Here is a 71,928-nt window from a genome sequence, read left to right as displayed (position 1 = left end):
TAGAAAACTGAAACGTTGTGCTTAGTTGAGCATAGATGGTAGGGGGGGGAAGCATGTAGCCTGGTTGTGTAGTTCAAAAATACATCGCTATTACTGAATGTCCTGCAGCCCAGAGCAGTGACTTGATGTCACCATGAGATTGCAAGCAATCAGCTGAGACTTAAGCCTGGCTTATATTTCTGTGCTGAATCGACACTATAGGTACACTGCAGGCATGTATCCAAAGGCTGAGCTAATGAGCTAGCTTGACGTGCAGCTCCCCAGAAATGTAAACACATGTTGCCTGCAGCAAATCTGCTCTGTCTGCTGGCCGTGATTTGTAGAAAGGTAATGCTTCAGCAAAAGAAAATGTTATAGGAGTATCTGGCATGCAAACAACAGTAGAAATAGTGCAAACACTGGAGCTAGTATTCTGCTAGTGCAGCAATAAAACACTTATTCTCTTTCTCAAAAAATGTGTTGTTCTGATTTGTTATTTGATAGAAAAAAGAAAAAAGAGTCTCAACCTTTCCCCCGACGCACCTGTGGCTCGTTCAGGTGTCCAGAGATTTTGAACTAGTTGTTTAACAACGCGCATTTATAAAAACCTGCATTTTCAGGTTAAGTCACGATCCAAGGAACAGCCTTAAAATATTAAATATTTGGTAACACATCCATCCGTGCTGGTAGATTTTGAGGAGGCAAGCACGCCTGCCTCTGTGTTGAACAGACTGTGGGATGTCACTGTAGCGTCACTAGGGTTTCTTCTGCTCTGTTCCTGTCAAAAAAACCCACAGGCCCACCCATCCAAGATGGCCTCTCTGCTTCCCACTTAGAGAAATAGATGGAGTGTTTAAGTGTTTTTGTCGAGTCAAATGGCACCAGGCAGATGACTGCATGCTATTACCATAATTTACCCTGATGCAGGCTGTCAGGGTGTATCATCAGCAGGTCTGTTTCCTGCCCTACGGAGCTTCCAGGAGCTTACAGACAGGTCTAGCTATTCACAGTCATGCTGTGAATCTCGATGCAGGTTCAGATTATCGTCTGCATTTAGTTTTTTGTCTGCCACAGCTTGTCGCCAGTAAAGTAAGCTTCACTTTCTCTTTTGCATGACAGCTGAGGGGTGCTGAGTGGCACTCGTCCTTCAGTCTGTCTGTCTGTCCGTCCCCACCTGTCTCTCTCTGCCAAAGCTTTTAGGGGCTGCCCGCACAAATCTGTCAGGCAGATGGGGGGCCGGCTTTTTACGTGTCACTTGAGGGACGCCCATGCAACACAATCTGCGGCCCACAATGCCGTGTGTTTGAACCTCGCGAAGCCCAAATGGAGAATCGATGCAGCGCCATGCACAACCCAGATTCTCTGAAGAACCCCTCCATATCTGCCTGTCTGTGTCTACCTTCTGCTGGGCTCCTTTAGAAGAACTCTGCATCTTTTATTTATCCCTTGAAATAAGGCTGGACCCTGACGAGAGCATAGGCTGCACACACAGACACTCTTTTCACACAAACGTGTACACACACACACGCAAATGGGCCTCCTTCTGTTACTGAAAAGTCGGCAATTATGGAGAGAGAGGGGAGGGACAATTGGGATTTGCATATGTCGTTGAGAGAAGAAACTACATCTCCCACAAGGCCCGGCGGTGGAAATGAACCAGCTGTCCATGGTTTGTAGATCAGATCCCATCCTCTTGATTACGAAATCACAGAATAATAAGGACCAAAAAGTTGTGGGCCACGCTGTTTGTTCCTCCTTTGTTGTTCCCTAGAACAGAAGTTATTTTGCTTCCGCTGCCTCCGAGCTGTTTGCCATGTGCCAATGTTTGGTGCACTGTGCTCCACTTGTTCTCCTTCTCACACAGAAAATCAGAAGGCTCCAGTCCTGCCCCTCCAAAGCTGTCATGTGAACTCCCGCCTTTTGTTTAATTTACATTTTGAGGCACAGCCCATCAATCCCCCCCTCTTCCTGCTGCCCCCTGCCAACACCACCACCCCACCACACCAACTGGCTTCATCAGAAATGCAGAGTTCAAACTAATTAGTGACATTTGGCCATTTGTGAAACTTTTTTTTCTCTCCAAGCTCAGCTTCTGTCAAAGATGGCCTTATAGCTCATAGAAAACTGTAATACTTTTCATCAGTATGAAAACTGTGAATACTGTATACCAGAGACAAAAGACTCTTTCTGCCTCTTCGCTGATGCAAGTTTGTGTAGAGCTCAGATGCACATTACAATATATGAAGCACTTGTATTTATTGCTACTAACTGTATAATTTATAGAAAAAATAAACTATGATCACTTGTTGTTGTCATGGGAAACATCTGTCTCACTGATTAAATGCAACTCTCCTATGAGGGAAAACATCTGCAGGGCCAAAACGACACAGATAATTTGACAAAATGATACTGGAAAGCCAAATAATGTAGACAGGCATTGATATTTAGTAAATGTAGAATCAAGGGACTGAAGATGCTACACACAGAGGAGTATATTTTATATATGTACAGTGTGCACTGTGATTTGGCCAGTGCAGCGACATATTTAGTGTTTCTGAACTTTCAGCTGTTTTTCAGACATACCAACAGCTGTTGTTTATGCTGATATATTTATATATATATATTTTATTTTGAATAATAATGTTTTGTACATTATAGGTCTACGTAGATAGCAATGAATCACTTTATTACACACTTCACTGGGCAGGCATACTGAATTTTACTCTGTAACATCTTGTATTTATAGGTGCTTTTGGTCACGTGGTAGTTTTAAATCAGAATCAGAATCGTGTTTATTGGCCAAGTATATGTGCAGACACATACAGGGAATTAGGTTCCGGTAGATGGTGGCTCTCAAGCACAGCAATGTAAATCACACACACACACACACACACACACACACACACACACACACACACACACACACACACACACACACACACACACACACACACACACACACACACACACACACGTGTCTATATATACACATTACACATACATACACAAAGCTGTGTAAACCAACTATAAATAACGAATCTAAACTTATATACATAAAATACAGAAATGGATGAGGTGGAATGAATACTACAAAATGTACATAAGGTGCAGCTGCAGTGTGGCAGTGGGAGCAGTGTGACAGGTCAACTGTTAAGAAGGGAGATGGCGAGGGGAAAGAAACTGTTCCTGTGTCGGGTGGTCCTGGTCTGCAGGCTTCTGTACCGTCTGCCAGAGGGCAGCAGATCAAAAAGTCTGTGTCCAGGGTGTGAGGGGTCTGTGATGATTTTCCCTGCCCGTTTCCTGGTTCTTGAGAGGTACAGATCCTGGATGGAGGGCAGGGGGGTGCCGATGACCCTTTCTGCTGCCCGTGCAGTCCGCTGCAGTCTGTTCCTGTCCTGTTTAGTGGCTGCTCCATACCAGACTGTGATGGAGGACCACAGGACAGACTCAATGACCGCAGTGTAGAACTGGATCAGCAGCTCCTGTGGGAGACTGTACTTCCCCAGTTGTCTCAGGAAGTACATCCTCTGCTGGGTCTTTTTGAGGATGGAGTTGATGTTGGTCTCCCACTTCAGGTCCTGGGAGATGGTGGTACCCAGGAACTTGAAGGTCTTCACAGTTGACACAGGGCTGTCTGATATGGTGAGGGGGAGCAGAGTTGAGGGATGTCTCCTGAAGTCCACTGTCATCTCTACAGTCTTAAGAGTGTTCAGCTCCAGATTGTGCTGACTGCACCAGATTCCAAATGCCACAGTTAGACGAAAGTCTGTCAGTCAATGTTACAGATCAAAAACCATAACAGGCTTGGTGGGTAAAGCACTTATCATATATAACACAGCAGCTGTGTCCATGCACTGTGCCATGATAGAAACGAGAAACTGGTAAGGTGGGACATGAAGCATGGACAGTAACCATTTGAATAAAATGGCAAAATAAAGGCTTTCTCAGAATGAACATTTGGGTAATTCAGAAAGCATTTTTTACTGCGCTGTAACATCTGTACTAGGGCTGCCACGATTTGTCGACTAGTCACGATTACGTCGACTATCAAAATCGTCGACGACTGATTTAATAGTCGACGTGTCGTTTGAAGCTTTGTAAGATCGCAAAAGACGCAGGAATAATAGCAGGATTTAAGAGTGTAATAACGGACTGAAACAGAAGATGGCAGCACAGCATGTACAAGGATGCCAGCTGCCGTTAAACCCCGAAGAAGAAGAAGCAGCTGTGTCCCAGAATTCATAGCGCGGCCCAGCTTAGTTTCCAACAATGGCGGTAGTTAGTTAGTTTTAATATTACTCTTATTATTCTTTCTGGGTCACAAAATAAACGTTTAACATATTTTCAGGCGAGAATGTAGCTGTGTAAACCTCAAATATCGGCTCAGTTTATCAAGACACCACATATTTTCAAAAGCGCTCCGACGTTTTCGGAGACGTCTGTTACCCACTAGCTCGATAGCTAGCCGGGGGCTAGGTCACTAGCGCCGTGAGAACACCGGACTCCCGGCAAATTGTTTTCAAACCCACCGCCGTCTTTCGCGACTCAGGTTAAATATATATGAGTCACTTAGATAAATTAAAAATGTTATTGTTTGGCTTTTTTTTAGTATTTTATTTGTTCCTGAGTAAATCGGTTTGTCTGAGATTAAAGTTATAGTTTTTACACAGCTGAATAAACGTCAAGCAGACAGCTGATTATCAGAAGTGTGAGATGCTGGAGAATATACTCCGGTGTCCTGTTATATTTTAGATAGCAAGGAGTTTATTAAACTTTACCGAAACAATCTGCAAATTTCATTAAAATTGAATAAACTATCATCTTGTCTTTATTTTTAGTTAGCACCTTAAAAGCTTAAAGCTGTAAGCTAATGATAGTTATATAAGAGCAGATGCTGCTGGTGCAATAAGCTGTAGTTTTACGTCCAGTGGATGATGATCTGATTAGTCGACTAATCGCATAAATAATCGGTGACTAGTCGACTATCAAAATAATCGTTTGTGGCAGCCCTAATCTGTACTAAATCCTTTTGTCAGGATTTGGATCATCCCTGCTGTCATATGACTCAGACGCATACAATTAAAATCATGGGAAAGTCAGGACTTGCTCATATATTGTGTCCTTGCAGCTTTGCCACACAGTGACACCACGTCCCCGTTTACTGAGTGACATCTGTCACTCATTTAAAAAAAATCTTCACTCTTTCAGAAAGAATGACGTTTTTAAATATATGCATTGCTTTGATTTGAGAACGCCTTGTCACACGAAAGGGTTCAGAAAATATTACAACTCTGCAAAGCCGAAAGTTTTTTGCCAAACTTTCTTGCACCTCTGTGGATCGTGTAGCGTCTGGGTGTGAGGGGAGCCCTTAGTAATGAGCAGACAACAGAACATGGTGAGGTATGGAGCAGTGCAGGTGAGGAGAGGGGAGGTAAAAAGCTGACAACGTTAATATGGAACGAAAAGGAGAGTGCAACCTGGCAGTCACTCAAATCCTGCACCTGCACCTTTATAAAACAAGCTCTCCGGTGTGTCTCTCTGGCTCCCTCTCTCTGTTTTTGTTTCCCTCATTTCTCTCTTTCTCCCTCCCTCTCTCTCTCCCTTTCCTTTCCATGTGCTGTGGCTTGGGGCGTTGTCATTTTCGGCATGTTTTCTCTACACTGTGCACTCTGTGTGTGTGTTAATTGCAGCCATCCTTGGGGAAAGGGGGAACGATGAGTAGGACCTGTTTGAGAACTGCCGTGCCAGGTTCTGTGGTACGACTCAGCGTGGAGCTGTAGACACCTGGTCTGCCTGAAGGGCACGAGGAAGGCACGCTTGCTCTCTCTCTCTTCTCCCTCCTTCTGCCCTCCCTTCACTTTCTATTCGACCTCTCTCTCTTTCTTTCCTCTCTCTCACTTTCGCACATACTCTCTCTGTCTTCGCTCTCCTCGAACTCAGAGAAAACAGCTGCTCTACAGCCTGCACACAGGCATCCCCCCTTACCAGCCCAATCTATCCCATCAATCATGGCACACTGCTTACCCCTGCTTGTATGAATGCAAGTGTGCTAGAAAGGGAGAAACTTGGAACTTTGTGGGTCAATAACTCTGAAAGAACTTATCCAGGAGGCCTAAGGCCGCTGTTCCAGCTTTAAATGTTTCAGAAATCACGACAATACTTCCCTGACCATCCTCAGCATCTCTTGGTTGAAGCGAACTACTCAAATAAGGCACAGTGATTATTAATAATTATACATATATTAATATGAACAAGATCATGAAGGTTTATAACAAGATGTGGTTTACTTTGACAATTTAGGCCATTGTTTCTTTTAGTAATGAACAAAATGTAGTTACTAAAGTAACTGCAGAGATCTGAAAACATGCCTGCTCCCATTCCTGAACCAAAGTTACTGACAACAGTGGTGAGCTGATCAAGCAGCATTTCAACTGCATTTCTTAAAATGTTGGGATTTCAGGTCCCAACAAGTTCTGTCATGGGACTTTGTGCAGACCTCAAGTTAAAGTACACCTCATGATTCAATAGGTTGTTGAAGCATCTTTAATAGCAGTAACTTGAAGTAATAAGTTTTTTGCCAGATTTTATTAGTCTCTCACATCATTGTGTAGATATTTAGGAACGCTCTTCATTACCACATTGCTTTAGTTCATTGAGGTTTGCAGGCATTTGTTCATATTTATGGTCTCATTACAGCATTTCAACCAGTTAAGGTCTGAAAATCTTGATTCTTTTCTTTTTCAGACTTTCAGCCGTAGAGATGTTGCAGTGCTTGGGATCATTGTCCTGTTGCATGGCACAGTTTCAGTCAAGTTTTAGCTGTCACACAGCTGGCCTCACATCTGACTCTAGAATACTTTGGTATATAGATCCTGGTCCTCTGGCTGCAAAACAAGCCCAAATCATCATCCCTCTACCACCTTGCTCGACAGTTGGTATGAGGTGTTGTGTTTGGGTTTCTTTTAGACGTGGCACTGTGCAGTATGTCTGTCACATTCTTCATAGAGAAAAGAAGCATTTTCCTGGCATCCCTTGCAAACAAGCCACACTTGTTCAGCCTTCTTCTAAGTGCACTGTCAGGAATTTTAACATTTAATATGATAACTGAATCTGAGAGGGGTTAGACATTGGAGTGAAATAGCTGGGACATCAACTCCTGGAAATATTGCGGCATTGTGTGTGGCACCTGAACGTTCCAGAGCAACAAACTGCCAAAGGAATCTATTTTTATAGAGGTGCTCACACTTCCTAATGAGCAGTTGATCAATGCTTTTGATTAGCAGCACCTGGCTGCAACGTACCCTTTCAATTCCTATGGAAACAGTAAGATTGTACTTCTGTGAAAACTATTTTTCACATATGGCTGCAGTGTTACAGTTTGAGCTAAAACACATCATTTAGGTCAACTCGCCTCAGGTGAGTTAACCTGAAAAATGAGTTTTTAAATGGGGAAAATGCATTGTTGCTTCCATAGAACTCAGTAATTTAAGGATTAGTTCTTTGCTTTGTTACAGAGAGTTACAAGTTCATATACATACACACTTCTCATATGAAGCAGCTTGTACTTGTTTACAGTGCAATACCCACTGGCAGATTTTTTGCCGTCATTACATCTGTGAATTGATCTCCTTTAACATTAGACTGATTATTGGAGTGGCCAAACCTAGACTGTGATCTGTGTCTATCACCAGAGTACAGCATGTATTTATAGTCTGTGGTGCTTTGTCACTGGTCCTTGGCCTTTCCGCTCAACTTTGACATTCACCATTAGCGTTGTGGCCTTATGTGCACATGGTGGGTGAGTGATGAAAAAGTTGCCCATTTTCATATTCAAGTCTGACATATTGAGCAATGGAAAGATGCTCGTGGAGTGCTTGTGGGCAAAGACAGTGACATACGGACTCTCTCTCACTCTCTCTGATACACATGCGCACACAACTCTTGGTCAGCAGCACAGATGAGTTCTGGGAAAACAAGCAGCTGCAGGAGGAGGAAAGGACCATAAGGCTGGACTGCTTGCCAAATTTCATCATCTATTATGGATTGCCTGAGATGCACACTCTACTGCAACCAGGGGCATGTCTCAGATTCACGTGCACTAACAAATTTCTGTGCACACTCATGCACACTCACATGTGCAACTTGTGATCCGCTTTGGTGGTGCATGTCAAACCTCTAAAGTCTATCTAAACAGAACCTAAAAGGTTAAACTGCACCTTCAGTACTACCTATGATACAGGACGCCACATCATTGATAAAAATCTACTTCTGTTACCAAAACAATTGGCATTCGTGTTTTCTTTATTGCGTACATGTACAGTATGTGGCTTGAATATTAATCCTTAACTTATCATGAGTAAGATGTGCCAACGTCAGAAAGTTTCAACTTCCAGACAGAACCTTAAGGTGAAATGAATTGTTGCATTTTTCAACACAGAAATGTGTCCACGCAAACAATGATTCTTTAAGTGCAACTAAACAGCTGAAAGAACCACTTCACATATAAAAACCAGAAAAAAAACCACCCACATTAGCATTCGTGCCAGATGTTAGGCAATCAAGACAATTTAACTGTAAGTGGGCGACTGCTGGATTAACTTGGTGTATTAGTATTGTGACAGCGAGCCATGAGGACATAAATAAAAATGTATATAGGTGTGACTTCTTGATTCACAAAGGATTAGAGTCTAGAAAATATATTGTCCTTGTTGATAGGCTGCTGAAATCTCATTAGAAGTTATCTCTAAGGGTGCAAAGTTTTGCTGATTTGCACCTCAATTCAGGTAAATATGTGAAGGCTTTATGTCATAATTAGTTAAATGTATCAAGCTGCTATCTTCTTTTTTAAGCTCCTGCAGCTCAGATTCATGTTTTTAGTTAATCCATCCCAATTCCCTAGATCTTAGATTCCCTGCCATGGTTACTGCTGCTTTTTTGCCAAACGGCAGAACAATTGCTACAGTCAGCCGTTACTTAGAAAATGATAGATGCTATATTCCCTTCATACTTTATGTTAATAATGCACGATACAAGCTTACTCCATGTAAAAAAATAAAAATAAAAAAAGCCCTGACAAAAGCCAAAAATTGTCTTAAGGTATTGGGTCACTATGTTCTGCCAGAAAACTTTCAATATCATGCTTTCTGCAAGTCTTTTGAGTTGTTTTAAAGGGATGGACCACCATTCTTCTAAAATATGTTTCCGCATTTGAACATCTGAAATATTCAAGTTCTGGGTTGTGATCTTGAAAACGTTGAAGGCCACAGTATCGTCTTTTTTTATAATTGTCAAACCAAGGCCTTCTCAGACCGTTTTATCATTTATTCACTCGGAATAACTCTCAGAGAACAAATGGGCCCAAACCATGCCTGCACAATGCATAAAAGAGAACTCAGTATCATGGGTTCAGATTTTTCCTTTTTAAATATGTCCTGTTCAAGAACATCCCATATCTTTGCCTTGAGAAACTCTTGGGTTGCTGTTGCAGTATACTTTGGGTTATTTTCCATCTGCACTGTGAAATGCTGTCTGATCAGTTTCACAGCATTAGCCCAGTACACTTCATAATTCATCCTTCTACTTTTATCAGCAGTCACATCATCAATAAACACCAGTGGTCCTCTAACAGACTGACGGCCATGCATGCCCATGCCATAACAATGCTGCCACCATGCTTGAAAGATGAGCTTGAGATCATAAGCTGTTTCATTCCTTCTCCATTCTTTTCAATTCTCATCATTATGACACAAGTTGATCTTGCTTTCATCATCCAAATAATTTATTATTCTAGAAATGGGCAAGCCTTTTTGTTTTTAGATACTTTGTGTCAAAGTGTAATGGGGTTTCATATTCTTGAGTGTAACTAGTGGCTTGCACCTTGTTGTAAACCAGGAGTATCCAACTCCAGGTCTCAAGGGCCGGTGTCCTGGAGGTTTTAGATATCACCCTGGGTTAACACACCTGAATCAAATGATTAGTTCATTACCAGGCCAACTTCAAGACATGTTGAGGAGGTAATTTAGCCATTTAAATCAACTGTGTTGGATCAAACACATCTAAAACCTGCAGGACACCCTCCCTTGAGGCCTGGAGTTGGACACCCTTGTTGTAAACCCTGTATTTCCATTCAAGGCGTCTCTTGATTATGGACTTTGACAATGATGTGCCGACATCCTTGAAAGTGTCCTTGACTTTGGTTAGATGTTGTGAAGTTGTTTTTCATCACCACAGGAAGAATTTTGAAATCTTTATGGTCTTTTAGTGTTAATGAGCTGGTCGGTGCATTGAGTCTTTTTAATACTTAATCACATTCTTTGCCTGCTCCTGAAGTGTTTTTGTTCTCTGATAGATTTATTTACATTTTTAATATCTTTGGACCTCATATTAAGAGTCCAAGTGAAAAGCTCCCAAAGATGAGTTCAGACCTTGAAATCAACACAAAATATTTTTTCTGCTTAGTCATGGAAGAAAAAGGGGACGGGGCTCATTTGTCCATGAATATCCTTTTAAGTCAGTTATTACTTTTAGCCTAGAAAATGGGAGACTACGTATAACAATGACTGTAATACCTAAAAAGTTGATTTCTTTCTTTCATTAAACCCTTTAAATTAAAGCTGAAACCCTGCAGATTGTTTGATTTAAAATCCACAGTGGCTGTGGATTAGGGCAAAATTTTAAAATGTGTCACTGTCCAAAACAATTATGGACATAAATACACTATATGCAGTTTATAGGAAAAAAAAAGGATCAAATTAAACTTATTTTTACTTTGCTTCATGCAATCTTTTGCTACTTGCAAGTAGGTCTTCCTAAGCATCAAACTTACCCAACCCACCAACCTGCAGGCTTCATCTGTACATCTCTGACATTTGTGTATACTAGGAATTCCCTCCACACCGGCTCACTCCTTGGCGGCCGCTTATTGGGGCTCGCTCGGGCCACTTTGGAGGTGGGGTGCCCCCGGCCTCTCGGCCTGGGGCTCGGTCACTCAGGCACAGCTGGCTGCCGGCGGAGCTCACGGGCGCGTCACTGCAACTCCCCCTGGCTTCTGCTCCGCAGCTGCTGAATGAGCCCTCATCTGGGACTCTCCTTAGCTCTTACTGGAACAGTGGCGCGGCTGCCCCTCTGTGGGTCTTCCTTGGTCTCTTGTGTTCTGGGGGCCTCTGGATGTCTGGAGTTTTGATCTCCTCCATACCTGCTTGATACCATAGAGGACAGGGCTGTGGCTCCCCACACTCTCTAGCAGATCATTACATGGAGAAACCTTTGGAATGCAAGCATGCTGATCCACACAGGTATGCACACAGGTGTACACATGGGTATTCACAGATGCGGACTACAGCTTTCTTGGCTGCTGCCTCAAAGCACACTGTGCGCTGTCTATCTTGTGTGCTGCACAATATCGTTTATTATTTAGTAAATATTGATATCTATGACTAGCTAGTTTATTGTGATGGTGCTTTTTTTTTTAATTTTATTATTATGTTGCTCTTTGTTGTTTGCTGTCTCCCCTGTTTTTTTTGGTTTTCTTTCTCTCCATACAGGTGACCCAGGAGTGTTTTTTTTTTTTTTTTTCTCTCTTCCCCCCCTTCTCACCGTCTCTTCTCCCCTTTGGTTTTCTTTCTTTCTCTCCCCCTCTTTCTTTCATTCTTTCCCCCTGTCCTATTAAAAAAAAAAAAGGATGACAAAGGATGAACTGAAGCTCCGCCATCACGTGATGTCACATGCTGCTGTTTCTGATGTCACTTAGAAAAAAAAAAAAAAAAAAAAAAAAAAAAAAAGGAATTCCCTCCACCCAGACTGTTCACATACTGGAATTACTTACACTCACTTTTTGCTGTTATTTTCCAGGTGAGTAGAGCTTAAAAGCAAGGTTTAGGTTCTAGGTTTTGTGTTTATAACTAAATGCCAAATAAATGCCTTCATTAAGACACTCTCTGAAAATGGTGCAGTTGTCCGCTCTCTGCGATGGGACACTGCTCACCCCAACTGTGATTGCAGCCGTGTGAAGCTGCTATAAAACAGGTTGGCCCTCTAATGTGGTCTAAGTTCATTACCCTCCTCCTCAAATCCTGATCTTTGTGTTTGCTGGTGCTGATTGGCAAGTCTTGACACCGAAGACACGATGTTACTTCTTTTTTTGTTTAGTGCAGCTTTTTAGCAAATTTATCACTTACCTTTTTGTCTTACTGACACTTATCCAGATTTTTTCCCCTAAAATAAACAAATCCATAACCCTAAAATGAAGTTTAGTAATTTAGTATTGGACTCCTCGGCGAGGGGAGCGTTGAAATGTGTTGCGCAGTACATGCCTTGTGGCCCTCGACAACACGCACGTTCGTCCTGTGGTTACATTTTACAGAGTGGTCTTGGCATTCTTGGTCCCATCTTCAGGCAAGGAAATGGGATAACTTGTTGTTGTGCATGTTTGTGTATCTTTTCAGAGGGAACACTTTGGCAGGCACCATTACAGCCCAGCAGTAAATTGCCTTGTAAATTACAGTGCCGGGGTAATAAAGCCAGATTTGTATATCACCGGGAGTGGAGACTGTGTCTGTCTTGTAAATTTAATTAAACAGCAGGTGCAAAATCAGGTCATATGGCTTTGATGTGCCCCATGTGAGAATGACAACCAGACAAAGATTCTAATACGAGCGGCATTTACATATTTTTGCATGTGGCGTGCGGCTTGTACGGAGGTAGGGGGAGCCTCGCCTATCACCTTGTAGTGTATTAAATTTCCCCCAAATTAAAGAGGATTTTAAATTAGCTGTCACCTTCAATTTTAATAGATCTACAACTAAATAAATGCTTAATCTCTTTAAAGAAAAACATCCCCTTGTTTGTTTAGTGTGCATATAAATGCTGCTATTACCTATAGCTAGTGAAGACTGAAACACTTTTGGACTAATTGGCTCTTATTGCCTGTCTCCTGTACATTGCACCTCATCACTAACCTATTAGAGTGCAATTAAAGAACTTCTAAAACTTCTCAACTTAAGTTAAAAAAAAAAAAAAAAAAAAAAATCAATGCATGCTGGATGATATTGAGAAAAACTGCAGTTTTTCTGGCCAACTGGAGTTGTGTTTTAATATAGATCTCCTTCAGGCTGATGTGCACTGAAGCCAAAAATCATCCTCTTATGGCTATGCTTGACCTCTGACACTGTCAACGCGCTGTCTGGGCTCCAGAAGGCCCTTTCCTGTACATGTCTTTGAGCTCTCTGCCAGAGAGCCTACAAATGTGTCAGCGGCATCAGTTGACCTGTCTGCAACACCTTCGCTTGTTTCTTCTACATTTTTTTTCTCTTCTTCTTTTTTTTTTTTCTTGTTGGGAGGAAGTGGTTGATAATTACCACCTAGGATGTAGCCATCTGTGCCGCCCTTTCACGGCCTGTTAAGCTCGCTTTTCAGAAAGTTTACTGTTGACAGAGGGCACGTGAGAGGAGTGAACACCGGGGCATGCTAAAAAGATTGCACACTCAAGCAGTATTAGAAGCAGCGCTAAGGAGCTGATTTACAGGCTGAGGAGGAGGAGGCGGCAAAGGAGTAGGTGCTAAAGAAGGATGGGGTTGGGTATGCTCATTAATGTGCTTGCATCCAGAATAGTAATACTGGAAATTTACATCTAGTCAACATCAAACCATTTAATCTGATCATTACTACTAAGCGAGTTTAAAAGTGACCACAGAAGTTCACCATCTCCAGCTTGTTTTCATCCCAGCGCACACGCTCTGCTCGTGTTCCGGCTCTGTAACTTTTCATCAAACCTGCCCATCACTCAGAGCTGCCTATTGTCGTCAGACGTGAGGGACACCTGTGTTTCTGCAATAAAGCACCAGTTATCGTCAAGCTGTCGGATATCTGTCACTATGGCAGGCTCGATGTGGAAGCCTTCACTGTCAAAACCTGTCACTTCACTGAGTCTTTAATGAGAAAAAGCCAAGTTGGAACCACAGGCACAGACGTGTGCGTCTGAGTGAGTGAGAGATGGAGCAGGCTGAGGGAACAGGTGCATGGCTGGAAGCTGTGGTGGTGGTCGGAGCAGTAGGGGCTCGGTAGAGTACGTCATTCCTGATAGCTGATGATTCCAGTCCCACTAATCAAACGCACATCAACTGCCAGTGACTAAAAGACACATGACTGACATTTCATAAAGAGCAGCGGGATGGAAATCGATCCGGCTCCGTTTTACAAACTTCCTCTTAAACTCGCAAAGGAAAATATTTTTTCCCCACTCTAGCCTCGGGTATTATAAAAAAAATCAATTTGTGAGCTTCAGATAATTTTCTTCCTAAACCAAATATAAACTGAACTGGAGCATCCTTCCATGATTGATTTCCCTGCAGTTCATTTTCCACCTGGCAATATCCTCATTAACTTGAGTGCGTTTGTATTTGCCTTTGCGTTCATGGCAAACCCGACTCCGTAAGATCCTCACCAGTGCGTCATCTTGACAGAAAACAGAATTTGTTAAGATTTCTTCCGGCAATCGGCAACTGTTATCCTCACCAGGCAGGCCTGCTGTCCCGGCAGGCTTTTCAGAGGCCAGGTGAGGAGGCTCAGGTGAATGCCCCAAGGCAAACTTCTCGCAGATAAAAATCGAGAGAAAGGAGGGATGTTGGGGAATGAGACAGGAGGCAAGTGGAGTTGGAAAAAACAGGAATAGTTTAGAGAAAGAAATGGGTTTAGGCGATGAGGCAATGAGGTGCAATCGCAGGAGGCTAAGTCAAACAAAACTCGGTGCAAAGGGAGAGGATGCCGATGACACATGAAATCAACAAAAATGCAGAATACACATTTTTTTTCATCATGGATTAGTCCAGGAAAATACATATTCTTATTTTAACTTCACATAAAAGTGATTTTTCTTCACCAAACTCTGCTGTGTTTGAATGAATTCCAGTACTTTTATTCACTTTCTTGTCCAATTTGAATGGGAATACTCATCTGAGTGTTTAACTAATCTAAAAAACAGCTATGCAGTTGGAATAAATGTGAAACTACAGTCAGCAGCTTAGCTTAGCATAAAGAATGGAAGCTAGGGAAAACAGCTGTCCTGGATCTGTCCAGAGGAGAGAAGCAAGTGAACCCTGTGAGAGGAACAAGTTCTTAAAAAGAAACTACAGACTATTTTTTGCACATAACTGTGATGTCCTGAAGTTTCTTCTATGCCAAAACCTTGTAGTTTTCTGCAGGCTAAGAAAAACATGTTGGTCGGTAAGATGTTCAGCAGTATCAGTCTTCTTATCCAACTTTCAGCATTGATATTTTGCGACATCCACTTAAAAAAATTATTTTAAGACTATCCATTCTTTTTTTGAGCCCATCTTGCTGAACCACAGGAATCTAATGAGAGCTAATAGGTGTCACAGCCTTGAGGGACAATGAGCAGTACAGCTCCACGCTGGGATAAAATAGATCAGAGGCGGAACCCTGTCACCGTATGTCAATCACCAGCTGATGTACAATGGCCCCTGGTCACAATTAGAGCCCTCTGTGCAAGTATGAGCAAATACACATGCCTAATATTAAACCTTAACCTCCACTGGGAGCTAGCAGGGAGCTCTTAGCTCATAATGTCAATGTGTGTTTACGGCATTCTTTCCTTAGTGGAAGTCTCCATCAGAGTGACACGTGAGAGTGAAAGAAAGGAAAGTCAGAATGGGTGTGAAAGCTCAGTGGGACAGAAAATACTGAACGGTTGTATTGTTGTATTCTGCACCTACCAGTGTTTCCTAAGTGACACATGTGCAAACAAATAGGTGAACAGAATGAATGTGTGGTTTATTTATCCCCAGCTAATTTGAAAAAATGTGTTGCAGGATCGAAAAATAGGTGGAAAAAGAAAAAAAAAAAACATCTTAACCATTCTGCACTGAACACATCACTTAATATTTGATATATTTAAAGCCACTGTGTGCCACTACTCACAAACACAATGGGATGTTTTTCATAGCACTCTAGTTCCCTCTTCTGGCAAATGGATTTATGGTTAATATCGAGTGAATGGTGAATATTGCTTTCAGCACTATCGATTACGTCCCACTGGCGCACCTTATGGACTGGATGGCTCATATGGATGTTTCTACTGATTTCTGGTCACTCAAAGAAAATCTAAAGAAAACATTTATAGCTGCAAACATTTAACTGAAACCTTTTGAGACTGAGAGAAGTGAATATCTACATAAACACATTGACCAAAATCAGACAGGCATTTTTAAGTACTCTCTAATTCAGTGTGTATGTTTTACTGCGGTCTTTAAATCTGTCTTTTCTGCTCTCACATGAGTGGTTCCCAATTTGTCAATAGCTCTACATGAGGTCATGACATAAATCATGCAAAAATAAAGCTGTTTGATAAGGTAAAATCTGCTGAAGTGTTAGTAGTTTAAAGACTTGAACTGTTGCTTCAGTGACTGGGAATCGAAGTCCAGAAGATTTTGAGTCCCTGCTCTGAATATTCAACTACTAACAGGTCAAGCAGACAGATCATGCAAAGCACCGTTAAGATAGTTCAATTTGTATTTCATGCATTAGACACACTAGGTTCACATGCATTGTATATTCAGTTTAAATTAAAAAGTAAATAAAAGGCTTCTGACTATTTTAAGACTTTCAATTCTCACTTCTCAATTTTGAAAGCTTAAAGCTTAAGAGCATTGTTGATATTGTAAGTACAGAGCAGCAGATGAGGGGGGTGTTGATGGGGAGCAGGATGACGACTTGGCAGCAGAGTGTTGGAAGGTAAAGCCAGAACAGACCAGCCTGATGGGCTGGCAGCCAACACACGTGTGATAGCAGAATCTTGTGTTCTGTAACAGAGCAGGTGCAAAGGCCTCGTCTCTTCTCTTCCCATCCAGCCCCTCTTTCAGTGCCGGGGCTTGGCTCTCGGTTTCCAGTTTCTCTGAGGTTCAGCTCTTTGTCTCGCAGGTGATACACTCATCTCTGTCTCTCCGTCCATCCCCGCACCTCCTGGCACTCTCTCCCTGCATCATACTTCATTTGCTCCAGATAACACATCAGCTTCAGCGCCCATCCACAAACCTTGTCACCATGGTGCCCACAGATGGCAACTTCCTGTGGTCCTGCCTAGTGATTGGTGGAGCGACTTCCAAACAGAGAACAGCTGGTGAGGGATGATATATCACCGAGCGTTTGCACTTTCATTTTCAGGGTTGTCTTGTTAATGCTCCCGATCCAGCATCTGGCAGGAAATAGAAACAAAGGAAGAGAGAAGGAGAGAACAACCTGTTCTTTGGCAGACCTTAACAAAAGGCCGATACATCTTTGATGAACACAAAGAGATGCAGTGGAACAGAAAGAGCCGCAGTGAATAAGAAGGAAAGATGCTTGGTGCAAGTTAAATAAGGACTAATCGAAATATTATTGTCTATATGATTCAGTCATTTTTTTATACAAGTTATTAAATGAACCAGACAGGAGGGTTAGAATAAATTAAAGAAAATAAAATAAACCTGTGAAAGGTGACAAAATTAGCTTTTTGTCAGATCTGTTACTCTCTTCTCTCTTTAAGTCACTTTGGACTTCAGGTATCTCTTAATAGAAAATTACACATTTGGAACACTAGAGGGAGCTATTTGACAATTGCATGAGCCAAAAGGCGTCTTTGAGACATGCTAAGAGATTTATGGAAGCCTGTTTCTGCCACTAAAAAAACCAAAAACAAAAAACAAGTATCCATAACTCGAAATTTCTAAACATAACGTGAAATTACAAGAAACTTTTCTCAAATTAATAACTTGAAATTTCGAGTTAGCTCTGCCAATCAGTAATGAGGTCACTTTCTTGTTACCCGGAAGCATATGGCGCAGAGTAACGCGCACTCAAAAACGGATCGCAACAAATTGGCGATTTCGCGAGTACGTTTGCTGATAGTAACGCCATGTGATTCAGCTAATAACACAAGGATTTCATCATTTTTGAAGTCACGCTGAAAATACTCTGCAATCTGTGCATTCATGACTGGATGTAATGCCGGTAGCTTAGCTGTAGCATTTGTACCTGAGGGCTTCAGCTTCCGGGTAACAAGGAAATGACGGCATTCACGTAGATTACTGATCGGCACTGCTAACTCGAAATTTCAACTTATTAACTCAAAATTTCGAGAAAATAACTCAAAATTTCAAGTTATGGATCCTTTTTTTTTTTTTTTTTTTAGTGGCGGAAATGGGCTTCCATAGAGATTCATTTCCCCTGCATGCCACACTTAAATACGAACTGAAATTAATCACAACTGTAAAAGACGTCTCTAGGTTACATTTTTCACCTATTTGTAAGCAGCTCCAGTTTGAGAACCACTGGCATCAGTGAAAGAAGAGGACACAATCACGAAAACAACAACCTTTAATACCTGGTGTCACAGTGTTAGTGGAACTGTAGATATATTAAGATGCCAATTCTAAAGTTGTACAGAATGGATTTAATGCAATTTTACAATGGTCATAGCTTTGTTATCATTTAACCTTTAATTACTCAGTGAACTAGAGACATTGTTTTCTCATAGTCCTGTGTATGCAAAGCAGTTTCTTTGAAAATAACCCACCTACGGGAGTGACCGATAATTGTAACTCATTATAATTAATATACGACCAATAAAGGGGCGAAAAATCCCTCTATATAAACGGATAATACAAATACACAAACTGATGTAACAAGTGTACAAAACATAAAAAAAGAAAAAAGTAACAGACACATGAAGGCCATCTACTAAATATAGGAAGGCTGACCAACATATTTTATGGCTGAACATCAAAGTGCATTTTCTAAACGAAAGAAGAAGAAGAAAAAAAAAAAAAAAAAAAAAACCCAAAACAGGATGACGACTTTATCAGTGCCACCATATGAAAGCTCTTTAGAGGCTACAATATTATATTTACCATGTAGAAGTCAAAGAAAACTCATGCAGCTTCATCTCTTGACACAACAAGTTATAAAATATAGACTGCTGCTCGTAACCAAACTTGATCTGATAGTTACAAAGTTGATTTTGAGCCTTTGTAAAATACTCTTTCCATTCAGGGCCCCAAGTAATGACAAGCAAGCCCTTACTCAGGTCATCCTATTCTCCAGCACCTGTGCTGATGAATCATCTGCATGAAGTGGTTGTACTCTGTAGGCCTTTATGTCGAGCCCTGAAAAAACAAGTAATTATGCTGCCCTTATGTTTGTTGCATAATACAGTATCTACCTGTTTATTAATGCCAGCAGACATTGGTAAAGAAGAATGTTGAGTTTGAAAAAGAAAAGAAACAAAGTGTCCATGATTTGTTACTTTGTGCCTTTCAAGAATTTGATGGACTTTTAGTTTTTGGACTTAAATGTTTACTAGTGGTATCAGCCCCCTCCTGCTGTTCCTCAAACTGTTAAAACCCCTAAAAAACAAATTTAACAAACCAAACAAACATTTGTGATCATCTGCATCGACTTTTCCATAGAGTTCATTTTAGCTGCTAAACTCTTCCAGTAAAACACAGCAGGCACCATATCACGCACGTCACAGATCATAGCAAGAAGTAAAACGATAAAATCCATATTATACAGTGCAGCGCTTACATAAAGAAGCAATCATTTCAACCCTGTAAAAACTGTTAATACATTACAAAGACGTGATCAAAATGCACACACAGCTCAGCTTCCTTTTGCCTTCTGGGAAATCTGCTTGGCACGATTGTCATTAAAACAATGAGAGTTTCAGCAATTTAAATGATTTGCAGCGAAGAAATGTTGCTTTGAAAGGTAGTAAATTTAACCGAATTCAGTGTCAAATGATCATGCTCCTACAGAAGGCAAGGCCAATGAAAGCAACCCAAGCTACAGGTAACGCATTCAAACCTGAAGGCTACTAATAATAACAATGTTTTTTCTAAAATTTTATATAAGAGTTAAAAACAGGTGAAAACTGGTGGGAGGTGCAGGTGATCAGCTACTGTTTAGCTTATACAGTATTAGCTACTCTTGTTAACCCCTTTATTGGCAACTGTAGCCACACTTTTAATGAAATGCTACATGAACACTGATGAATTGCACCAGAAGGGAAGCGAGAAACCGAATGGCTTATTAAAACACTGGAATGGCTATGACAGGTTGGCACAGTGGTTAGCACTGTCGCCTCAAAGCTCGAACCTGATGTTCAACTCTGGTCTTTTCTGTGTGGAGTTCACATGTTTTTCCTTCTGCGCCTGTGTGGTTTTTCTTCAGGTGCTCTGGTTTCCTGCCACACTCCGAAGACATGCAGGTGCTATGAGAGTATAAATTAAATGTCTCCATTTTAAACTGAAAGGTTTCTACTTTTTTCCTAAACTGACTTACAGTTTTGGTAAAGAAACAAACAAACAAACAAAAAAAAGCACAATCTCTTTCAATTGCAGGCTTTACGTGTTGGGACATAATAAAAGAAAATCAGTTGGTCTTTAGAAGGTCTTAAATTGGGTAAATACCACCTCAGATGATTAACAAAACATGATGTGTCACACTGCTTCAATATTTATTTAACAAAAACTGAGATAAAAATGCAGAAACCGTGGGTGAAAAACTTCAGTGCAGACTTACTGCTTCCATAGGAAATAAGAGGGGACAATAGCAGCCAGATGCTGCTAATCAAATGCACTTGTTTAACTGATCATGTGCTAGTGTGACCAGCTCTATAAAAGCAGGCGTCAGTTTGCTGGTCTGGAGCACTCAGGTGGCTTTTAATGAGGGAAGACCTCGGCAATGATCTTAAAGAGCGACCGCTGCTGCCCATCAATCGTGGAAGGCCTTCTCCAAACTATTTTACAGTGAAAGATTTTTCACATCCATCCAATCATTCTCTTCTACTCTCTTCTATCCTTACTGGGGTTGTGGGGGGCTGGAGAATATCCCAGCTATCATAGGGTGAGAGGCGGGGTACACACTGGATAGGTCGTCAGTCTGTCGTAGGGCTAACGCAGAGAGACAGACAACCACTACTCACATTAACACCTATGGGCAATTTAGACTCACCAGTTAACCTAACTCCTCTAACTGCAGGTCTTTGGACTGTGGGAGGAAGCTGGAGTACTCTGAGAGAACCCACGCAGACACAGGAAGAACATGCAAACTCCCTGGAGAAAGGGAGATGGTTAAGGCTAGATGGTGGAGTCGAACTCAGCACCTTCTTGCTGTTAGGCAACCGCTGTGAGGGAACAGTGCTAACTGCAAAAACCCATTAACTACATCTCAAGACTCTCCAGGCCTCAGTTAGGATATTAAATGTTAAAGATGACAGTACAATTAGAAAAAAGAGAAAAACAAACAAGTATGGCTTGTTTGGAAGTGTTACCAGGACAACGTCTCTTCTCTCTATAAAGGACTCCTTAGGTTTGCAAAGCTGAATCTGAACAACTTGCAAGGCTTCTGGAACAACATAGATGAGACCAAAGTGGAGACGTTAGGCTATAAAGCCTAATGCCACTTATGCTGTGTTTGGTTTTCACCAAGTCAACACAGACCCCTCAGACCAACTATCAAGCACGGTGATAGAGGGGTGATGATTGGGGCTTGATTTCGAGCCACAGGACAACTTGCAATCTTTGAGTTGACCATGCACTCATCTGTAAGCCAAAGTATTCTAGAGTTAAATGTGAGAACACCTGTCCATAGCTGACCAGGACAATTATCCAAAACACACCAGCAAATCTACAACAGAATGGCTGAAAAGAGGGGGAAAAAGGGTGGGGTGGGATGGCAAATCAAGGTGTTGCAATGACACAGTCAAAATCCAGACATCAACCCAACTGAAATACCGTGATGAGACACTAAGAGAGCTGTGCATAGATAATTGCACAAAAACCTAAATAAATTAAAGCAACACTGAAAAATAAGCATGCCAATATTCCTCCACTGGACCCAGAGGACCAAATATTTTCTTTTATTATGTCCTGGTCTGAAAAACCTCCGAACTGACAGTTGGCGTACCGTGATTATAACCAGGTAAGATTGTTTTTGTAAAAAGGTCATTTCATCTTTCTGAAGACTGCAACTTCAGGTTTCCAGAGAAGACAAATTTCTTCTCTGGAAACCTTAAAACTAGCCTAAGGACAAAAAAAACCAAACAAAAAAACCCAATGCACTGTATATAATGATCATAAAATGGATATTTTCCAGATGATTCCCTGATTAAATTAAAGCGACGATATGCTGACATTCTGCAGCTCTCATTACACAATACTTCCATACAATTAATCATGGCCAATCAATAACCTTATCATTACGGTAATGCACAAACTTGCATAGATAAAGTGATATAGTATAGAGCAGCTTGATATTCATGTGCCCAAAGAGTTAACATGCTTTTTAAATTTATTCTATAGGCTTTTCTGACATTCCTGCAAGGAATAGCTGCTTTTTGTTGGAGGTCTAACTACCAACAAAACAAAACAGACACTCGGACCACTAACATATGCAAGTTTGCAGTTTGAGCCAGCGGGTATTTGTTAAGACTCAAAAAGTGGGAGATCTGAGTTGATCTTGAGATCATTCACAACCATAGCTGGATTGATCGCTCTCCTGCTTAAAGAGGCTCAGAAAATACAGGGCCTAGATCACAAAGAACACCATTTGAGAACAATTGTTTATATTATATGTAGAGAGAGATATCCTCGGTTTTTTTGTTTTTCTTTTTTTAACAGTATGGCTATTAACAGAGTGGCATATGAATGACATCATAGAATCGTCTGGATATAAAGGGCTTCACTGACTAGTCCTTAAAACATGCTTTCCCTGGGATCATTTGGATCTGACTTGTTCTTTTAGTGCATGGGGGGCTTGCCTGATTTTCACTACTTTTAATTTAAGGCCATTCATTTCTATTTGGCTAGACTGCCGCCTAGGGACTGAGAAATACAGGAGTGACATCTCTTTTAGTGAATTAAATTAAAACAACTCCACAGCACGTGGATACGAGGTCCTTTGATAGAGTTTAATTTAATGCTAAAGGGGAGTGCCGCTCAATTTGTGACATTTGTGAATTTAATGTAGAATGCAAAGACAGTAAAAGAAAGTAAGGTGATAGTTAACCAAAACAAGACGCGATTATCATTTTATCACAGGAAAAACTGTTTTTTTTTTTCCTTTTAATGTAGTTGAGAGGCAGTCCCCTTTAATATGTTTGCCTAACAGTTGGAAAAACACCGTAAAGTACAACACATAGACACTACTTTGAGCACAGTTCTATTAAAAGCGCAGGATTATAAAACATTGACATCATCAAGAGGACGTGCTATACACTGAGCTGAGAGTGACGCTAGCCTCCCATCTCTACCTCAGTCGCAGGCATGACAAAGAAATCATGTTCTGTGCGCAAATCGAGTGAACACCAAACATCCGTGGTGTAACTCTATTATGCTACTGACTGAATCTGTAGAGCTACATCGAGTGTGGTGGTGAGGGAAAAGCTTTTGTTGCGCATAACAAACCGACAAAACAGAGCGATGAAGTAAGAGTTCTTTCTAAGGTGGCTCCTGCATGACATGGTCCATACAAGAATAATAATAAAGAAAAAAAAATCGTTTCTTAATGTTGATTTTTTTTCCCACTCCTTCACTTGCAATTACCCACCAAAGTGCAACAACAAATTAACCCACACCTCAGGAGAGGAGAGGGGGGAGGGGGGGGGGGGGGGGCAGCTGAAGTGGTGCAGTCATCCTCCATGTCCCCAGTCTGGCAACTTCTCATACATTTGGACACAGTAGTCCCTCAACGAGTCTCATGTCCACTAACCTTTGACCCCTGCACCTCTCTCCCTTGAGATAAACATGTAGGGTCGCTTTTCTGCCATGCCTCCCTCATGCAGAGCAATGGATCCCCAAGCGGCTTGGGCTGGTGCAGGTTGAGCCCAAAAAAGAAGAAAGCTTTCAAAGCTGGTGGGATGGGGAAAAAAAATGTAAAAGGGGTGAAAAAGGACAAAAATAGATAGGCCCATCCTTGAAGCGGCTCCCTGTGCCAACTCAGATGGTGTTTTTTAGGTTGGCAATGGGTCATCATCGCCTTTGCTGCACTTGCACTTGCAGCAGAGTACGATGGGAGTGGCCAGGAGGAGGAAGGGAGAGGCAACCAGCAGGAGAAGGCCAAAGCCAGCAAAGATTCCCACAACCTGCAGGGACACAGCAGCGAGACATTAAATAAAACAACAACAAAAAAAAACATTATTTAAATAAATGCAGCACTCTTTTAAACATACAAGCAGCCATGCATTTAATCTATTAATCCTGCAATTCAAGTAGCGTTAACAGCTTTCAAGGTCATTTCTGAAAGTTTTATTGCTGATTTTCTCTTCAGTATGTGTCATATAAGTTACCGATATTTTTTTGAGCAACTGTGCATATACTGTTTCCCAAGTGTCCCAAACTATGAGCACGATTTCTGCAGTAACACATGTTCACCAGTGGATGTCACCAAGTGCTTTAAAATTATCTTTTTTTTTTCTCAACATGTTAAGAATGATCGGTTTTATTCCAGTTTTACAATCTATATTTTCATAATTGGGCAAGCCCTTCACTTCACTTTTTTTTTTTTTTTTTTACTCAGAGGGAAAAAAAGGATATCAAACAGTGGAGATGCCATTTTATATCATTAAAATAAGTTCTATACTGCAGTACATAAAGACAGAAAGCCTTTAGTAAAATGTTCTTACTCCCACAAAAAAATAAAAATCTAAGGACATCATGATTTTGTCACATAGTGAGACTGTACATAGCAAAGTCACACATTCAGTTACATAATTATGTACTTCTCCAATCAAGTGGCACAAAGGATGCTTATTTTCCAGCAGAACCATTTTGTGTGGAAGTTATGCAAGTGTTCTACTAAGGAGATGGTTTTTAGGAGTTACCAACACAGTTCTAGATTTAAGAACTGTAGAGTTACATGTTGGTAAAATCCAGCTTTGTTTTGTTGGTAGCCAGGCAACTTAAGTAATCCACCACATGGGGGAGCCAAACTCCAGGAAATTCACACAGCATGATAGAATACATAATCGGCTGTCACATGCAACAGTGACTTATAATAGCACAATGGGTTTTTTCTTCCACCAGTTTATTTGGGAAAATATATTTTGCAAGATTGCTTGCATGCAGGGTTCTTTTAAAATAAATAACAACAACAAAAAAAAAACCCTGCATTAACTGAGCGTTGGCTAATGCATTAACTGTTATTTTTTCAGCGAAAAGGCCTTGTGTAGTGAAAAACAAACAAAAAGTATCAAGTACAGGGTCTTCTTATTAACAGATCGTTGTGGCACTTTGAAGCATAGCATGTGACATTGCTTCAGAACGATGGTACGTGGCTACAACAGAAGATGCTTTGCTCTGATACACCTTGGCTTTATAAAGCAAGCGAAAGGGAGGCTTGCATATATGTGAAAGCCCAAACGGGTGTGAAATGAGGAGAGCGAGACAGAGAAAAGAGACACATACAACACTGAAGCTATAGCTGGCCTCCACCAGCTGAACTGTAATCATATGACTCAGCCTGCCCTACTAGGCAACAGATGCCAATGTGTATGCTAATACTGGGAAAATAGCAAATATGCTGGACAAAGGGATGTGCTAAGCTATGAATAGATTTTTTTGGCTAATAAGTGATACTGAGAGGGCATTTGGGAGCTCAGTCTATGAATTAAGCACTTCAATATGTTGTATCATGAGGAAATCTAATCCTTTATATGCAATGTGTAGCTTTATTGGATTATTGCCAGGTAAAGAGAGACCTTGGTTATGTAAACTTTTTTTTTTTTTTTTTTAAAGCCTTAAACAGCAGGACACTGACCACTAGACACTTGTCGCTGCATGTGGATTGAGTTGTTCTTTTGCTTTTGTGCTGTTACCATAATACGAGCCCATCACTGTATGTGAATGTGTGCACCGAAGGAGAGACAGAAGCAGAGCCAGGGAGCACGTGTGAGGCCACATGCTGCAGCGTGGCAAAGAGAGGGGGAGGCAGAGGGGGAGGGGTGGGTTGCCGAGTGTGACTTGCGGATGGGGAGGTGGGTGTTCTCACCTGTGTTCTGTGCCAGATAACGGACGCCCTGGAGTGCCCCAGTTTGTTTCGACAGGGCCCTTTGTCATAGTGGATCAGGAGAAAGTCATCCTAGCACATGACACACATACAGATAAAGACTTGACCATCAGCTATCTGAATGATACGGGTGGGCGTTCAGAGAAAATTGCTTTTTAAGTGACCTGCGGAGCACGGTCGCCTGTATGCTCACACAATTAGGATTATATAAGGGCACCACAGCTCATTAATCACCAAAGTTATATGAGTTCAGCTGAGGCTGTCGCTTTGAACAGTCAAAATAATGAAAATTGCAAATACTCTTAATGTAAAGCTACAATTTTCTGATAATTAGAGATATTGTTGTTCCATGGAGTCAAATAATTAGCAGTGTGAAAATACGTTACAGGATGAGGAATAAAGATGCCACTCACATCCAGGGACTCCAGACAGTACCAGCAGAAGGCATGCTTGCAGTTCTTGCACATCATCTGTGCACAGCCCTCGTCCCTCTCAATGTAAACTTTACATTTAGGACAGCGCTTGATTGGTGCATCATCCTCTTCGTTTTTATAAAAAGAGCTGAGGAGAAGAGACGCAAGTTAAGTGTTCAATTCAATATTCATACTATGTGGCATAACAGGATTTTATGTAGTTCTAAATCAGATTCATCTAAATAAATACATATGTAGGTGTCACCAGTCACTAAAATGACCTTGAACTCAACCCCAGACTAACATTCTCCTGTCCTCTCGGTGTCAGGTTATCTGTATCCATTTCTCCCATTATTTCTAAACAGCTGACTCCGACAACCTGTGCATGAACAGCGCTCTGTCATTTTGCGAATTATCCGAAGACAGCAAACAGGCCCATTGATTTTTCAGGCCGGTCTCCATGAATCTGTCATACTGTTCGTTTGAGTGAAACACAATACAGTCTCAACACCTCCACCACTTTAGCTAGAAACTAGAAAACACTGAACTGTATTTAGAACATGACTTGTTTTTGCCTCTCCCAAGTTTAGCAAATTCTACTGTGTTAAAAAAAAATTCTTCTGCATCATGAAAGAAAAACACTTGTACGACTTGTAGAAACCATAATCTTGTGACAGGCAGAGAGATTAATGTTTAACATAAGCGTAGCCAAAATGAACAAAAAACAAACAAAAAAAAACAAAACAAACAAACACAGGGAAAATGATGCTTTTAGAGATATCTTTATGGTGAACAAGTGTAATTCAAACACCAAGGCTCTTTACAACTATGAACCCTCTTCTCCAGTGTGGCCTCTGAGCTCTTGCGCAGACAGCAGAAGGTTCTGCAGAGCTAATGGCATTTCCAGGGTAAGAGGATAAGACAAAGAAATGGGTCAGCTGCATGCATCTCTGAGCAAGTCTGTTCTACCTTAGGAGACAGATGCTGCACCCTTAAAATTAATGATTAATCTATTTCAGCCAGCCTTACTGCAGGTTAGTTGAAGCAGATTGTTTTATCTCTACCTACAAAATATGTGCTTGAGTGTTGGCTGATGCTCAAGCAAAAAGTGGCAGCAAAAAGACACACTGACTGAATCCTGCCAGGTTTTTCTCACCTTCACTCAGATGGGCTAAGACGGCAACATAGCATTGACAAAACTAGTATTTCTAGCAGGCCTTATACCTGCTGCACTATCACATGCCAAAATGTTATTACTTTACTGAAGTGCTCGTGTTTAAATGATTGCCTGTTAAAATTTGAGCAAAAATTAAAAATTAATTATAATTAATGACTTAATAATTATGGATTTCATTAAGGACGCTGCTTAAGGACAAGGACAGGTTTCAGAATTCATTTCATGTCTCATAGCCTGTAAGTATTTTTTGGATTATTGTCCATGAAATGTTAAAAGTGTGAAAGCTAGTGAGTGGATACAAGTAGAAAGCAGCACCTGTTTTCTCCTGGTAGGAAGGACGTAATGGGCAGGTTGTTCTCCTGGCAGGCCTGCCCGGGGTGCCAGTTGGCCTTGCAGGCTGAGCAGAACTCGAGGGCACATACAGCACATTGGACCAGCTGGGGCAGGGCTGGAGAATCCGCTTCCTTTAGCTGGCACACCGCCTGGCAGGTCGACGAAGGGCACCATGTTCGGCACGGGTCCAGCAATACCTCTGACGACACAAAAAAGGTCCAGGTCATGAACACCGGCTCTCTTATTAGCTCATTTGAGCCAAAATATTTAATGAGTTTCAGATGCAGATTTCTGAAGATGTAGCGCAGTAGACTAGAACCTTCTCTGGCTGCTTGGTGATTTTTTAATGCCCCGGGATTTCCTGTTACGTGTGAAATAATGATACATGTATTCAAGAATAATGTTTCTCTCTGCAAACTTCTTATAATTTGATATCATGCTCTCTGCACTTTATCTTTATGCAACAAAAAAAACCAACCAAACAAACAAAAAAACATCAGTACTGGAAGAGAAACAAAACCATTTTCACTCATTTTCATTTTCAATTCTTATACAAATAGCAGATGAGTCATGTTAGACATATGAATTTCCCTCTGGGATCAATAAAGTTCTTATTCTTATATACTGAAATGTTTTTGTTTTTAAAAAAAAAAAAAGTTATTTCTTGTGTTACTGCATCTATTATTTGGTAACTTGTTTCCATGGCTTCCAAAAATTCTTTCGAATATTTTTAAAAGTGGTAAAAACAGATTCTGCCAATTCTAAGTACATAGCATGATGCACTTGCCCTTGTATCCCGTCCTTACATCTCCTTGCCTCTCTGCCAAGAACTATGAGCACACATTCCACTTGCACTTTTGGCTCAGCCTGAGAAATATGGAACGGTTACAGAAACTGTTCTGCCTGACTAGACTGGGACATTGATGAGACGGCTCACTGCTTTTATCCAGAATCAACAGCTCTTTCTGAGGATTTTTATTAATTTACAGGGTCCCTTCTGTGTTAATGAATGTGTGTTTGTCTTTATGGATATGCATTTATTCCTGCAAGCGTGATCTGCATGTTCTGTGTATAGTTTGTGCCTCTGTGTAGGCGGAGAACCTGCAGAGTGAGTACCATCAAAGAGTGATAGCACAGCATGGTCACTGCTGTCTCTTGTAGGGATGGAACTAAAATATTGCTGATTAGCATGTCTACACTGACAGTGTGAAGCAAAGCGACACAGACCTGCCATCATGTTTTCAGCTCTGAGATCCAAGCTATTTATTAGAAAATGAACTGCTGACACTAAAAGTACACGGGGGAAAGAGACAATGGGAATTTAACAAAAATACAAGGGATCAAATGGTGATGATCCCTAAGGCTAAAGAGGCCAATTAACTGTAGTTCCTGCAGTGGCCAGTTGAAGCTGGCTGCAAAAGTGGGTCAATCCCTTAATGCACATTACCTGTTAGTTTCATCCAGCCATGCAGTTTGTATCGATGCCCCCTGCTAACCAAGCTAGCTAGCCTTAGCTAATAGCTTAGTACACTGCCCTCTCTTGTACACTACTGTACACTACTAAGTCACCCTTCAATTCTTTAGACTTCGCTTCTAAGCAGCCAGATTTTCATGTAATCTTTAAAGAGGTCTTTAACAATAGCTCCCCAGGTTTTCTGAAGGTCTGAGCAGTGAATGTCTACAGCTGTGAAACACAATCGAGGTTCTTCATTTGATTTGGGGCTGCATTTAAGCCAGTGGTGTTCGGGAGCTTGTAAAAATTGCTTTTTGCTTACTGTATTTCCATGTATTTTTGCACATTTCAATAAACTAATGACTATTTGTAGTGAAATTCAATTTAATTGAATCAAGAATGAAATCCAATTGTTCTTCATTTTGTACATAACAAAATGTATGCAAAGAAAACTTGAAAACACCTGTCAGTGTTGAAGAGTGAAATTTATGGGGCTAAGAAGGATTTTCCAAATCTATTCTAGCAGTTTTCCACAGACACCCCCTGGTGTAACTCAATAGCGAAAATGTCCACAGGGGTAAAATGATTAAGTCTAGATAGAGCAAGCAACAGTTTAGCTCCACATGCAAAATGAGACTGTCATCCTTTTGTGTGTAGTATCTCTGCAGGACAGACGGGTCCATGTGACTCCGTTTGATAGTCATCGCCCATACGGCGCCTACTGGTGAACTCTGAAGTGATCACTGACGTACTGAAGCTGCCTTGTACTGACTCACCCCTTTCAAACTGAAGTTTCTTGTATCTCTGCATCATCTCTGTGGCCACCATGCACTCAATCTGCAGGAAGTGAGGAGAAGAGAAGTGGGAGTGAAATGAGCAGGTCAGTGTGGACATTTGTAGACAGAAACTGCAAGAAGCAATTATAAATTCTCCACGCGAGTTTCATTTCCAGAACAATGTCATAATCAAAATTCCACAAAACCTGAACTTGCCATTTGTTTGGGCCTTAAATCTCATCCCCACAGTAAAATAGAAATTGATTGCCAAGTGCAGCCAAGGTGCGTACGCAGGCCCACACATGGTTACTCATTTAATGGGCATTGAAAAACATTCAGGCTTTGAGAATTACAAGAATGGAAAGGGATGATGCATGCTGTGCCTGACTGGCTAAAGTGGCTTTGGTTCTATTAAGGGCCAGGGACGCCAATTAGAAACTGAATGCTGCTGTGTGCTAAACTATGCTGCGTCCTATGGTAAACTGCCTGAAGAAGGAGCAGTTTGACCTCAATGTGACACCTGCTACGGAAAAAGACATGCAGGATTGCTCATTGTAATTGAATACACACATGAAAGTGAAGTGAAATGCACGTCTTAGTTAAGGATGGTGCTTTAAATTGACAATGTTGTTTTAGAAATATAGGTTTAACCGATATACTCAATAGTTGCACAAAGTGCATTAACTCTGCTACATCTGCACATACAGTGCTGCGCCTGTGTAGAAATTTAAAAAATGACTACTGCTAAATGGAAAACGAGTGACTGAGTGGTCCCATGTCCAATGCAGAACTAAGACGTTCTAATAATGGAAACGCACCTCATTTTCTTGCAAGTGTCCTCTTTTAGGACAGGCAGAGTCCGGACAGCTAATTGCAGTTTCAAGGCCATCTTTAATCAGGAGTTCCACATACTGCTTCAGGCACTGAGGAAAAAAAAAAAAACAGACAAGTATAACATAAATCCAGTAAAATCTCAAGTTAATCAGCAAGATGAAACAAAAATGAAAGCATAACCAGCGGCAACAGATAAGGCAAACAAACAGTGGCCAGTCTTGGGATCACTATGCATGTTAGATGTACACCAAATGGTGGCACTTTTTTCTGAAAGGGTGACAGCTGCACTAATCAATTGTTTTACACTACCAAGTGATCTGTCTGTGAAAAGCATGTCTGTGATGCTTTTCAGCTTCTTTTGACTCACCATTCTGGTTTTTTAATGATTAATCAAATGGATAGTGCTGTAAAACAAACAAACAAACAAAAAAAACCCAACCCAAAAACAAATTCTATTCACCTAAAACCTGTAACATGCCCATCCTTCACTCCCTGGTCAAGATATATGCAGACTATGCAAAAGCCAAAACAAAGCTAAAGACAAGTAATTATCAGACTGAATGATAGCCACAACTATTTTTCTAATGGTACAACAGTAATAGAGATGCCCTGCTTTAGCATGTTATAACATTTCTTGGCGCAAACACATGAATTATGCTTTTCATGTGAAACTTCTATGAGTCATTTAAGGGAAGCCAGTAAGTTTCACAAAGCTGAGTGTTACCAAAGACACACACCGACATAAACCTTCTATGTGCCACAGCTGGCTATTTTCTAGTTGTTGTTTTTTTTAAACTGTTCATTTTATGTCAGCCAAAAAAAAAAAAAGGGAAAAAAAAGAAAAAAAAAAGAAAAGGAAATGGTGAGTTATTAGTTACAGACTGCAGTACGCTTGCACTCTGGAATAAAGTGTGCTAAAGAAAGTTTGGCAATTACGGCTGCACCCCAGACTGAGTTCTAGGAAATGGCAGCTATTTTTAAGTTGTCATTCATGAGCATTGTTTCCTCATCCCTGGAAAAGATTGGTTTACATCTGCTAACCAATTGAGGGGGGGGGGGGGGGGGGGGGGTTATCGTTTCTCAGCCTCAGCTGTTACACTGGAGGGATGTGAGACTGATACTGCAGCCATTTCGGTGTATGACTTTTACTGGGTCTAAATTTAACACAGAAGTTACATTTACTGTACTTCAACGCAGAGGCAGATCTTACTTAATCTTACTATTATTAGATAATTGTAGCCTGTTTAATAATAGTAAGATTTATGTTGTTTGAATTGGAGTTTTAGGAAAAAAAAGAAATTAAAATGTATTTTAATCAACAATATTCAACATTTGGACACCACGGCTCCAGCTGCAGGCCCAAGGCTGGAGCCCACCAAAACAACTCCCTGATAACGACTGTGTGATGACTATTCTTCCCGCCCCATGAAGGACACCTGGATTGGCTGGAGGACTGTTTACTTAGCCTGATAGGCCGAAGGACACTGTCTCAGCTAAACTATGGACACGCACACACACACACACTTACACTGATAAGCACTTACTCATCCCCCTCCCTTTCCAACGCCTTCGATGCTTGTGGCCTACCGGGGATGATAGCAGTCAACTGGACCAGCACAGATGCTGCAAGACCGGATGCGCTGTCTACGCCGGCTCTCTCTTACCCTTTACCCGCCCTGTTGCTTGTCTCGTGTTTCTATGGTGTATTGATAGTCATGTGCTTTTGTGCTGAGGTGTTTTTTCTTTTATCAAACTGTTCTCCCACTAGGAGCTCAGTCTGAGTGGAGTTTTTTTTTTCTCCTCCTCTTACCTCATGTAGTGTATTTTCGTTGTTTTTTTCCTATCAGCCTACCTTCTGACATGTCTGCCCAATGTGATGTTTGTGTAAAGTTGGTCAGGAGGTTCCTTTGTGAGTGCGCATGCGCCATTAGCGTGCTGCCTGCTGTAACCCCTAATTTCCCTCGGGATGAATAAAGTATTCTGATTCTGATTCATATAGCGCTAGTTCACAACAGTAGAACCCCATTGATTGCAACATCCCTTATGAACAAAAGCTTTGCGGGGGCAGGAAGGAAGAACGCTCCTTTTAAAGTTAGAAACTTTTGGCAGAATGTGATTTAGAGAGGGACAGCTGGTACCCAGAGCATAGAGAAGCAACAAACAGGACGAAAACACAAACTACGAGAGAGTGTAGTCAAAAGTTAATGACATATATTAGTGGTATATAAATACACAACTGAAGTTCAGCTGAGTGGAGGAGAAGTGCTAAGTGCAATATGGAAAGAGCCCTAGCAGGACAACTAAAGCTGGGCAAACACTGTGCGATTTTTCCAGTTGCGTTATTCAGCTTCAGCTCAAACTGTACGACTGACTCGCAGGGGTTAGAGGTTTGTAGGTCATGATGCAGGGTCTCACACAATACGGCCCGATGCTCTGATGCGACCTGAGTGCTCACACTGTGCGTCCATAACATGAAGATGATAACACAAAATCTGTCTCTCCCTCTTACACACACACACACACACACACACACACACACACACACACACACACACACACACACACACCATCAACTTTGCTAAATTGCTAATGAAAAACATTGATCAGGCAGCTGTGATTGAGCAGCAATGTCCATGGTTGTTGTAGTCGTGATAATTTTGTGAGGTGACATCGAAAAGGCTCAGATGAGCATGCCAAAGTTCTACAAGTTGTGCCTCCATCGCTTGTGTCCAGATGACATGCTGCACTGCCGTGCTGCTCCGTCTTTTCACTTTCATTTCTTTGTTTGCGTGTGCGCAGTGTGAGAGGCTGCGGTGACACCCTCATGACGGCCGACAGGTTTTCAAACAGGTTTGATCTTCTTACGACCAAACGATTGATGATCGCGAGCTGGTCGTGAGGTGTTAATCGCTTCTCGTTACCCCATATATACTACACTATGCACGACACACGATTAAGGCGAAACTCGGGCCGATCCCCAAAACGGTCGCACGACTGAAAAATCGGCTCAAAATTGGGCCAAAATTGCACAGTGTATGCCCAGCATAAGTGATAGCTCTGAGTCAACAGATCCAGTCATAAGTGTAAGGTTTATCAAAAAGGAACATTTTAAACCAAGCCTTAAAAACAGAGAGGATGCTTGCAAATAGCTGATGTTCTGCTTCTCATTGTACTTTTGGGAACTCAAGAAACTGCAAGTAAGCCTGCAGTAAATGCTCTATTGGGATCATAAGGTACTACAAGTTGTTAAAGATTATAGAATCTTATCGCTCAGGACTTTATATAGAAGAAAGAAGGGTTTAAATTCAATTTTGGATTAAGCTGGGTGTCAGTGAATAATATCTTCTGTGGTATTAACTTCATCTCCTTTTCTGGTTCAAAAAGGACTCCAGGGTTCCTTAGAGTAGTACCTGAGGCCACAGCAATGCCACAAGAAAAGGGAAAAAAAAATCCCCAAAACTTACCAGTGTACAAAAGACACATTGGCACTGTGTGATGGTGGTCATCTGCTCCAGAGGGAACTCTCCAAGGCACAGCTTACATGAGACCAGAGGGTCCACGGCCAGCTCCCACGTGGGACGGTACCGCGCCGTGGTCATCTTCACCGCCACGGAGCTGAAACATCAAAAGACACAGCAGGGAAGAGGAGAGAAAGCAATTAGTTAAGCTCAATGTTTCCTGGAAGATAGTGAAACAAATACTGCTGGTGACAGAATAAATAAGAAAAAAAGAAAAGAAAAGAAAAAAAAAAAAAAAAAAAAAAGAGTCTGTGTAGCTTCGAATTGTTTTTTTTGTCTGTTCACTTAATAAATCCCCCGTCCAAGATTTGCTCTGACTCAATGCTTTACGAATTGTGTCCAGCGAGATTGTGCACACACAAATGGGCTCGCTGTATGCACAATGACACTAGCTCGCCGCCTAAATGGCCGTTGTCAGTTCTGTTCATTTTTATTTCAGGCCTCATGCTTTCTGGCATTAAAGAAAACACGGTTCAAAAAGCTTCTGAAGCTCCTGTAGTTATCTTCAACAGCTTTCACAGCTCCCTGTGAAATTTTCACTTGGTATGAAGTTACACTTTTTTTCCTTCACTGCACGTCATTCCATGTCTCTTATGAGAGTCAGAAAGGGTTATTTTAGGCCATCTCGTCTCACTCTCTCTTTCTCTCTACAGCTGAGAGCAAAGAGCACCCACTCGGCTGTTTACAGGAAGTGCTCCCGCACATACACAGCATCAACACTGTCAAGCTCTCCCCGTGCTGCTTAGCAACTGGCTAAAGGAGGATTTTGAAGGTGGAGGGTGAGCTGATAGGAGGGGGAGAAACGTGGCAGAGGGAAAGAGACATGGAGAGTTCGCAGTTTGCCTTCACTGGTCGCAGTCTGCTTCAATGTGCAGCTGCCTGTTTGCAGAAGAGGGAAGCAAGTGGGACGAGATGGGTTGAAGAGTTCATATCCATGGACTCTTGTGCTGTCTAAATGTGCTAGTCAGCGATGAGAGAGACACACATCCCATCCTCCTCCTTAACAACACATTACACATTCTAAGTAGATTGGGAAATGCAGGTCATTGCATCCACCACTGACTGACTTCATTAAGCTGTAAATTAAGCGCTAAAGTCAATCCACAGATGATGTGTGCTAGGATATTAAAATAATAAGAGTTACAATCTGCTAATGTGGCAAATATCTCTTTGTAGGATTGTGTCTGGTTTCTTCTTTTAGTTCACTGGCCACTTTGAGGTGCTGGAAACATTCAGCGATTTTGATCCATATTGACATGATGGCATCACACAGCTGTGTTCTCCTACTGGAAGCAGCCATCAAAGAATAGGGAAGCAGTGAGGTCAGAAAGAGGTGGACATGGTCAGCAACAATACTCATCAGCAGATCGGCATTTTCTAAAATACTCAGACAAACCCATCTTGCACGACAACCATGCCATAGTTCAACAAGTCATTTAAATCACCTTTCTTCACCAACCACATGTCAGCAACCTAATGCATTTAGGCTTGTAGACATGGTAAAGACAATTTGCTAACATTCAAACCAAGCAACAGAATGGGGGTCAAATATAGAGGAACTGAACAAGTGTTCCAATTAAAGGGTGTAAGTATATTTGGATTGTTGGTACAAATGGTTCTCTTTAGATAGAATGGGTTGATAAATGATAAAGGGAATAATTTCAGTGTTTTCACTATAAATATTTCCAAACATTGTGAGACAGCCTCCTCATCCTCAAGTTAGTAGAAGTAGGAGGAAGAAGAGTCATGATTAAATGTACATTAAGATGGAAAACTGCTCATCTGAAAGTACAGGTTTAAGCAATAATACATAAAATGTGTCACTACTCTCGTTTGTGTAAACAAAAACTCAAACTCTCAAGCTGGGAAACTGTTATTAGTAATTGATGCTAATTCATTTGCTGCTTGACTGGGGGCAAATGTCTCATTTGTTACAATTGGACTGCTTTAGTTGTTCCTGTTTTGCATCTCTTTGTCGTGTTTTAAGTAGGAGGGCCAAGGAGGAAATTGCAAAGTGAGAAAAACTGAGAAGATAAATTAGAAAAATGAGATGCAGCTCATGTCTGACTCACTCAAAATGCCTGGCATCCATCCATCCATCCATCTATCCACCATCCATCACGCTCACCAGGAAGCACTGAGTGGTGAAGAAGCTCCTTTATGTAGCTGCTGAACTCATAGAAAAGCTTAAATGGCAATTTGTTATCAGGGTGTTGCCAACTCATAAAAATGACCCTCGGGGGAGTGCGTGGAGGTGTGTGCTTTGGAGGCCAAAAGGAGAAAAAAGAAAAAAGAAAAGTCAAAAGAGAAACCAATTACTATATTAATGATGTCACAACTGCAAATGCAGCCAGACAATTTAGTGTAATGGTGTGTAATAGCCCTTTTTGTTAGCTTAGGAAAAAAAAAATATATAAACATGTTAAGACAGCCTGGATGATCACCATGCAAAAATGAATAATAAAGTAAATGTGTGGGAACTTCTATAAAAACAGAAGCAGCTTAGCCACTGTTTCATTCAATCAACAAACTGCATCACTAAAAATGATTTGAATACGAGTTGAACCCCACCAGCAGGAGTGGACTGACACTTCACAGGATAGATGCTTAACACTACAAAGCTAAAAGCTTTGCTGATGACTAGAATGATAAGATATTCCAGGGTGACTGAAATTAAGGGGGGAGGGGGTGGGGGTTGACTCTTTGTCTAAATTACTAATTAATATACATTTACATTCCACGAGCAGGATCTCCTAATACAGTGGGTACTTTAATACTTGAACCTTTTCCTCTAATCCCAGGTTTTATATCGGCTGTGCAAACACTGACAGACTGGGTCGATATGGACAAATGAAATGGTTTTGTAAAGCCCTGACATGGCCTGAGGAAAGGGGGAGTGAGCGAGATAGAATGGCAAATGGAAAATGAGTTTTCACGAGAAAAGGTGGTACAGTGCGATCCCTCTGCTGCATTATTAACTAGATGGTCCATTATCACTGAGAAAAACACGCGCGCGCACACACAGGTACACAGGATATTCAAAGCAATGGACTACTTGGTGCTATCTTTTCAAATATAGCGTTCCTGAGTACGATAAGTCTGAAAAGGTCAGGTCAGAGAGTTAAAGATTAATAAAGTGAGACTCAGAAATCAAACATCTTTCCTGTGCAGTGTCCACCATGTGTCAGTCAACAGTCTAAAATAGCCCTCACTCACAGCTTAACCGGCTACAGCACCATACATGCCATAATGACTCCATATCCAGGAGACAAACAGACACACACGCATTAACAATCCATTGCATAACAGGGTTGGAACAAGTCACAGAGGAGTGACTGACTTCTCCAGGGAACAACAAGTAAATGGGATTTCTTGCCGCAGTAGAAGGCATATGATGCCACCCATTAAAGTTTTTTTTCCACCTACATCATGTTATGTAAAGCAAAGGTCAGCCACAGTACACAAACCCAAGCACAGTCAAACAAACACACACAAGCCATGCAAGTAACAGCAGAACCTTAACCAAAAAGCATACTGCCCGAAGCCTCACATCACAAGCTGACCTCGCTTCAACGATTTCAAGGTTTTCATGGTACATATGAGGACTATGATACAAGACCAGACACAGACTCACTCATCACCAGCATATAAACATTATGCCTCTTTATTATTGGGGAATTCATGTATATCGTCTTACAGATAAACCTGTTGAACTGCTTGTTAACACAAATATCACCAGAACTCAATCCAATGGAGCAGCTTGGAAACAGAAAATCTGCAGCAGCTGGGCGATGCCATCATCACCATGACAGGTGGGTACAAATATGGAGAGCATAAAGAGCAACGGTGAATAACTACATGTCAACATGTGTTTTTAATGAGTAGCAGTACTCTAAATTCCTTTCTTGGAAATGTTTGTACAAATCCGCAACAGTTACAGTGTTTTTCCAGTCAAAGTCCTCCTGAATTGTGAACATTGCTTTCTTTCTACTTACTTATTAAAACCAAACAACCTACTTTAATGCATCAGAAAGTGTGTCATTTATGAGTAAACAATTACAAATGAGTCTACTTAAAAAAAAAAAAAAAAAAAAAAAAGCTAGACCGATATTAATACACTGCTCCCAGTGTTATCTTCTGATCAGAGTGTGCATTCATATAAATGCTGCTTCCTAGCTTGTAAAGAAAATCCTAAAATGCTAATTCTCACCTGAACCCCCTCAGAGAGACTTTAGAAGTGAGAGCACATTTTCACATGCTTCAAAAAGCAGCCTCACGCTGAATAACAATGCAAGCCTTTACATTCACTAGGAATCAGCCTCAAATAACAGGTTATAATGCACCAGTGTGTACGATCTGTACTGTGTCATTTGCTTTGATGCAGATGGGCAAGCACGGAAAGAATCAGTATTTCAGCTCTTTGTTTTCAACTGAGCACAGTTTCACGTTGCATCCTGTCTGAAATTAAAAGAAAGACAGCAACCATCAGCTGCTTTGCAAGTTTGAGCAACCCAATTTTTTCTTTTTCTTCTCACAAATGTGGACACGCACAAAAATGTCTTTCGCCTGATTCAGAAAGAAACTGCTCTCAACACAGATGCTTCAAAGTAAGTTTTATAATAAATCATCTCAAGTTTAACTTGTGAATTTGCAGAAAAACAGTATTACACTGGACTTGAGCTTCACGTGAATAATTTCTTAAAAGATGCAAGCAAACAAACCATTTACATATCTTACTCTTAATTCAAAATACTGAGCATCTGGCTCATTACCATGTTCCCAAACCCTCTGTGCTGTGAGGTTTCTGTCAGTTGACTCTTATTTAAGCACAACTCCATAAGTATCTGTAGAAGGTATGCTTTTAAAATCCTACGAGCTTGTTCATCAGTGCTTTTGTTGCTTTCTGAAAAGTCAAACTGCTTTGTTGGGGTCAGCACACACTCTGCTTGAGAATTGCATTGTGTTGGCATCATAGACTGTGTATAAAAGAGGTAAGCATGTAAGCTTCTGCAGGTACTTGATATTGATATTGTGTTTGCTCCTGTTCTTAGCAGTTTCACTGTCGCACACTGGTTCCCTTTTGCAATAGGTCATTTAAACCCTCAAAAAGAAAGCTGTTCACAGTTACAATTTAAGAGAAGTGATGTAACAACAGCAATACACTATTGTGCAACTGCACATCCAAAGACAACATCATGCAGATAGTACAGAAACCTATGTAGCAAAAGTAATGGCATAATTGATGAGCTGTAATGTGATTGCTGAAGCTATAACCGTAATGCACTACCGTGTATATAATGACAGCGTAGGTTATTCTTTAGAGCAGCTAACCTACATTTTATACGTCAAAGTGCACACAGAGTATTTTTGGGTGGCTCTATTGCTAAAAGTGAAAGGTGACTTGCTCTTTTTGACAAGCAGCGGTTGGGGACAGACGCCGTCTGTCCTTGACACAGAGGTGGGGTGGGGGGAGGGGAGCCAAGAGTTGTGATAGGCCTAGTTTTTATATGCCCCAGTGAGTTACACAGTCACCCAAATGTATTTTGGCATTGTGAATGCTGTGTGTGTGTGTGTGTGTGTGTGTGTGTGTGTCAGTCAGTGGGCTTAGCAAGTCAAAGTCCATCTCGCAGTGTGGGCCAGACGGACAGTGAAATGGTGATTAAAAAATACCCAACTAAATATAATATAAACTCAGTGCACGCAAGCATGTCGATACGGTTAATACGGCCTGCTGAATTTCAGTCTGAGTATCGAAATGGTAATTTAAGCAGCTTTGAACATGTCTTGGTTGTTGGTGCCTGATCTGAGTATTTCAGTAACTGCAGATCCACTGGGAAAAATCCCAGTGGATCTTTCCCAGTTTTACAGAGAATGTTCTGAAAAAGAGAAACTATGTTCTCTGGGTGAAAATGTCTTGTTTATCTCAGAAGTCAGGAGAATGGTCAGACTGCTTCACGCTGACAGAAAGACAACAGTAAAATGATGTCACAACCGGGGTATGCAGAAAAGCAGCTCTGAATGCTGAATAAATCTCACAGCAGCAGAAGACCACACTGGGTGCCACTCCTGCCAGCTAAGAACATGAAACTTCGCCAACAATTTGCACGAACAGAAGCCGTAAAAGTAAAAATGTTGCTGGCCTGACGAATTTCGTTTTCTGCTGTGACATTCAGATGGTAGGGTCAGAATTTGGCGTCTGCCTTGTATCAATAGTTCAGGCTACTGCTGCAAGTTTAAAAGTTTCAGATATTTTCTTGGCAAACTGTAGGTCCCCTTAATACCAGCTGAACACCATTTAAATGCCACAGCCTGTCCGTTTATGCTGTTTTCTGTGGTTTATTTTTCAGTTCAATTTTTGATATAGGTAATAACTATGACCAGATGGAAGAACAGGAGGGTAGGGTCTTGTTTTCCCCAATAATTTTCAATTTAACAAGAATGACAAAAAGGAAAGATTGCAGCCCATTCAGGGGTGACAGTGGCTTAACTGCCATTATCTTTGTCACCTACCATTAATGTGTCAACAGCTAGAGGAAATTTGGGGGAACACAGCAAAGCTATATTACATTCAGTGTTAATGCCACCTGCTGGAGCTGCCTTCAGAGAAAAGAGAGAAATAAACTAGAATGACGCAGACTAGCAAGACGGGAAACAAAAAAGAAAAAGGGAAGGAAAGAAGATGTAGATGAAAGCATGAGTGAGCATGAAAAAGAGGGAAATGGGTAAAAACAGACTGAAAGAGTGACATTAAAAAAAAAATAAAAAAAAGACTGGAGGAAATACAAGAAAATAGCTGGAATAAAAAGGGCTCTTTTCTTTTATGCCTCCTAACTAGACCATTAGGCAAACAAGCTGAAGCTTTGGCAGTACTTAATGACTGAGTGTAAATATTCATGAGATTTTTGTAGCATTTTGTTTTTTCCTTCAAGTTGTAAAGAGCCTACATTGAAGAAAGTCGACTCGATGTTGGGCCACACTCATCGATAAAGTTCACAAAGCTCTTTTTTTGTTAATATTTGATCTCCCCCACCCCATTTTCCTTTATACAAAAAAAAGAAAGAAAGTACGACTGAATACTGAATGACATGATGGTGAACAGCAGACACAGAGCAAAACAGTCAGATGGGGGCTAAAGCAAGGGGGCCAGTTCTTGCCTACAGAGTCTTATTGTCAGTGGTAACAACACTTACAGTTCTCTACAGCACAAAGAATAAACAAGATACGGACGTTATTGTGGAGACAGTAACAGGAGATACTTGTTTCTTACCAAATCAGTATGCAATAAAAAAGAAAAAATTTAAAAATGAGGCTGTAACCAGAGACGGCGAGCTAGTTCTCACCTCCAAAAAAACCCATGCTGCCACACATTATTGTCTCGCAAGCTGAGTGAAGATGACAGGCATGCCACACTGAGCCCATTTCTATTGACAGATGGAGAGAGCCTGGGCGAAGGGTCGACTTTGCTGGGTATCTCTTGTCACTCACCGCGTTGCATCTTCAGTCTTTATGTTTACATGTAGGGTTTGACTAAATTACAGCAGACAATAACAGGTAAAGTCCAAGGTCATTATTGTGGACGATTTTGACTTATTTATATATCTGTAACCATGCAGAAAAACTTCTCCCGGCTTTAGCTGACAAAGAACACTTATCTAATACCGTAACACTGCTCAGCTGGGTATGAAATTGTGTGAACTGCTTTGTCTAATGAAGGAAAGTTAGTTTTAGTTTGTTATGCAAATGCGTCCAGAATTCACTTTGTACTTCTGTCCAAAACAGAATCCAACAAATATCAGCTGGCAGGAATTTTTCTCTTTCCAGACTCTGTTTAGTTGATCAGCGCTTTTGGCTTTCATCTTGTAAAAGTTCTTTATGGGGTTTTTTTTCTCCCTACCAGGTTGTTCTTTATTTATTTATTTATTATAATTTAACTCTGAAATCAGACTCATTAGAATCTCTTGTGAATTTTAATACAAATCAAAATGCTAGAAAATACTAATAGCTGCTGAAGAGATGGACTAAATGGACAAAATCTTGACTGTTACGCACACAGCCGACAAACGCCAGGACACATCCACTGAGAGCAGCAGCTGACAACAAATAAGGCCCGTATTCGCACGCTGATAGAACGTTCCTGAACTACACATATTAGGCTGCGTTTCTGAATAAAGAAAAAGGCAAGAAGATGTCTGTAATGTTTGCATTTTCTAATATTGAACAGTTCCTGATTTATTTGGACTTATAATGGAGGTGATGCCACTCTGTCTTCACCCCATCAGTTTGACGATTTAAGGCAAATAAACCGTAACAGGTCTTGTGTTCATATCATGAAGTGACAATGGAGCTATGTGACAAGGAAAATAGGATTTATTATTTCTTAAATTTTGCTTTTGAAAAAATGAGAAAATTTACTATGTCAAACACACGTCTCATATTCTTTAAACTGGTGAAAGAGTGTTAACACAGAAATTAGCACATAGCATTGATTCCCTTTACATGTCAGGCTGAACACTCAGTGTATGTGTTATGCCAATCACACACACACACACACACACACACACACACACACACACACACACACACACACACACACACACACACACTCTACATGTCCCTCATTAGAAAAAAATGCCCTGGGGACAAATTCCTTATGCCACTGCACTGTGCTAAATGAACTGAGAAGGTTATGTCAAGATCTGGCAAAAAAGCTAATTGATGACATGAAGTAAGAAATAATAAAAAGAACTGCGTGTCCTTTTTCACCACAGCTTTAAGCTACTAAATAGTACTGATCGAGACACTTAAGTGGAGTCGGGTCGTGTCAGCCATTTTAGTCTTTCACTGAAGTTATTTTAATGAGGAAAATACACAACAAGGGCTAAAATAACAAGCGTGACTCTTGCATGCTGAGTACTGCCGTCACTCCACTGGACAATAGTGTTTTCATGGACAAAACAGGAGTGAGAAGCACTCCAACAGAGAGGCACTCAGAGTCTAATCTGTGGGATACAGTGGCACTCTCACCAAGCAGTGGGCTAAACAATTCACAAGCAATTTTGCTAATCGCTGAGTCTGCAAAGCAGACAAAACAGAAGAGTGGATAGAGTCAGATCCCCCAAGAGCTCATGCCCCAGTCTGACCCTCCATACTCCCTGTAGTCCTGCCATGACATCACAGCTTATCATCTTGTACAGAGTGCTTTCTTGTATCACGTAAAAATCACCACCACAGCATATTATTTTCTCTTTGCCTCCCAGCTCTTTCCTTCCTTGCTGTTGTGGGATGCTACCCTGTACAGAAAACCCAGTCTACAGGTCTCCCGTAGAAATGGGAAGGAGGAAGCCCCAAACCCATGCTAGGAAATGTTCTGGCATCCTGTTGATGGGTTTGTTGTAGAAACACAGAGGATACTATCTCACTAAAGGTAAGCAAGGCCCTCAAAGTATCTACATGGGGGAAAATATTACAACACCCTGGTGACAAAAGAAAGCCCCATTGGACTTTTTTGATACTTTGATATATTCTCTATCAATCCTTATCGGGTTGGGCTTCACCTATTTGTAGTTTGGACATGTGTCAGGCATTAGATGTATATAACATATTGGTCATAACCGATCCAGATACTTTTGTTACACTGGAGATTAGAAAGAAAGGGAAGAAATTGATCAGAGTTACTGACAAACTCTGACTTTCACATTATTTTTGCAGAGAATGAAAAAAAATGGAAAGCTGGAAACAGAAAACCCCTCTGCAATGTTCTTGATTAAAACTTACTCATAAAAACACTTGCATTGACCACAGCTTCCCAAACATGTTCACGCCACTTAAAGTTAGGATCTTTAGGATTTAATTAAATAAGCCTGCCTTTCCAATATCATTCTGGATTACTGAAAAAGTAGCCCGATTAAACAGGCCTAAATTTTAAAGGCCTTGTATCCAAACAAGTCTGAACACTAAATTGGAAAGTTGGAATCATTAAAGCTGCAGTAACCACTTGGTGTTGTTATTGCTTAGTGCTTAATGCTACTAAGGACACGGCTGCAAAGTCTTATTCACTCCAAAACAAGAATGGTGCAGGAAAAAACCTTCGATATCTGCCCAACAGGCCAAGTTGTAATGTGATCACATCTCCTCTAACAAGGGGATTTTCACATTGTCAATGTAATTTTTCCCTCTTTCAATCCCCAGTGGCACTAATCTATGCTTTACAAAATGCCAGGCTGCACCACATTTCGCTTCAGTGGTGTCGAGATCCCAGCCTACCACTTGGCTCATCTACTTCACTTAGCGGTTTTCATCATTTCTGCGAATGATTCTCAGCTGAGCGCGAGCCCGAACGTGTTCCATTTGCCGCTTTTATCTGTAGGTGGAGAGCGTCAGTGATGGAGACAGACATAGTAGGACCAAAGGGCTGGCTTAATCCCAGTAGCTGAAGTGTGAGCTGTACCCCTTTAATGAACAGAAAACATAATTTGTTGTTGAACTATAGTCTACTGAGAGTACTGTAGGAGGAAAAACTTCCATCTCCTCCTACAAAATGTTTCTTCCTGACTCTTTTCCAAATTATTAACCAACACGTGGTGTGTGAATGCGAGACACCAAATTCTCCTCTTTATAAAAGCTTTACAAAGATGTGCTGGAAATACTAAAATATAATGATAATAAATTATCAGTATTCAAACTTTTCTGCACAAGTCAGTAAAATGCATGACAAAATTAAAAAAAATGGACCTAGAACTGCAGTGAAAGTCAAATATTTTATCCCTGGATGGTGCAAATACATCTGCTGGAACACGGGAAACTTTAATATGCAAGAAACAGATGTTTAGCTGGCGTTCACTTCTCCCTCACCTAAAATTCTTTGTTCTTAATCTTTGTTTGTGTAAAACTATCCTGAGCCTTTAGGACTAACTGAAATGAAAAGAGGAAGACCACAGAGAAGATTCATGGATGTAACGAAAGAGGTCACGCAGAGGGTTGGTGTGACAGAGGATGGAAGGGATAGGATGAGATGGAGCCAGATGATCCACTACGGCGATCTTAAAGGGAGCAGGCGAAAGAAGCAGAAGATGAAGAAGACTGAAATACTCCGTCGTATAAAGTGTCCCGGTCAGCAGATAATGCGTTACATAACAGCGTCTCAATTTGCAAAGCCCTACCTGTCTGAGAAAAATAGGGCGTGTGAGACCAGTTCAAAATGCCAAGTGGCTGTCTGGAAGAAGCACGGCGCACAAGCACCAAATAATACTCTCATAACAATCCCTGTCTCATCCAAACATAATCCTAACTGGCTGGATACAAGCCATAACACACAGAGCTAAAGTGCTCTCGGAGCAGAGAACATCATTTTCGGGAGCTATTTAGGGCTCAACTGACAGCAGTATTGCCTGTTTAATGTGTACACTATCCACTCTATCCCCAGCCACGCACGCGCGCACACACACACACGGAAACCACCACCACCACCCAGAATACTCACTCCAAGCAACACCCTGCTGAAATGGCATTTAAGCTGTTGCATAATCTTTGGAGGACTCGCAGCACAAAGGCAGAACACGACCCCTGAAATCAGATTACTCTAAAATGACTTTTTCTCTGGAAGTGTAAATGTTACCAGAATAAAGGAGTAATTTAACAAAGCTGGACTGCAGTAATGAAGTGTATACCTGAGACAGCTAAGGCTTTAGAAAGTCCAGTTACCTAAGCACAGTCATTTGACATTCAGTGTCAGTCCCCCTAAATTTAGCCTTACTTCTCTAACAAGGCTTTACTGCCATTGGAGGACTGACGGTAATTGAGATCTGATCGCTGGTTAGGGGTATTTAAACTGAAAGCCTCACTTCTACACCAAGTCCAACTCAAGGTAATTAATCTTCTTAACATTAGGTGCTTTTGTAGTGACCTAAAGATGGACAGAGCACTGACAAACAGCCTCTCCAGGATGTCGATTACAGCATAGCACTGTTTCACCAAAAAACAAAACAAAACAAAAAAACCCAAGGCCCTGCCTAGGTTTATTTCCCAGAGACCCTTCTGTTATTAAACCAGAAGGTCCAACCTACAGATCACACTGGAATCACTACCCTTAGTATATGATTGCCTTCAATATAGCTCAAATAATCAGCCATGAGTCGTTGCAGACATGCTCTTTAAAGAATGCATAAATGCCCAACCCAGGGCTTTCCCAAGTCTCCCAGATTGCCTTATTTGCAGCACAGCAATGATGTATCCTGCTAAGATCGCTGCATATTTTTTAGTACGTAGCAAATGCCAAGGTCAAACAGACCACTGCAAAGCTTGGATAAACACGAAACCGTTTCTAAGAAAGTGTCTGCCCTGTGTGAAGCCCTTGTAGCACAACAGGACAATCATAACACCTCCTTGTCTATATAAAAAGACATGTATGAAGTGCCCTTCATACATGTCTGTTACGTATAGGTTTCCATGTGCATTCATGGGTGTGTTGTTTGTGACAGTCTGTTGACTTCAATAGCAGGCTGGGTTCTCGACATCATGACCTCATTCCTTCTGGCTCTTAAGTCAACTCAGCACCCCACTTTCCTCTGGGAGTGGGCTGAAAGCTGCCGGTCATTCCAAGGAGCGTGTTGTACAAAGCAAGCTACAGTATAGCTCGCTTTGGACAAATTTGCTGCAGAAGAGAGGAATAGCAGCTTGATGTATTTTATTCCCTGATGGGAGCAAGCTGTATCCGAGAATAATGGAGAAAGTGAGAAAATTATTATTTTTTTCTCCAGCACATTGATAGGGCACCTAAAAGCCTGTTTATGACAGGATTGGTGTCAAAAATGGAATTTGATTTCACAAAACAATGCTGAAGTAAAACAATTTCTCCTCACATTGATGTGTCAGATAATGTTAATAAAACACAGGCAATACTAACTTCCGTTACTAAAAATGGTTGTTTAAGAAAAAAAAGATTTTCCCCAGATTTACTGACAGCCCTCAGAGGGGAGATGACACCATGTGAGAGGTGTACAGGTAGCAAAGAAATTAGCAAAGGAGTATTTTAGCACTTCAGAGCCTTGATTACAACATAAATCCTTTGATTACCTAGCAGCCTGGTTTCACAGCAATGCATGTAATCCAGCTGCACCCTGAAAGGACTGCTTTACGTGTATATAGCAAGCGCTGAGTGACCTTTTCAGGGCTCAGTGGAGCAATCATCTCCGAGCATGTTATGCACCCTGCAGCTGTGGCATAGGAGACGAATATGACAGAAGGATGTGGGAAACAACCCAATTACACAAACTCCAAGCAAGTGCCAGCAACAGCTACTTAGGACCACTGCTCTGCCAACTAACTACAACTCTTTATGTTAAAATTCGCTAACACAGAGGGGAGCTATCTCGTCAGGCATCGGCATCAGTCAGCTGGCTGTAAGCCAGGTAGCTACAGCATATCTTGCAGTAACAAAAAAAAAAAAAAGAGAGAGAGAGGGAGAATGTCGGAAATATGCGACAGCCGTGTGCTGACAGTGACAGCTCAAGCAGCTCTCTCACACTGAGTAAAAGCGCAAAACCTTACCTGGCTTTCTGAGATAACGCCGTCTTGATAGTGTAACCTCAGGAAGGGCTGAAGAGATGATCTCTTGAATTGGATTAACGAACAGGCGGCCAACCAGTCAGGCGGAGGAGGTGGCGGTGGTAGAGGAGGAGGAGGAGGATGATACCTCTGAAGGGGTGATGCCCATATTCAATATGTAGCCCTGAAACGTCGGGGCGGACACATTTGACCTGCTACTGTCGCCTACAGCGCCTGAGTTCGAGCTCTGGTCAAACACTGACACCAAAAAACCTCGAGTCAAATCATAAAAAAGCCTAAGCGCAGATAAAATAAGCAAACGGCGGGAAGCACGAGCCGCAGCTGACACTCTTCTTTCTGTTTTGCTTGACAGGAGGATTGTTTGTACACCGGAACAGCGGTTTACTCTCGATTACAGAACAATGCGCAACATCCAGTCGTCACCCTGCCACACGAATCGTACAAAAAAAAAACAGTACACAACCTTGCTGAGAAGAGATCCGGTGGCGCCCTGTTTATCTTTCCGCCGTTCCTCCTGCCTTGCTCGGTAGGAAATCAGCTGCTTCGCACTGGAGGGACGCCATTTGTTTGTGAGAGGTTTTCCGTCTGCTGTCCTACGGTGCCCCTTAGAGGAGAGCTCAGCACCTGCCACCTATCCAAATAACAGCTCCCCCTGCTGTCAAAACACTGCAGTCGCCTTTAAGCGTTTTCTCATTTGCCTTTACAGCCTACATTGCATACACATTGCCTAACAAATGTCTTTTATGTACTCATTTATCTGGGTAAAAAATTAGAAAATACGGTTTGTCAAGAACTTTTTAAAACTAACAATTGATTTAATCAGTTGTTACGGAATTCACGTTTTTTATACAAGCATATTGGACTATTAGTGTGAATCACTATTTTTCAGCTTTTTGTGAAACAGTAAATTTGACAACATTTTAACAACAGTAATTATATTTTAGCTTTAAAAATGTCATTTTGATTAAATGCATTAAATGTGTATACTGGTTCATTAGCCATTACAGTAACATAAAAAGTGATTTTAATAATTGACAAGGCTGTTAATTTAGAAAAGCTGTGGCTTAAAATGGCATTTTTTTAATTAAATTTTTTTTTATTTCAACTAGTATACATGCTTGTTTCCATTAATCTTTTGTCTGCCAGTCAAAATTTTATTTATTTGCCTAAATTTAAGACCTAAAAATGAAAAGAATTACAAATAGAAAAACGTGTTTTCATACACAAGCTTTTATACAATCTAAATTGTGACCTACATCTCAGTACTCAGTCAGCTGCAGTGAACTGCAATAACATTAGTTTCAGTTCAGCTATGTGTGAGTGTTGCAAAACATAAATCAGACATTGTAAAGTATGTGTTTGACAAAAAAAACAACTAAACCATATCCAGATAGAGGCAGTGACAGAAATATTGAAACCATTCAAGCTATTTGAACTTCTATACAACATTTTCAGTAAATTGAAAGTAGAAAAGTATTGCTGATCTTGTTGGAACCAGCTACAGTCTGCTAGGTTTATACAACAGATAAGATCAGTGTACTTAATTTTCCAAGGCCTGGAAGGTCCACACAATGGTGTGGCTTTGTTGTTGTTAGCCTCGTGGTCTGCCCTCTTGCTCTGAGAGGAGACCACCGTTCTTTCATATCAGCGCTATCCATGTTTATCTTACTTTGCATAAAAGTGTGTTCTTATTTCTGTTCTACCTTAAGAGGAAAACAAATTATAGTATCAAAAAAAGTTTAAAATGTACAGTGACAAATAGTTACAGTGGCATGCAAAAGTATTCGGCCCCCTTGAACTTTCCCACATTTTGTCACATTACAGCCACAACCATGAATCAATTTTTTTGGAATTCCACGTGAAAGACCAACACAAAGTGGTGTACACGTGAGAAGTGGAACGAAAATCATACATGATTCCAAACATTTTTTACAAATAAATAACTGCAAAGTGGGGTGTGCGTAATTATTCAGCCCCCTGAGTCAATACTTTGTAGAACCACCTTTTGCTGCAATTACAGCTGCCAGTCTTTTAGGGTCTGTCTCTACCAGCTTTGCACATCTAGAGACTGAAACTCTTGCCCATTCTTCTTTGCAAAACAGCTCCAGCTCAGTCAGATTAGATGGACAGCGTTTGTGAACAGCAGTTTTCAGATCTTGCCACAGATTCTCGATTGGATTTAGATCTGGACTTTGACTGGGCCATTCTAACACATGGATATGTTTTGTTTTAAACCATCCCATTGTTGCCCGGGCTTTATGTTTAGGGTCGTTGTCCTGCTGAAAGGTGAACCTCCACCCCAGTCTCAAGTCTTTTGCAGACTCCAAGAGGTTTTCTTCCAAGACTGCCCTGTATTTGGCTCCATCCATCTTCCCATCAACTCTGACCAGCTTCCCTGTCCCTGCTGAAGAGAAGCACCCCAGAGCATGATGCTGCCACCACCATATTTGACAGTGGGGATGGTGTGTTCAGAGTGATGTGCAGTGTTAGTTTTCCGCCACACATTTTGCATTTTGGCCAAGAAGTTCCATTTTGGTCTCATCTGACCAGAGCACCTTCTTCACATGTTTGCTGTGTCCCCCACATGGCTTGTGGCAAACTGCAAACGGGACTTCTTATGGTTTTCTGTTAACAATGGCTTTCTTCTTGCCACTCCTCCATAAAGGCCAACTTTGTGCAGTGCACGACTAATAGCTGTCCTATGGACAGATTCCCCCACCTGAGCTGTAGATCTCTGCAGCTGGTCCAGAGTCACCATGGGCCTCTTGGCTGCATTTCTGATCAGCGAATTCCAATAAAATGGATTCATGTTTGTGGCTGTAATGTGACAAAATGTGGGAAAGTTCAAGGGGGGCCAAATACTTTTGCAAGCCACTGTATTGTGGAAAAAATGACTTTATTTTGCCTTGTTACTTAACCACATAAAAAATAAATTATGACAACATCATTGACAAGTTGTCCTTCAATCTAAATTTGTTGTGTAAAATTATAATTTGAATATAACACTCAATGTTACTTTGTTCAACAATCATAAACAGTACAATATATTTCCAATACAATACAATACATCTTTATTTATAGAGAATATTTAAAAACCAGCGGTATACCAAAGTGCTTAACATAAAAGACAGATATTTAGATATTTAATAAAAAATAAAGAAGAACAATACTTCTGGATCACCTTCTATTTGGTGACCGTAACCTTCAAATAACCCCCCCAGAACACACACACACACACACACGCCTAGATATATCTGAATATTTACATTCCTAGTGCAAAATGATCATACTGTAGAGCATATCAATGCAAACACTTAGCAAAGGAGCATCAAACACAAGCTGAAGAAGCGTTTTACCACTCTAGCTTCATATCAGCTTTGCTCCACACATACTTTCCCCCTCTTTTTAGAAACATTTTTTCATCGAAGCCGCTGAAGCGAATCGCCTCCTTTACTCCAACATCAAGGATGGATTTGGAAGGATCCTTCCGTCCCTCTCGACAGTCCAGGAAACGCATCTGTAACAAAAAAAAGGAAGAAAATCAACATATGAAGTAAGTTTCCTTCAGCTAAAATGCCTAGCAAGTTACTAATTTAAACAATTATACCAAATTCAAGCCTTTTTACTTAATTTGAGCAATCCACATTCATATAACTCAAACATACAGTTCATTTTTTTACTTAAACATCTGATAAAATGGCTCAGCCGCACTACCAGTTAGTAATAATCTGAAGTACTTACATATTCATCCAGGATCAGATAGGAGTTCCTCATCTATTAAAACAAAAAAGACCACAAATTTTAATTTTTGTGTATCCTAACGTTGGATTTTCAACCATTAATTACAGCACAACAAAGAATTATTTTAGGCAGGATGACCTGAGCTCATGTTTCAACCTAATATATATGTTTAGTTCCTACTTTTCATGCCATAGTGCTGCAAAATTGAGGAGTAATGCAGAATGAGCACAACGCAGATATGAAACATGGATATTCTAGAAGTTATCATAGCATTATAAACTATACCAAAAGTCTATACCAAAATATCCCCTTATATTTGGTGGCCATCTATACAACAACAAGAAAACAACATCAAAATTCCTAACTGACAGTGGTGTTCAAAAGTCAACTTTTGTATAGTTTGTTTGTTTAACTGTGCATTGTGTGTGTTTACTATAATAATATTCACATTTTATTCACTCTAGGCATACCAAGCTCTAATTGTACGCCCTTACTTAAATCAAAAAATTTAAAAAAAGGATGAAAAACATGTTTCCCACAGAATACATTATGGTTATTGCATTAAACATATTTGCCATACTTGCTGCACATGTCTGAGAATTATACCTTCTCATTAGACTCAGGAACAAGGCAAGAGACGCTGCTGTGTCTGTCCAGAAACTCCTGAAACTGCTGATCACTGATGACAAACCTCTCTGCCTCTCTCAGGGCTGTCTCGCCTGCGTTTTCCCCGTCAATCAGCAGGCACTGAAAGACCTGAAAACAAGAACGAGACGTTCAGTACATCCATGATTACCCCGTACAAACATATTTATTTACTTATTTTTTCATTTTTACCTTCCAGCGGACAGGATTAATCAAATTGATTTGCTGTGTCATGTCTTCGTCATAGTTGAAGATGTTGATGACGGAGTTGATTTTCAGTGCCACTTTATACTCCTTGCACCAGCTGCAGATCTTGAAGAGGTTGTCAAGGTGGCTCTTCCTGCCTTGAGTTCTGCCAATCAGCTGGTTGGTTGCTTCATCAAAGCTGTCACAGGAGATAGCTAGAATGTCCAGATAGATACCTAGAAGAGGAAATTAAAATGAAAGAGATCATAAATGTAAATTATTTTATGGTATATGGCACAGCTGGAATGTACCCATAAAAAAAGAAGCTGTTAATAACTTAGCTACATTACCATATTTCTGGAACCATTCTTCTTTGATCATGCTTCCATTGCTGACAATGCTGACACTTGGGAGCTGAAGGTCCTGTTTGCAGTACTGGACCAATTTCCCAACAAACTCTCCCTTATTATGCAGGAAGGGCTCTCCGCCAGAGAAGTTGATCTTTTCCATCCCTTAAAAAAAGACATAAATTTAATAGCATGCACAGCAATTTGACAAAAAAAAAAAAGCTTATTGTTATTAATTTGTCAAATCACCTGATTCCTTTAGAAGTTTAAGCCCCGTCTTAGCTTCCTCCAGGGGTAGGACGAAGGACGTTTTTGCAGTGTGGAAACAAAATCCACATCTATAATTACATTTGCGCGTAAAGTGGTAGTTGACGCTCGTTGGGATCGTTGGATTTTGGTCTTTGTTTTGGTCCAGTTTATCACCAGCAACGAATGAGTTTGTTCCCTTGCAGGCTCCTGTTGTCCAGTAAGTGAGTTTTGAAAAGGCGATCTCAAAAATGCAGTAGATGGTGCTGATGAAGCGCCGCAGAAGCAGCCTGGGAGACGAGACAGCAGGAGAAAAATCCATTTTTTAAATGACGAGTTGTGCTGTCAGACTTGCTGCTGGCGCGTCATAAGCCGAAACCCGCAGGGCTCATGTTATATAGAGGGTGAGGGGAGTCGGTCAGCTGAGCGACTCAAAAGTTTCTGTTTACAAACAACGAAAACGAAACCTAGCCTGGTTCCATCCTGCTGAGATGCAAGAAATAATTTACGCGCGTCATGACAACGCATTCTTTGCATTTCTTCACAGTGTCATTCGTCCATTAAACCTTCATTAGAGACCTTTATGTACAGTAGTGATATGCCATTAAATAGTGCAGGACTTATAGATCTTTAGCTCTAATGGTCAAACTTTCAGTGATAAATGCTTCTTTGTTAAAACAGTTTCTGTTTCGAGTCTGGGTGCATTCAGTTGTTTTCACAGCCTCGCTACTTGTCCAGTCTCTTGGTGTCTTTCATTTTCATTAAACACGTTCAAGAAACACAACTTGGATTCCTGGAAAGAATGAGCTGCCCCTGCGAGGCGTTGGCTTCAATAATAAACGCGTTTCACAGTAAACGAAAAGTTTCGTTTTCTCCGTTTGGCGCCGTTACTATCGTTTTCCCTTCAGCTCACACGATGCGTCTCGGGACATATTTTGGAAACAGATAAGGGCATTTGGTGTACAAGATGTCAAAACACGCAATGTCTCTTCTTCCACGGTGGTGCTCTCGTGTTTTTTCAGTGGAGTTAAATGGAGCGCCTTTTTATTTTGCTGTTAAGGAAAAGCACCTGGGAGAAGACGTGCCGAGGGTGTTCAGAGAAGTTCAAAACCGTGACAAGTGCTACTCTGTCCTTGTTTACTGCAGCAGAGACAGAATCAAAACGGCGAAGTTTTACGGGGAGCTGAAAGACAAACTGCTGAGGGACTTGCCTCCGGAATGTCGCTTGTCTCCCATGTCTTCATTTCTACCAAAAGTCAGGGATTCTCTCGTTAAAGGTTACTTTTTAAAAGGGAATTCTGACACTTCCTCCCCGATAGAGCGGCTTTTGAGTGATTTAATACAACATGACCCAGTGTTAGTTTGTTCGTACTCTCCAGCTGAAGACGGCCAACAGTGGACGCAGCACATGTGGTCAGAGACAGCAAGCCAGGTGATGGATGTGGCAAAGGAATACTATGTGGTACCCTCAGAAGCGCCAGAATATCACCCATCTACTCTCAACATTATCAATTCAGATGTATTCTACAGCTTTGATGAGGCCTATGACGTGATGAAAAAAGTACGTATTTTCTCATTTTAATGTTTACAAGACTGTTTTATGTTTATTTTAGTATACCGCATAAGATTTTGGCAAACGGGCGCACTCTTGTGGAGGATGTAGGGATAGCAGTTTATACCAAGAGACCCAGAGCTTTTGCTTCTAACGTTTATCTATCAGGGAGGGCCAGGTGGCCCACAGCACTGTGTGCGCTCATTGACAGCACAGTCTATGACTCACTCCTGCCTGCTTAACTGATTTGTCTGTTCTGCAGTGTGGTGACATCATCCCAGAAGCTAAGGCTGTGCTGGAGCTGCTGCCCAGCAGGGTGGAGGCCAGAAATAAACCAGACTTCCCTGTTATTGTCATAGAGGGCCTGGATGCCACAGGTTAATGCCATTACCTCATAAATAAATATGTGATCAGTCTGATGCATAGATGTCATCCTAAAGTGGTGGCTGGTTGTTCTCCGCTAAAGCCATTATCTGCCAGGGAGCTTCAGTTAATGGAATATCATGTATCATGACCTCAGAAAAGTTACATCACTTTGAAATGGTTTACTGTGCAGCTCGCTCCTCTAATACTATTTTCAAACCTTCATGAAACCTCAACTGTGTGGTTCAAGAGGGAGTTTTAGTTGAACTTTTCAAGGGCCACCGCAGTTTCTTTTAATATGAACAAAAAGGATGAATTCCTCCTTTTGTGATTCGAAAATGTTCAGACCTTTGTTTTCTTTGGTTTTGAGGTGAATCTATTTCCTGTCCTTCTCTGTATCACAGGTAAGACCACTCTGACTGAGTCTCTGAAGGATACACTGGGGGCCACTCTTCTGCCATCCCCACCAGAGTGCCTTTCCCCCTGGAGAGCCCGCTTTGATCAGGAGCCACCCCTCATCCGCAGGGCCTTCTATGCTCTGGGGAACTACATCTCAGCAGATCAAATAGGCCTAAAGGGCGCGAAGACACCTGTCATTGTTGACAGGTAAAGACAGCTGAGATGTTGCAGGTGGAGTGAGGTCTGCCTGTTTTGTGACCTTTTTTTTTTTTTTTGTAAGAACTTGTAGGTCCCGCTGAGATCCAGATCTATACAACTCAATATTCAGTGGCTACCAAGTCACCTGATGCGACTTCCACCTGTCATTCACCTTTCAATTCACCATTGATTACCTGTCCCCAGATTTTGGCACAGCACAGCGGCCTATGCCATCGCCACAGCGGTGAGTGGTCCAGTGTGCAACCTTCCAGGAGAAGGTTCAGAGGTGTACTGTTGGCCTAGCGACCTGTTTCAGCCCAGCTTGGTGGTCTTACTCACACTTGACCCCGAGGAAAGGAAGAGGAGACTGAGAAACAGAGGCCAAGGAAAGACTGATGAAGAGGAAGAGCTGGATCATAACCAGCTGTTCAGACTCAGGTAGTTGGAGTGCTTATGCATAATGTATTATTTACTCAGTTAGCATTATACTTGCATTAGAACACTCATCAAGCAAGTGAGAATGCCCATTTAGACTGAAAGCGTAAATAATTGGTTGTGAACTTGTGATAACATTAATATGGATCTTTTAAAGTAGTTCTCTGTGCATATTGCTGGCACTCTTAATCTGATTGAGGACAAGTATGATGATTCTAGGTACCCAGACTTGGTGATGTCAGGCACGTCAGACAAAAATGAAAGGCTCCGCTATGTTATACTTATATTAAAGAAAAAGAAGAAAAAGTATGAGTGTTAGAGCATGAAAGCGAAGATCAGTACAAACCCGACTGTGGATTCACAGTCAAGTCAGCTCAGTCTTCGTCTGATCCATCAAACACTTAACAATCAATTACGGTCCCATGGGAGAGGCAGCTGATGAGAAAGAGCAGGTGATTAGTTGCTGAGCTGCTGTGCTCCATTAAGCTGGTCAAAACTGGCAGGCACTGCCGGCCTAGTTAGTTGCTACACAGACAGGTCGATGGCTACTTTCATTCGTCTTCTGTCCTGACATAATGGCCTTTCCACACGGGACAGCCAGATGTTGGGCCTGCAGAATTAGAAAATGGAGGGAGTTGACAGTCAGCCTGTGAATGAGTGAGGGATTCTGCAGACTTGGCCCGCCACTATCAAAAGGACAATTCTTCACTGGTAACAGGAATAGCAGAACTCTGAGCCATCTGTGTTGTTTCTCAAAAATGTACTGTATTGTATACCTTACTGTGCAGCAAAGCTGTAAGCAATCACAATACTAAAATTTGTCTTGTGCTGCACGCCTCCTTCACTCCTTGACCAATGTTTGCGTGTGTGTGTGCGCAGAGTGGAGGAGGCTTATCGGAGGATCAGCGGCCCAGCTTGTGTTACTGTGGATGCTAGTCCTTCTGCAGACCGAGTGCTCCAACAAGTACTGCTTTTAATTAGGGGCAAATGCCACTTGTAAACAACTCTCCATCTCCCCTGCTGGCAGTCAAGCATCAAGTGTATGCAGTGCATCCCGTCACCACTAGGTGCCAGTAAGGCATCGTAAATGTGATTGCAGACAGACTAGTGGGCAGATTGGAGTGTGGAGAAGAGATTCTATTCATAACGTGTAAAGGTTGAATGCCAGGGGCCAGAATTGCATGCTACAATCAGAAATACATATTCATGTAGACACACACACACGCACACATACTCACACTAATGTATTGTCAGGAAGAAGTGTACATCTAACGACTGTTGTGACCTCTCAGAAATTAGACACTGTGTAGCCTCCAGATACCTTGTAGCAGCACTTTTTTTTTTTTTGCAGACTGACGCTCGCAAAGTGGATAGGAACATTTATATAAGGGCGACGAGTTACTGCAGATTGAATCAAAATGCACAAATAAGAAAAAACAAATCTTAAAATGTACGTTGAATGTTAGCTTGTTAAAATAAATGCAGAACCCAGTCTATCTTCGGATAACATATCTTCACTTGTTAAAAAAAGTTTTTGAATTAAAAGAAAATGACACTAAACATCTGTTTGTGTTTTCTCTTCTACAAACTGTGTATAGCTGCATGTTTGTGTTGCTTATATAACTGGCTATGAACATGAGCACAATGTCCTGCTCTGTTTGCAAGAACATGAACTCAGCTGTGTGATACTGACACAAGTGATGCACTAAGATCACATGGCACTATCTGTACTTGATGCTCTCATAAGCACTGGCATTTTCAAGTTGACACACGTAAATGTACACACGCCTACTTTTGTAAAACACACACACACAATCATGCACATCTACTAAGAGCATATACTGTAACTCATTTATATAGGGAGGAAGTGTATATTTGGCCTATGTGATGGGAAGATTAATTGGGGGTTTTAGTAATTATGAGCTTGGCAAAGCTGCAGGGTGGAGAAGACAGAGTGACCCATCTCTTTTACTGCGATGCATCAGCAGAGTGCCAAGCAATGCAGACCCTATTCATATGGCAATTAATGGAGCGCTGTATATCAATGTCATTTCATTGGTCCCCCACATAAGTGCATGGAATCACTCTTTCTACCAGTTATAGCAATTCAGTGTTTTACTGAATGCAGAGGTGCTGTGGATGCAAATCTTACCATCGCATGCCGTCACACAGACTAAAATTAAGTCATTATGTTTATAGAGTATGGTTTCCTACATGAGGCAGCTGTGTACAGTTTGCTGAATTCATAAGCTCCTTAGCTCCCCCGTGCCTCAGTGGATGTTCTGTATGGCACAGAATGAATGTAGTATAGACCATGTGGAATTTTGATTACCATTAACACAGAGAGTCCAAAATGTATGAAGTTGGGAGAGCAAGCCAATTAGGCCTCCTGCCATATTTCATACCTGAATGCAAAGCTGTGTGCGCTAGCAGTGTCAGCCACATTTCCCCGTCAGATGTTGTTAAGCACTGATATTTTTGGCAACAAAAAGTTAGCGGTGATATCATGCCATTACTGCTCCTCAACACAGCCGTAATACAACATTTATGGCCCATAATCACATCGCATTACACATGCAGCGAAATAATTCTGTTCACATTTGTCGTAGCATTTTCTTTTTCCTTTTGGAAACATTTGTGGCTATTTCTTTTGTCAGATAGCCAGAATATACTCTGGAGTCTTAACAACAACAAGAACTCACATATTCACCCACTGAAAATATTTCAAAGCTGAATTGCAGTTCGAGGAAGAAGTTAATAACTAACGCAATCTGCTTCCAATCTGTGACTTCACTACTTAAAGTTTCAAGATAAAAGTCGGAGCCTCATATAATTGTAACCCTGGTTAACATAGCTAACAACAAATAAAAGCCTGTTAGTAAAAACAGTCATAAGAAATATATTACAGGTGATAAATAGTCAATAAATAGATCATAATGGTTAGAAAATTCATTAAAAACATCAGCAATGATATAATTCATGGTATAGGATTTCATTTGTGTTTAAAAACATGTTAAAAGGGTACAGAACTTGCTAATTCATGGTGTTTTATGTTAATTCAGGTAAAATGGCTAAAATATGTGTTGAGACTCTTATTGTGAAAGGGCACGCTGCAGCGTGACTCCTGTGATTAGCCACACCCAATCGGGTTGTTCCTTTTTTTTTTATGCTTGAGAGGGAGAAATGCAGACAGTCCTTGCAGAGCTGCTGCTTAAATGAGTGAAAAAATAGTAAAAATAAGCCAAAAATCTACTTAAAGCCATTTTTGTACTCTGGAGAATGTATTTTTGTTTTTTCCGACCTGTCCTTGCCTTGGTGACGTTGTGAACATAACCGAACGGGACTTGGCCATTAAGGTTTGGATCGGGAAATGCTGAGCTAGAATCGGAGTTTGATCCGCTGAGCGAGAAACAAGATGGCGAGCCACCCACGGACCCATTGAACTGTACCGAGCAGGAAAAAGGAAAACGCCCCCTGCTGGACGTTGAGCTCTTTCGCTGAAAAAACTGGTAGGATTAATCCATACACCTCTGCAAAAGAACAGCGGACTTTTCAAAGCACTGGATAATCATTCGGAGTAATTCCAGGATTAATAGTTAAAGGACACAGAGACAACTTTCTTTTGTTTATTTGTTTGTTTAAGGGATTTATTCAGCCTTTTGCTGAATTGTTTTCAGTTTTACATTTATTTATTTATTTTTGTAATTTATTTTGGTCAACCTTACATTTTAATGCTGTAATGGTGTTAATGGAAATGTAAATAATTTTGTTGGGTTAAAACAAAATAAGAACTGGTTGAGAATTTAAAGGTGAACCTAGACCAAGATTAAATTAAATCTTGGGCCTAAAGAACTGAACTTGATTTAAAATAACACAGTGTTAATGCAAATAGATCAAAGGATAAACTTGAACTTAGAACTTGAAATAAATAAAACAATAACCTAGGTTGAAAATAACATCCTTCTAAAGCCAAATAAAAGGTTTTGAGATAAATAGGATGAACTGACAGAACATACTGAACTAAAAGGGGGGAAAGAAAAACCTTGTTTTCTTAAATGTGTGATGTTGAATGTTTTATGTAATGTGTCTATAACTGTCTATTCCCTGTCTTCACAAAATAATAAGCCGGCAATTTAAACGTATTTACTGGTCTGTGGTCTTTATTACATGCTACGCTCATTACTGCTCTAGTAGTCGAACCTAACTGGTCCTAGTATACTGTAATGACTCCAGAAGTGTTACAGAAGTGGCGAGCCAGCCAGGAGTAGTAATTGATCCCTCAAGCTTTTTTCCTGACCCAGACCTCAAAAATAGGCCAAGTCCGGCAAAATGGAAATAGTTGACAGAGAAAATGTTAAAATCCCAAACTCAGTTATTGTTAGTGGGATTACAGGCACAGACGCTGATGAAGCTTTAAAAGACTTTTTAAGCAGATATGGTCGAACAGCAAGAACCCTTAAGATAGATGACCCTAAGTCTTCTTACCACAAAAATGCTATTGTAGAGTATGAGAGTGGATCTGCTCTGTCGACACTTGAACCCTTACTACCCTACACACTTGAATGTCCGAATGAAGTCACTTATCAGATACGAGCCCTGTCACCTGAGTACATCGCAGCTGTTACCAACGTCGCCACCAACAGTTTTTTCAATGAACTGCAAAACATTGCTAGACTTAGTGGCAAATCTTTTGAAGCTGTTCTGCATGAACACCTTTCCCAATGTGCTCAGTCAGTCACACACAGCACAGAAGCTCCTACCCCAGATGCACATAGTGAACTAACAACCCAAGTACAAGCAAATGACCAACCTATCCAAAGTGAAACTGCAGAACTGATCAAAGCTAACATATGCATCAGCGATTCTGAGTCAGACAACCAGACACAGCCAGATCTACAAACTACCATTCCACAGAGCTTTATAACACACCCTGATGTGCAAAAGGTTGTAGTAGAGCACATAGTGCGAAGTGAAGCTCTTGTCTCACCAGTGAGCGCCTCCTTCCGCCTCAGAAATTTTTCAGGCAAACTGCCCTGTCCTAGTCATGAGGTGGACTTTGATACATGGCGCCACAGTGTAGAGCTCATACTTCAAGATCCCAATCTGTCTGACTTGCAACGCTCGCGGAAAATCGTAGACAGTCTTGTACCGCCTGCTGCCAACGTGGTGAAACCTCTGGGCCCTGAAGCCTTGCCCTCAGCTTATCTTGAACTACTCCATTCAGCTTTTGGCACTGTGGAGGATGGCGACGAGCTTTTCGCCAAATTCCTCAACACATTACAAGATGCAGGTGAAAAGCCTTCACACTACCTCCATCGCTTGCAAACAGCTCTCTCAAAAGCTCTGAAAAGAGGCGGTGTCGTAGCTAGTGAAGCAGACCGACACCTTCTGCGTCAATTCTGTCGGGGGTGTTGGGATAATGCCTTGTTAACAGATCTTCAGCTCGAAAAGAAAAAAGATAAACCCCCCTCATTCACCGAGCTGCTGCTACAGTTGAGAGTGGAAGAGGACAAGCATACTGCAAAAGAAAGCCGAATGAAAAAACATTTTGCTGCCACCAGACCAAAAGTAGCCTCTCACTCTATTGCTGCAAATGCTGACTTTCCTGCGCTCACCATGCAAGACGATCTCACTGAAATGCGAACACAAATAACTGCGCTGCAGAGTGAACTGACGAGATTGAAACCCCAGAAAGTAGACCCACCAGTAGATGCTCAAAAGGATCTGGTCACAGAATTAAAGGCACAAATCAGTCAGCTTCAAAGCCATCTCGCAACATTAACCCCGAACCCTCCTAGGAAAAAGTCTAACCCTCCAAAAGCTACTGCTAAGACCAACTCTCAAGTACCCGAACGAACCCTTTTGACATCCCAAGCTGCGAAGAGTAGGCCCAGGCCTGGTTACTGCTTCCAGTGCGGCGAAGACGGCCATATTGCCTCTGTGTGCCCAAATGACCCAAACCCGTCTTTAGTCACTGACAAAAGGAAACAGTTGAAAGAAAAACAGTTGCTGTGGGATAGACAAAACAAGCAAACACAGCCTTTAAACTAAAGGGAGCCCTCATTGCGGGACAAATGGGTGCTACGGACAAAACTAGTCCCACCGAGCCTTCACATAAACCCAAAAAACGATTCTCAAACAATAAATCAGCCACTGTGAAACTACCCAAGGGTCTAATTGGAGCTAAGTACACTGCTCAAGTGAAAATCAATGATCAAGCTTGCAACTGCCTTCTTGATACCGGATCGCAAGTGACCACAGTGTCCCGATCGTTCTATGAAAACAATCTTGCAGACCTTGAAATCCATCCAATACAGGACCTGCTAGAAGTCGAAGCTGCAAATGGTCAGAATGTTCCATATTCAGGCTATATTTGTGTCGACATTACCTTTCCAAAGAACTGTTTTGGTACTGAACTTACTGTGTCTTCTCTTGCATTAATTGTTCCAGACACACGCTCTAGTGTTCAGTCTTCTCTCTTAATTGGCACTAACACTCTTGACCTTGTCTTTGAAAGCCTCTCCTTGGCTAATACAGACCTCAGTATCCTGCCTTATGGTTATAGAGTAGTGCTGAGCGTGTTACAACAAAGACACAAGCAAAAAGAGGACGACAGCCTTGGTCTTGTCACTCTGTCAGGGAAAGAGCCTGAAGTCATTCCTGCAGGCCAAACTCGAGTGTTAGAAGGTTTAGTCCACGCAAAAACTGAACACTCAGGCGGGTGGGTAGTAGTCGAGACCCCCTCTACATCCTCCTTGCCAGGTGGTGTCTTGGTCACCAACTGTCTACTTACCCTTGCTGAGAAACCCTCACAAAAGCTTCCAGTGGTCCTGCGAAATGAAAGTAAGCATGACATAGTTATCCCTGCGAAAAGTGTCATAGCTGAAATGCATGCTATTCAAGAGATCATACCAAACAGTCAGATCACAGAGCAGTCCAAACAGACTCCCAGCTCAAACCCTGCTGAGCTTAATCTTAACTTTGCTGATTCTCCAGTCCCTGCTGAATGGAAAGAACGAATCACACAAAAGTTAAGTGCTATGTCGGAGGTTTTTGCACTACACGATACAGACTTTGGTTGCACTAACAAAGTAAAACACCAAATCAAACTGAGCGATGAAACCCCCTTTAAGCACAGACCCCGTCCTGTACGACCACAAGATCTTGACGCCGTACGGAGGCATTTGCAGGAGCTAAGCGATGCAGGTGTCATTCGCGAATCCGAGTCGCCATTTTCCTCACCGATAGTGGTGGTAAGGAAGAAGAATGGAGACGTAAGACTCTGTGTAGATTACCGTAAGTTGAATCTGAACACCATCAAAGACGCCTACGCGCTTCCTAACTTGGAAGAAGCGTTCTCCGCCTTGACAGGATCGAAGTGGTTCTCGGTCCTTGACCTCAAAAGTGGGTACTACCAGATTGAGGTCGATGAGGCAGATAAGCACAAAACAGCCTTCGTATGTCCGATGGGGTTCTTTGAGTTCAACCGGATGCCTCAAGGCATAACAAACGCTCCCAGCACATTTCAAAGGCTGATGGAGAAATGTATGGGTGACATCAACCTTAAGGAAGTCCTGGTCTATCTAGACGACCTTATAGTTTACTCCGAAACCCTCGAACAACACGAGACCCGCCTTCTCCATGTGCTTAATCGTCTCAAAGAATACGGTCTGAAGCTATCGCCTGAAAAATGTATGTTTTTTCAGATGTCAGTTCGGTACTTGGGGCACATTGTCTCCCAAAACGGTGTAGAAACAGACCCCGAGAAAGTAGCAGCGTTAAAAACATGGCCAAGTCCCAAGAACTTGAAAGAACTCCGCTCCTTCTTAGGGTTTGCGGGGTATTATAGGCGGTTTATTAAGGACTTTTCTAAGATCGTAAAACCCCTTACCAACTTAACTGCTGGATACCCCCCACTGCGAAAAAACAATAGCTCTAAGTCCAACTACGTCCAATACTTTCAGCCAAAAGCTCCTTTCGGGGAGAGATGGACAGAGAGTTGTCAGAAAGCGTTTGAGACTATTATAGACAAACTGACTTCTGCCCCAATTCTAGGCTTTGCCGATCCCAAGTTGCCTTATGTATTACATACAGATGCAAGCACAATCGGGTTAGGGGCAGCTCTTTATCAAGAGCAGGAGGGAGAGTTGCGAGTAATTGCATACGCAAGCAGAGGACTATCAAAAAGCGAAAGCCGTTATCCTGCTCATAAGCTTGAGTTTCTTGCCCTCAAATGGGCTGTAACGGAAAAGTTTTGTGATTACTTATATGGCAGTCCTTTCACAGTAATAACTGACAGTAACCCTCTAACTTACATTTTGACCACCGCTAAGTTAGACGCGACGAGCTATCGCTGGTTGTCCGCCCTGTCCTCTTTCGAGTTCCAGCTTAGGTACAGAGCAGGCAAACAAAACATGGACGCAGATGGCCTATCTCGTCGTCCGCATCTCGAGCCATTAAATGACCTTGTCTCCCTGAAGGAACAGGAGCGGATCCGTCAGTTTGTGCAACACCACTTGCCTGGCACCGATCCTTTCACTCACGTTCCCACTCAAGCTGTCAGTGCAATATGTGAGAAACATCTAGTCCAGTCTCTTGACACAGACCATGCTCTCGCCTGCCCACTCGTAACTTCACTGTCTACGTCCGTTGATGCTGTTCCCGACAGTTTCGACCAGTGTGATGCTTTTCCTGTCATTCCAAGCTTGTCAGAAGAAGAGATAAGACAAAGTCAAACAAACGATCCTGCTATCAGTGAAATCATACACCAGCTTGAAACAGGTGAAACATCTCCTCCTACTGTACGCAACGAGATCCCACAACTTAGCATCCTTCTGCGTGAGTTAAACAAACTTGAGTTGCAGAACGGGATTTTGTACAGAAAAAGACAAGTAGGTGAAGAGACACAGTACCAGCTGGTTCTTCCTGAAAGTCTAAGATCTATGGTTTTCAAAAGCCTTCACGATGACATGGGTCATTTTGGTCTTGACCGGACCCTTGATTTAACCAGAACCAGATTTTTCTGGCCAAAAATGGCCTCAGACATAGAGCAAAAGATCAAAAGCTGTAGCAGGTGTGTTTGCAGAAAGACCCTGCCAGAGAGGGCGGCGCCCCTAGTAAACATTCAAGTCACCAGACCTCTAGAGTTGGTGTGTATTGATTTCTTGACAATTGAACCAGATCGCAGCAACACTAAAGATGTCTTAGTTATTACAGATTTCTTTACGAAGTATGCTGTAGCAATGACAACTCCCAACCAAAAGGCTAAAACTGTAGCCAAGGCCCTGTGGGAAAACTTTATAATCCACTACGGTTTTCCCGAGAAGTTGCATAGCGATCAGGGAGCAGACTTTGAGTCAAAAACTATCAAAGAGTTATGCGACCTAGCTGGGATTCAGAAGGTCAGAACTTCACCCTACCATCCCAGGGGAAACCCTGTGGAGAGGTTTAATAGAACCCTGCTAAACATGTTGGGTACACTCAAAGACGAAGACAAGAAACATTGGCGTGACTTTGTTAAGCCACTCGTTCACGGGTAAAACTGCACCAAACATGAAAGTACAGGGTTTACGCCGTACGAGTTAATGTTTGGCAGACAGCCTAGGTTACCCATTGATCTTGCCTTCAATGTCCCTCTGAACCATCGCCAGCAGCAATCTCACTCACAGTATGTTAAAGCCCTCAAATCTCACCTTCAGGAGAGCTACCAACTGGCTACCAAAAATGTAAGCAAAGTTGCTGAACGTAACAAAACTAGATATGACAAACATGTAACCGAATCTGTCTTAGGTGTCGGAGATCGCGTGCTTGTAAGGAATGTTCGGATTAGGGGAAAAAACAAATTGGCTGATAAGTGGGAGTCCGTCGTCCACGTGGTTGTAAGCCAAAAAGACAACCTCCCAGTATACACAGTCAAACCCGAGCATCACCAAGGTTCCACTAGAACTCTCCACAGAGACCTTTTGTTACCTTGTGGGTTTTTGCCAACTGCCCCTGAAAATCCTCCAGCAGTCCAAGTAAAGCCTCATCGGCCAAGCACACGTCAACACCCAACAACTGATCCTGATGAACCTGAACTTGAATACCACTCTGAGGAGGATAACTACCCTCTGTATTACCCTCCACTTCCTCCCAAGGAGATCTCAAGGTCGATTGAGGAATACGAGGTAGTTTTTCCTCCCAAGGCTAAGTCAAATCATGCTAATGAGCAACCCAAATCAGACAATTCTCAAATCTCAGAAAACGTGACAGTGCCTGATATTGCTCAAGAGCACATGGACATGACGGAAACTGTAAATTTACCTGATTGTGGAAACCTACCGGATATGGAAAACTTACCTGAAAATGACAAAATACCTGAAATGGAGAAACCACCTGAAATGGAAAACTTGCCTGAACCTGCAAAGGAAGGAGCTCAGATAACTCAACAAAATGAAAAGGACAATGCATCGGATTCAACGAAAACTAATGATGAGGAAGCAACTCAAACTCACGTGAATGAAACTGAACCTGTAAACAATGAAACTGAAAGAAATGACCCCGAAGCAGAGCAATCAGTCAGAAGATCATCCCGAGAGAGAACAAAGCCCAAGCACTTAACATACCCTCAATTAGGCAACCCTCTTGTTGGCATAGTACAGTCTTTGTTCCAAAGCTTAAGTGAAGCTGTCACAGGCTCTATTGAAATCCATGATATCCAGGTAGTCTGAGTATGCATTATGCAAAGGGGCTTGCATACATTTAAGAGGGGAGGGTGTAACCCTGGTTAACATAGCTAACAACAAATAAAAGCCTGTTAGTAAAAACAGTCATAAGAAATATATTACAGGTGATAAATAGTCAATAAATAGGTCATAATGGTTAGAAAATTCATTAAAAACATCAGCAATGATATAATTCATGGTATAGGATTTCATTTGTGTTTAAAAACATGTTAAAAGGGTACAGAACTTGCTAATTCATGGTGTTTTATGTTAATTCAGGTAAAATGGCTAAAATATGTGTTGAGACTCTTATTGTGAAAGGGCACGCTGCAGCGTGACTCCTGTGATTAGCCACACCCAATCGGGTTGTTCCTTTTTTTTTTATGCTTGAGAGGGAGAAATGCAGACAGTCCTTGCAGAGCTGCTGCTTAAATGAGTGAAAAAATAGTAAAAATAAGCCAAAAATCTACTTAAAGCCATTTTTGTACTCTGGAGAATGTATTTTTGTTTTTCCGACCTGTCCTTGCCTTGGTGACGTTGTGAACATAACCGAACGGGACTTGGCCATTAAGGTTTGGATCGGGAAATGCTGAGCTAGAATCGGAGTTTGATCCGCTGAGCGAGAAACAAGATGGCGAGCCACCCACGGACCCATTGAACTGTACCGAGCAGGAAAAAGGAAAACGCCCCCTGCTGGACGTTGAGCTCTTTCGCTGAAAAAACTGGTAGGATTAATCCATACACCTCTGCAAAAGAACAGCGGACTTTTCAAAGCACTGGATAATCATTCGGAGTAATTCCAGGATTAATAGTTAAAGGACACAGAGACAACTTTCTTTTGTTTATTTGTTTGTTTAAGGGATTTATTCAGCCTTTTGCTGAATTGTTTTCAGTTTTACATTTATTTATTTATTTTTGTAATTTATTTTGGTCAACCTTACATTTTAATGCTGTAATGGTGTTAATGGAAATGTAAATAATTTTGTTGGGTTAAAACAAAATAAGAACTGGTTGAGAATTTAAAGGTGAACCTAGACCAAGATTAAATTAAATCTTGGGCCTAAAGAACTGAACTTGATTTAAAATAACACAGTGTTAATGCAAATAGATCAAAGGATAAACTTGAACTTAGAACTTGAAATAAATAAAACAATAACCTAGGTTGAAAATAACATCCTTCTAAAGCCAAATAAAAGGTTTTGAGATAAATAGGATGAACTGACAGAACATACTGAACTAAAAGGGGGGAAAGAAAAACCTTGTTTTCTTAAATGTGTGATGTTGAATGTTTTATGTAATGTGTCTATAACTGTCTATTCCCTGTCTTCACAAAATAATAAGCCGGCAATTTAAACGTATTTACTGGTCTGTGGTCTTTATTACATGCTACGCTCATTACTGCTCTAGTAGTCGAACCTAACTGGTCCTAGTATACTGTAACGACTCCAGAAGTGTTACATAATGAAAAACTAAGATCCATCTGAGAGCGGCAGAAACTCGGCCTTACAGATATATGTCTGTGCACACAAATGCACTGTACACTTACAAAAGCAGAGGAGACACGCACACAGACACACACCTTACTCTGTATGGGGCCACTTTGCACTACACTCCTCAACTTCAATATTTCATCTGCACAACAGAGAAGGAGCAGCGGAGAGGAGGAAAGCCCTCCATGAAATAATTAAAGATCCAGCAGGGATGCAGCAGCACAGCAGCCGCCGTCCCGTCCTAAGTAATAGATCAAATGAAAGCTGTCCCTTAGATCATTAATAATGAGTGTGGTATGGAGACTGAAGGCATAGGCAGGAGGGGAGTGGGAGGGCATAGGGCTGGTACAGGTTGGGAGAGGGAAAGAGGGCACTGAGGAAGCACAGGTTTTCATATTGTGTGTGGGTGTGTGTGCATGTTAGGAGTGTGGCTTGTTGGGGTGTGTGTGTGTGTGTGTGGGGGGGGGGTGTTGAATAATAGTCTAGGTCCCTTGACAAAAACCAGAGTGAACCTCATTTGGCAGCCACATGAAGCGGCATGGCAAGAGGAGTCATGCATATGATTTGGCACCAAGTGTCTGCCAAACTCTAAAGACCCTCTATAGCAATATCTGTATGCATCCACTGTCAAATAAGCAACATTTTCCACAGTGGATGGGCAGGATAGCGGGAGGTAATAATGCTCCTTTCAATCAGTGAGACCTCAGAGCAGCAACCGGATGGAGTGGTGGTGGATTTTGGGAGAGCTAAGTCTGGCAGGGATGGGCTGTCTACAGTGGGGGGAGGGGAGGGATAAAAGAAGGAAGAGAAGCCTAGGGGAAGACTGGAAAGAGGAGAGGATGCAGGAAAAGGGGGTGGAAGTGTTGAGAGTGATGGGAGATGTCGCGTACGCTGCCATCTGTGGGCTCAGGTCCCTCCAGATTCCCCTTGCTACTGCTCGCACCTCCAAATACAGCACACGAGCGGCTTCAAATACCAACTAAAGTCTCCTATTTTACATTTGTGATAAAAAAAATCCAAATTATATTTATAGGGAAATTTAAATCAGAGTACAGCCTCATAAACTCATATTTTAGAGCTATTTAAACACCTTTAAGGACAAGTATTTTGATTTCATCACCCAGTTTATGTCATCAGACCAAGTTAGATGATTAACAAAACAAACAGATTGATTTTTAGTCTTTTTTGACCCTAAATCTTAATACAATTATTTGTCCATCCAGACCAATCTCCTCAACAGTCACTCACCCTAACATAACATGCCCTTCAGACACTTCCACTATTGTACACACAAACACCGCGTATGCAAGCACACCATCGAAACGTCTCTCTGAACACAGCAGGTGGTGGCAGACACCCCAGCACCATTCTCTGTGACTGACGGGCGGTGGGATGTAAAAACATGAAGAGTGTAGGAGTTGAACTGATCGCTGGTGAAATGTTTCTCAGAAACATACAGAAAAAGCTCAAAATGGGGATTACTTTGTTGGGTGGGGGGGAGGAAAGAAAAGTTTTGAAAATATCCCATCAAAAAACAGATGTATAATTCAACAGCTTTTCATCATCACGCTCACCCTTTGTCATGTTGCTTATTTGCAGAGGCAAAGACGGCATGTCTGTCGATAGGTGCAGGTATTAGGCACAGCAGGCTGTGTATTCATAATGCCATTATGTATTCAGGTTGTGCTTATTTTCTGATGTTTTCGGGGGATAGGTTCAGTATAGTTTGTGATGATTGCATGAAACCTCACCAGTTTTGCCTGGCGGCTGTTGGGGAGGCTTCACCAGGAACGGTTAAATATTTAAACACTGCTGTGAGATCTCATTAAAAACGACACATCAGCCCCCATAAGGCCCCTACAGCACTCCCTCACACACTCCCAAAAACCCAGTTAGAACTCGGTGGAGTGTGACAAAACAGTTATTGTCTATTTACTGCGGAGAACTTGTGATAAATCATCATATCCTGTCAAATAAGGCAGCTGGCAGATGTGTTGACAAGTGGTAAGTCGGGGAAGAAAATGATTGAGATTCAGTTCTGTTTGACAGCTCCAGACAAGCAGAAATATACCAAAACAAAATAACATGACAACTAGACCAGACTAATATTTCCATAACACACATTTGAAAACAAGACGGAGAACAAACTTTGGCTCTCTTGAGTCTTCTTGCCTTCTCACAAAAATCTGGGCAATTAATTCCAACACTATTGTTTTGGGGCTTCCCTATTTTTAGCCCGGCTGCCCTCTCAAATAAATTGATTTCCTGTGGCAAACTTGGAATGTTCCTTGTGTGCCATGTTTTCTTTCATACAAACACCGTCCTTCTTCCCCAGAGGAATAAATGAAAGGCAGCACTGCCAAGTTCTACGCAGCTTTGTATGCGCATCTCTCTTTATACATGAAAATGGTTTATTTTTGTTTTAGTTCCATTAATGTTTAGGCATGTCTTCTGCTTCGTCGGGCATCAGCAAACAGCAGAGAAGCTGCTTGCTTGACAGGCAAGTGGATGACTAACTCTCAAAATACCTAAACTGACTGGCTGTCTCTCTCCCTTCCTCCACATCTCTGGTCTTACTTTTTGATTCAGTCTCTCATGAGGCATGCAGGTCTGTTTTTCTTTTTTTTTCTTTTTGTGGTCCCCGCCACAGAAGTAATGGCTGGGTCAAAACAGACTGAGCTCTCACATCGCAGGAAGATATTTAAACTCCCGGCACTACACATAAATAAAAGTAGAGCAACTTGATCCTGGTTTCTTGTAACAGTATCTGGAGAGTCACCGTCTTTGATGAACACTACCACAGACAGATCCAGGGTGGTTGGGGGAAGCTGCACTCGCGGAGAAGTGAGGAATTACAAACGCACAGACTGACAAAGAAAATCAGAATAATTCTGAAGGATATGAATCATTAAGCAGAGCAAATGTTTGCTAAACTCTGCAAAAGTACACCAAACTGTGCAATTTACATAACAATTTGCCTTTAATTTATAATGGTTTTAAGTCAGTGTATTTTTTAAAATGAAATAACTGAGATTTTGGTGAGGCTTATGTTTTAACCTGTGCTGTTGTCACAGACTGCAGCGTGAGAAGCAAAGGATTGCAAATAAGGCCTTTGGGGTGAGAAAGCACAGTGATAAAAAGAGAGAGAAAAGCAGGGAGAGAGGCAGAGACACAAATAAGAGAAACATACCACTAGATCCCAGTTCCTATCCCGACTAAGCCATCTGAATCCCTCTACACCCATTTAGCTTGCTCACTCTCTGGCTCGCCCGTGTGAGAGGAAGAGTGTGTTTGCTTGCTTTACAGTCTTCTCACTTCAGCACGGAAAATATTGAGTTTATGGCTCTCATCTCCATAATCAACACCATATACCTCGCAGCCAGCTGAAGGGACAGTGAGCTAACAGGAAAAAAGGGATTTACTCTGGATTCACCTCCCAACTCTTCCCACAACTCAATCCTTCTGACTTCTAAACAGAGTCTAATGAGTTGTCCTCGGGGGTATGGTTTAACAGTAGACATG

General features: G+C 41.5%; 3 protein-coding genes across 4 annotated transcripts; 1 reads left to right on the top strand and 2 right to left on the bottom strand.

The window, feature by feature from the left end:
* Positions 1-18,327: 18,327 nt before the first annotated feature.
* On the bottom strand, positions 18,328-48,700 carry rnf144aa (ring finger protein 144aa). Of its 2 annotated transcripts, none has more exons than XM_004540494.4 (8): positions 48,084-48,700; positions 34,485-34,635; positions 31,005-31,109; positions 30,187-30,247; positions 27,940-28,156; positions 26,448-26,595; positions 26,017-26,106; positions 18,328-24,112 (listed from the first exon to the last, which is right to left on the bottom strand). In XM_004540494.4, exons 2-8 carry the CDS (start codon positions 34,617-34,619, stop codon positions 23,981-23,983), a joined length of 888 nt encoding a protein of 295 aa, XP_004540551.1. In that variant the 5' UTR covers positions 34,620-34,635; positions 48,084-48,700; the 3' UTR covers positions 18,328-23,980. The 2 variants fall into 2 exon arrangements, with proteins under 2 accessions (XP_004540551.1, XP_076733951.1); XM_076877836.1 differs by having other exon boundaries at positions 48,565-48,700.
* Positions 48,701-50,980: 2,280 nt separating this feature from the next.
* Positions 50,981-53,722, bottom strand: rsad2 (radical S-adenosyl methionine domain containing 2). Its single transcript, XM_004540491.6, has 6 exons — positions 53,270-53,722; positions 53,024-53,185; positions 52,680-52,909; positions 52,449-52,598; positions 51,843-51,875; positions 50,981-51,618 (listed from the first exon to the last, which is right to left on the bottom strand). Exons 1-6 carry the CDS (start codon positions 53,586-53,588, stop codon positions 51,454-51,456), a joined length of 1,059 nt encoding a protein of 352 aa, XP_004540548.3. The 5' UTR covers positions 53,589-53,722; the 3' UTR covers positions 50,981-51,453.
* A 311-nt stretch (positions 53,723-54,033) lies between these two features.
* On the top strand, positions 54,034-57,773 carry cmpk2 (cytidine monophosphate (UMP-CMP) kinase 2, mitochondrial). Its single transcript, XM_004540492.4, has 5 exons — positions 54,034-54,827; positions 55,081-55,195; positions 55,586-55,787; positions 55,983-56,216; positions 57,093-57,773. The coding sequence occupies exons 1-5, from the start codon at positions 54,234-54,236 to the stop codon at positions 57,211-57,213; spliced, it is 1,266 nt and encodes a 421-aa protein (XP_004540549.2). The 5' UTR covers positions 54,034-54,233; the 3' UTR covers positions 57,214-57,773.
* Positions 57,774-71,928: the final 14,155 nt, after the last annotated feature.

Source organism: Maylandia zebra, linkage group LG19 (assembly GCF_041146795.1).
Source record: "Maylandia zebra isolate NMK-2024a linkage group LG19, Mzebra_GT3a, whole genome shotgun sequence".
NCBI lineage: Eukaryota > Metazoa > Chordata > Actinopteri > Cichliformes > Cichlidae > Maylandia > Maylandia zebra.
This window is presented reverse-complemented; position numbering and strand designations above follow the sequence as displayed.

Bases quoted from the DNA above. Each gene is read 5' to 3' on its own strand.
- rnf144aa (XM_004540494.4), bottom strand. From the start codon at position 34,619: ATGACCACGGCGCGGTACCGTCCCACGTGGGAGCTGGCCGTGGACCCT. The intron at 31,110-34,484 runs GTAAGTTTTGGG...TTTTTTCCTCAG, and splicing joins AATGTGTCTTTTGTACACTG to TGCCTGAAGCAGTATGTGGA. The intron at 24,113-26,016 runs GTGAGAACACCC...GTGTCCCTGCAG, and splicing joins TTATCTGGCACAGAACACAG to GTTGTGGGAATCTTTGCTGG.
- rsad2 (XM_004540491.6), bottom strand. From the start codon at position 53,588: ATGGATTTTTCTCCTGCTGTCTCGTCTCCCAGGCTGCTTCTGCGGCGC. The intron at 53,186-53,269 runs GTGATTTGACAA...TCTTTTTTTAAG, and splicing joins TAAACTTCTAAAGGAATCAG to GGATGGAAAAGATCAACTTC. The intron at 52,910-53,023 runs GTAATGTAGCTA...TTCCTCTTCTAG, and splicing joins AGAATGGTTCCAGAAATATG to GTATCTATCTGGACATTCTA.
- cmpk2 (XM_004540492.4), top strand. From the start codon at position 54,234: ATGTCAAAACACGCAATGTCTCTTCTTCCACGGTGGTGCTCTCGTGTT. The intron at 55,788-55,982 runs GTAAAGACAGCT...ACCTGTCCCCAG, and splicing joins ACACCTGTCATTGTTGACAG to ATTTTGGCACAGCACAGCGG. The intron at 56,217-57,092 runs GTAGTTGGAGTG...GTGTGTGCGCAG, and splicing joins AACCAGCTGTTCAGACTCAG to AGTGGAGGAGGCTTATCGGA.